The 72089-nt window shown below is 44.3% G+C and overlaps 1 protein-coding gene across 1 annotated transcript; it reads right to left on the reverse strand.

Moving 5' to 3' along the window:
* Window positions 1-15231: 15231 nt before the first annotated feature.
* On the reverse strand, window positions 15232-55255 carry TMEM160 (transmembrane protein 160). Its single transcript, XM_069207655.1, has 3 exons — window positions 55015-55255; window positions 24253-24345; window positions 15232-17068 (listed from the first exon to the last, which is right to left on the reverse strand). Exons 1-3 carry the CDS (start codon window positions 55208-55210, stop codon window positions 16815-16817), a joined length of 543 nt encoding a protein of 180 aa, XP_069063756.1. The 5' UTR covers window positions 55211-55255; the 3' UTR covers window positions 15232-16814.
* Window positions 55256-72089: the final 16834 nt, after the last annotated feature.

Raw genomic sequence — 72089 nt, forward strand, 5'->3', positions numbered from 1 at the left:
ATTTGCAATGTATTGCTGCAGGCTTTCAGAGTGTGTTAGGGTGTGGCCCCTTTCCAGGGCCTGCTAGAGACTTTCCCTGCAACATGCCTGGGTGTGGTTGTGGGCTGGGCCAAGACTCTATAAAAAAAGAGCCAGCCCAGCTCCAAGTGCTCACTATTCAGAGGTCCCGGTGAGAGCAGCAGCTACTTCCTGAGCTCCTGTCCTGGTGGCCTATTTGATCTTTCAGACATCTGACTTTCATTCTTCATTTGGAGATCCTTGTTCTGGGCGGTAAGACGGCGGTTGGGCTGTCCTCCCGATGCCGTAAACGAGAACTCTCATGTTCTTGGGCCTAATTCTCTTATGATTTGACTGAGTACTTTGCGCGTGTGAAATATGCACTTGAGTGTTTGTGGCATTTGCAGGGTGACTTGCGAATCGGCAAGACGCGCGAATCGTTTCATGATAATTTAATCTTGTTATTCATTGCACGCTACCATTTCTTGACATTTACATGGTGGCTTAAGAATCGGCAAAAGACACGTAATTCGTTTCATTGTACTTTGATCTTGGTATTCATTGTGAGCTGTTATTTCTTGGCATTTACATCGTGGTTTACGAATCGGAAAGACGCGCAATTCGTTTAATGATGATTTGACTTTGATATTCATTGCGTACTACCATTTCTTGGCATTTTACACGGTGACACTCGAATCGGCAAGACGCACAATTCTCTCCTCAAGCTTAATTCATGTTGTTTATTGAATGCCACTATTCTAAGATATTTATCATGTAATATTTGAGTTGACAAGTTATGTGATTTGTTTTCCTGAATCCATATTGTGTTATGCATGGTGCACAATCCTTTTATGGTGTTTACTATATATCTACAATATGCGCAATTTGTGTTGGAACATTTTAAGAGTACACAGAAGATCAGAGTTTCTAGATGCAATATTGTATGGTCCTAGTATGCATTCTCAAAAGAGGATTTATATGACTGGTTTAAAATGTAGTCAGAATGTTTTTCTGATTCTCATGTAAAAGGAAAGTACTTGAATAAGAAAGTTTTCATTTAATCCATCTTGATTCCCTTACAGGTATCCGGCCATCATTTTAAACTTAATTCTTAGATTGTTCATGTTTTCAGAATGACTATGCTTAGAATCATAGTCTAGTATTGATTTCAGGAGATCTAATTTTCATATTGTGTGTTCTAAACTTTTTCTTACTACAGGTCTCCTTCCCAGCTGTTTCCCTTCCTAATACCCTCTTCCCCACTTGAACTCTCTTAGCCTCTGTGATTTATCTATCAGAGTCTTGGAGCTGTTCAGTGGTGGACATGTTGGGAACGTGCGCAGACCCAGAGGATCTGGTGACTCTGACAAGGATCCCCTGTATTGAGTGCTATACAAAGCACCCATGGCTTTTGCAGTGTCCGAGTCTTTTTTTTTTAATTGCCATGTCCACCTCTGGGCCAAAAAGATATTTTTGGTTGAACAGCATATTGAGGACTGCCTGTTGTATTTCAGGCTTGAATCCTAAAGATCTAAGCCATGCATGTCTTCTTATGGTTACAGCAGTGTTGATGGTTCTGGCTGCTGTATCTGCAGAGTCTAGGGCTGACCTGATCTGATTATTGGCGATGGCTTGCCCTCCCTCTACTATTTGTTGTGCACTCTTTTGCTGTTCCTTGGGGAGATGTTGAATTATGTCTTTCATCTCATCCCAGTGGGCCCTGTCGTATCTAGCCAACAATGCCTAAGAGTTGGATATCCTCCACTGGTTGGCTGCCTGAGATGCCACCCTTTCCCCCGCAGCATCAAACTTCTTACTCTCCTTGTCTGGTGGGGTGCATTACCCGATGACTGCGAGCTTGCTCTTTTTCTGGCTGCGCTTACGACTACAGAGTCTGGAGGTAACTGTTAGGTGATAAAGACGGGGTCAGAAGGAGGTGGCTTATATTTTTTCTCCACCCTAGGAGTAATTATTTTTGCTTTTACTGGCTCCTTGAATAATGGGTCAGCATGTTTTAACATGCCCGGGAGCATGGGAAGCGACTGGTAAGTTGCATGTGTAGAGAAGAGTGTATTAAAAAGGAAGTCATCCTCTAATGGTTCAGTATGCATGGCGACATTGTGATAGGATGCCGCCCTAGCTATGACCTGAGTGTAGCCTGTACTATCCTCTGGTGGTGAAGGCTTAGAGGGATAGCAATCTGAGTTGTTGTCTGGAATGGGGTCTGGATCATAAAGATCCCATGGATCCACATTGTCGTGCCGCAAATCAAATGAGTGTGCTGGTGATTGCATAGGTGTAGGACTAGTAGGGGGAGGGATAAGTAAATGTGGAGAGTGAGAAGGGGACTGAGGAGTAGAAAATTGAGGAGGTGGAGGTTTCTCCTTTGTTCTCGTCACTTTAGCTGGAGGCTGTGCAGTGTCCAATTCCTCTTGAAATGCTAATTTCCTCTTTGGTTTTAGAGGAGGTGCTGTTAAAATTCTGCCAGTCTCTTTATGGATGTGAATCCTGGATTGCCTTTCATCCATTGCTTCCACTTGTAAATGTTCCTCAGTAGCTTTATGGCTTTAAGTGCCTGTGAAAGTCCATGCTCCTCTGTGTAAATAGGCTTTTCGGTTCCGAAGCTGTTTTTTTCGGTATCGAAAAAGTGGGGGTCGAGGATGGTCTCAGCTCTGAAAACGATTTGAGATTTCGACTCGAAAGATCGATGTTTGCTGGGCTCGGAGACAGAGCTTCGGCTAGACTCCGATGGCTTGGGAGGAGTGGCATTTTTCGGTGCTGAAGTTGTGGGTTGGTCCCCGAAGGTCTTTTTCTGGGTCGAGCCATGGCCTTCGGGCAGTGGCGTCCCCAAGGCCTTATGTTTGGTCTTGGCTGGGACAGGGGCAGGCGTACTCACGCGCTGTCCTGCCGTGACCGGTCTGTCCTCCTCAGACTCCTGCTCGGAGTCGGATCCTCGAACTGAGACAACAATCAGCATGATCTCCTCCTCTTCGACGTTGAGACATTTGGTGCTTTTGGATGCCATCTCTAGTCTCCGTGCTCTTCTGTCTCTGAGCGTTTTCTTGGAACGGAAGGATCTGCAGGCCTCGCAATTTTCTTTCCGATGGTCTGGGGAAAGGCAGAGATTACAGACGAGATGTTGGTCTGTGTAGGGGAATTTAGCGTGGCACCGAGGACAAATGCGGAATGGAGTCCGATCCATGAGGCTTCCACGTGGTTGGCCCGACTAGGCCTGAGTTGGGCACGGGCGCCCCAAAGGGCGAGTAAAGACATTTGATCCGACGGTACCGAAGTGTCGATAGACAATGGAACGCAATCAAAACAATACCGACAAGAAATAGAGTTTTGAAACTTTTCCAACTCAAACTATTAGAGCGAAAGGAAACACGTCCGAACCCGATGGCGGAAAGAAAACAATCTAACATGGAGTCGATGCCCAATCGCAATGGAGCAGAACAGGAGGAGTCACTCGATCCTGTGACTCTAAAACACTTCTTTGAAGAAAAACAACTTGTAACACTCTGAGCCCAATACTAGATGGTGTGTATATATATATATATATATATATACACACACACACACACACACACACACACACACACACACACACACACACAAACACACACACAAACACACACACAAAAAACTGGAAGAAAAAAAAAAAACATACAAGAAAACAAAAACCCGTAGTGGTGGTTGCGACTAGATAGTTATAGTTATAGTTATGAGTTAGTTTCTATGAAAAAGTGTTTTTGTTTTGCTAATAACTTTGGCACGGTTTGATGAATCTTTACAAAATTTTCCCAAAAAATACGATGTTCACTTTAGCGTCAGTTTCGGGGTGATCCCTCAAGTGGGGGCTGAGAACAAGGGTGGGTCCCAAAACACTTTTTTTCCCATGCATTTTTCCATAGTGATTTTGAACAGGAATAGCACCTAAACCACCAAATTTGGGAGAAAGGTAGCTCCTGGTCCAGAAAGCGACCTGTTAATTGGTGTAAATAGGTTCAGTAGTTTTTGCGAAATTAAAGAAAACAGAAATTTGTGCATATAGAGATATATATGGAAAATGTCACTTACCCAGTGTACAAGTGTTCGTGGCGTTAGTCGCTGCAGATTCACATGCTGTGCACATCCCGCCATCTGGTGTTGGGCTCGGAGTGTTACACGTTGTTTTTCTTCGAAGAAGTCTTTTCGAGTCACGAGATCGAGGGACTCCTCCCATTTCGACTCCATTGCGCATGGGCGTCGACTCCATCTTAGATTGTTTTCCCCGCAGAGGGTGAGGTAGGAGTTGTGTATGCTAGTAATAGTGCCCATGCAATGGAGTGAATGCGTATGTACATAATAAAGTTTTAAGTAATATATTTACAAATGTACAAATGTTTAAGATCTACTTCTAAACGGCTACAGGCTCCCGGGGAGGCGGGTGGGCGCATGTGAATCTGCAGCGACTAAATGCCACGAACAGATGTACACTGGGTAAGTGACATTTTCCGTTCGATGGCATGTGTAGCTGCAGATACACATGCTGTGCATAGACTAATAAGCAGTTATCTCCCCAAAAAGCGGTGGTTCAGCCTGTAGGAGTTGAAGTAGTTTGAAATAATATTCTTAGTACAGCTTGACCTACTGTTGCCTGTTGTGCAGTTAACACATCTACACAGTAGTGCTTGGTAAATGTATGAGGCGTAGACCATGTTGCTGCCTTACATATTTCGTTCATTGGAATATTTCCTAGAAAGGCCATGGTAGCACCTTTCTTTCTGGTTGAGTGTGCCTTTGGTGTAATAGGCAGTTTTCTTTTAGCTTTAAGATAGCAGGTTTGAATGCACTTAACTATTCATCTAGCAATGCCTTGTTTTGAAATAGGATTTCCTGTATGAGGTTTTTGAAAGGCGACAAATAGTTGTTTTGTCTTTCGAATTAGTTTTGTTCTGTCAATGTAGTACATTAGTGCTCTTTTGATGTCTAATGTATGTAGTGCTCTTTCAGCTACCGAATCTGGCTGTGGGAAGAACACTGGTAATTCTACCGTTTGATTCAAGTGGAACAGTGAGATTACTTTTGGTAAAAATTTAGGATTGGTCCGTAGAACAACTTTATTTTTGTGTATTTGAATAAATGGTTCTTGAATGGTAAATGCTTGAATCTCACTCACTCTTCTTAGAGATGTGATGGCAATTAAAAATGCAACTTTCCACGTTAAGTATTGCATTTCACAAGAGTGCATGGGCTCAAAAGGTGGACCCATGAGTCGTGTTAAGACAATGTTGAGGTTTCATGAAGGAACTGGTGGTGTTCTTGGTGGTATAATTCTCTTTAGGCCTTCCATAAATGCTTTTATGACTGGTATCCTAAATAATGAAGTTGAGTGCGTAATTTGCAGGTAAGCTGAAATTGCCGTAAGATGTATTTTAATGGAAGAGAAAGCTAGTTTAGATTTTCGCAAATGTAGTAAGTATCCTACTATCTCTTTTGCAGATGCGTGTAAAGGTTGAATTTGATTATTATGGCAGTAATAAACAAATCTTTTCCACTTATTTGCATAACAGTGTCTAGTGGTAGGTTTTCTAGCCTGTTTTATGACCTCCATACATTCCTGTGTGAGGTCTAAGTGCCCGAATTCTAGGATTTCAGGAGCCAAATCGCTAGATTCAGCGATGCTGGATTTGGATGTCTGATCTGTTGTTTGTGTTGTGTTAACAGATCTGGTCTGTTTGGCAGTTTGATATGAGGTACTACTGAAAGGTCTAGTAGTGTTGTGTACCACGGTTGCCTTGCCCATGTTGGTGCTATTAGTATGAGTTTGAGTTTGTTTTGACTCAACTTGTTTACTAGATATGGAAGAAGTGGGAGAGGGGGAAAAGCGTATGCAAATATCCCTGACCAGTTCATCCATAGTGCATTGCCCTGTGACTGATGTTGTGGGTACCTGGATGCAAAGTTTTGGCATTTTGAGTTTTCTTTTGTTGCAAATAGAACTATTTGTGGCGTTCCCCACATTTTGAAGTAAGTGTTCAGTATTTGGGGGTGAATTTCCCATTCGTGGATCTGTTGGTGATCCCGAGAGAGATTGTCTGCTAACTGATTCTGAATCCCTGGAATAAATTGTGCTATTAGGCGAATGTGGTTGTGAATCGCCCAATGCCATATTTTTTGTGTTAGGCAACACAACTGTGTCGAGTGTGTTCCTCCTTGTTTGTTTAGGTAATACATTGTTGTCATGTTGTCTGTTTTGACAAGAGTGTATTTGTGGGTTAATATGGGTTGAAATGCTTTCAGAGCTAGAAACACCGCTAACAGTTCTAAGTGGTTTATATGAAACTGTTTTTGCTGAATGTTCCATTGTCCTTGGATGCTGTGCTGATTGAGGTGTGCTCCCCACCCTGTCATGGATGCATCTGTCGTTATTACGCATTGTGGCACTGGGTCTTGAAAAGGCCGCCCTTGGTTTAAATTTATACTGTTCCACCATTGAAGCGAGATGTATGTTTAGCGGTCTATCAACACCAGATCTAGAAGTTGACCCTGTGCTTGTGACCACTGTGATGCTAGGCACTGTTGTAAGGGCCGCATGTGCAACCTTGCGTTTGGGACAATGGCTATGCACGAGGACATCATGCCTAGGAGTTTCATTACTAATTTGACCTGTATCATCTGGTTTGGATACATGGCTTGTATTACATTTTGGAATGTTTGGACTCTTTGTGGACTTGGAGTGGCAATCCCTTTTACTGTGTTGATTGTTGCTCCTAGGTATTGCTGTGTTTGACACGGCAGAAGGTGTGACTTTGAGTAATTGATTGAGAAACCTAGTTTGTGTAGGGTTTCTATGACGTAATTTGTGTGTTGTGAACACTGTTTTTGCGTGTTGGTTTTGATTAACCAATCGTCTAGGTACGGGAACACATGTATTTGCTGCCTTCTGATATGTGCAGCTACTACTGCTAGACATTTTGTAAAAACTCTTGGTGCAGTCGTTATTCCGAATGGCAACACTTTGAATTGGTAATGTATCCCTTGTAATACAAACCTTAGGTACTTTCTGTGTGAAGGATGTATTGGTATATGGAAATATGCATCCTTTAGATCCAGTGTTGTCATGTAGTCTTGTTGTTTGAGCAGTGGGATTACTTCTTGTAATGTAACCATGTGAAAGTGGTCCGATTTGATGTATGTATTTAATATTCTGAGATCTAGTATAGGTCTTAGGGTTTTGTCTTTTTTGGGTATTAGAAAGTACAGTGAGTAAACTCCTGTGTTTAGTTCTTGTTTTGGTACTAATTCTATTGCGTCTTTTTGGAGCAATGCTTGAACTTCTAATCCTAGAAACTTTATATGTTGTTTCGACATACTGTGTGTTTTCGGTGGGACTGTTGGAGGGAATTCTCAAATTTCTATGCAATAACCATACTGGATAATTGCTAGTACCCAAGTATCTGTTGTTATCTCCTCCCAATGTTTGTAAAATTGGCTTAATCTTCCCCCCACAGGTGTTATGTGATGGGGATGGGTGACTTGTGAGTCACTGCTTATTTTGAGGACTTTTGGGGCTTTGGAATTTTCCTCTACCTCTTTGGAATTGTCCCCCTCTATATTGCCCCCGAAAACTTCCCGCTGATATTGGCTTTGGTAAGTGGGCCTTGTTTGTGGTGATGTGGTTTCTGTAGGTTGTCCTCGAAACCCTCCCCTAAAAGGTGTTTTGCGAAAGGTGCCTCTGCTCTGCGGGGTGTAGAGTGCGCCCATGGCTTTAGCCGCATCAGTGTCCTTCTTGAGTTTCTCAATAGCAGTGTCGACTTCCGGCCCAAACAACTGCTGTTCATTAAATGGCATATTTAGCACGGCTTGTTGAATTTCTGGCTTGAAACCTGACGTGCGGAGCCATGCGTGCCTTCTTATTGTTATTGCAGTATTTACTGTCCTTGCAGCCGTATCTGCTGCATCCATTGAAGACCGTATCTGATTATTAGAGATACTTTGTCCTTCTTCCACCACTTGTGCTCTTTTTTGGAACTCCTTGGGTAAGTGTTCTATCAGATGTTGCATCTCATCCCAGGGCGCTCTGTCATATCTTGCCAAAAGCGCTTGTGAATTGACAATGCGCCATTGGTTTGCTGCTTGTGCTGCAACCCTTTTGCCTGCAGCATCAAATTTGCGACTCTCTTTGTCTGGAGGTGGTGTGTCTCCCAAGGTATGAGAGTTTGCTCTCTTACGAGCTGCCCCGACAACTACTGAGTCTGGAGTTAACTGCGTTGTAATATAAACAGGATCTGTTGGCGGTGGCTTGTATTTTTTCTCCACTCTTGGAGTTATGGCTCGGCCTTTAACAGGATCTTGAAAGATTTGTTTTGAATGTTTTAGCATTCCTGGGAGCATAGGTAGTCTTTGGTACTGGCTATGAGTGGAGGTTAGAGTGTTAAACAAGAAGTCATCCTCAATTGGTTCTGAATGCAAGGTGACGTTATGGAAAGCAGCTGCCCTTGCGATCACCTGTTTGTAAGATGTACTGTCCTCAGGAGGGGACAGCCTGGTAGGGTACGAGTCTGGGCTGTTGTCCGATACTGGAGCATCGTAAAGGTCCCATGCATCGGGATCATCTTGACTCATGGCAGTATGAGTCAGGGAGTGCATCAGTGGAGGAGTTGCTACTGGTGATGTGTGCACTGACGGTGGTGGAGAAGGTGGTGGAGTTGTTTTCTTTGCCACCTTTGCCTGTGGCTCCTTGTCCTTTTCGTGAAAGGCAAGTTTTCTTTTTATCTTAATTGGAGGAAGAGTGGTTATCTTCCCTGTGTCTTGATGAATGTGGAGCCTCCTTTGAGTATAGTCTGGCTCTACAGCTTGAAGTTCCTCTCCAAATCTATGTTTTTTCATTTGGGAGGCCAATCCTTGTTCCTCTGTATAGGAACCTGTGACGGTGCCGAAATTTCTCAGAGCCGATGTCTCGGGTCCGAGATTGCTGTGTGGCGGTATCTCGACCGGAGTCGGATGACTTAGACACCAGCGTGCCCTTTTTCGGTGCCTTGGCTCGGTCACCGCTTGTTTGGGTTAAGCCATGGGCTGTTGGCGGTGGCGTCCCCTGGGCTTTTGTTGACTTCTCGTGAGTCTTATGTTTCGACGTCTTGCTTACAGTTTTCGGCGTTTCTTCGGCCTTGAGCTCTTCCGAGTCCGACTCTTGGATAGAGAAAGCTTCCTCTTCTTCCTCGAAACGCTCTTGTTCTGTCGGCGTCGACGCCATCTGCAGTCTTCTGGCTCTTCGGTCTCTTAACGTCTTTCTGGACCAAAACGCTCGACAGGCCTCACAAGTATCTTCCTTGTACTCTGGGGACAAGCACAAGTTACAGACCAGATGCTGATCCGTATACGGATACTTGTTATGGCATTTTGGACAGAAGCGGAATGGGGTCCGTTCCATCAGCCTTGAATTCACACGTGGCCGGGCCGACCAGGCCCCGATGGGGGATCGAAAAAAAACCCAAAGGGCCACCGGAACTCTTCTAAATTCGGTGTCGATCTGTTGTAATTAACCCGATACCGAACGCAAACAATACCGACGTCTTTTCCGAGATTCTAACTAACTTTCCGACCCGAAACACGGAGCGAAAAGGAACACGTCCGAACCCGATGGCGGAAAAAAAACAATCTAAGATGGAGTCGACGCCCATGCGCAATGGAGTCGAAATGGGAGGAGTCCCTCGATCTCGTGACTCGAAAAGACTTCTTCGAAGAAAAACAACTTGTAACACTCCGAGCCCAACACCAGATGGCGGGATGTGCACAGCATGTGTATCTGCAGCTACACATGCCATCGAATATATATATCTGACTGCTACCGCCTATGAGGTTGGTGCACAGTTCCGGGTGCAAGATCCGTAATTATCCTCAAGACTTCCCTCTCAATGCCATAATGAAGGAAACGCCGGCACTCCAAACTCTTATAAATCCATTGCTTTATTTATTTCCCAACTGTACTCAGCTGAATTATTCTAAGGCTTTAGGGCTGACGCGTTTCAACCGTGTCGGTCTTATTCATAGCCCACATTTGTCTTAGTTTGAAAAACAGGCCCTACTACCTCTCAACCTTACATCCTGTCTGTTGTCACACTAATATGATATACTTGCAACTTAGATCTCACTTCTTAAATTAATATATTCCTTCATCCCTTTCTCATCATTTTTAGCTTTATTTTTGCTTATTACCCAATAATACATATTCATTATCCAACTTTAAATAACATATTAATCCTTTTCTAAGTGTACCATCTTCACACAAATTCCTCTCCAGAAAACAAAAACTCTTATTTCATTAATTAATTCCAAGTGAACACATTTCCTTTGACTATTCACAATTTTTCTGTGTTTGACAACTAAGCGGTATGGGCCAAATTACTGAGCACCCGGTCAATCTCATTCTCATTGATTCACATAACAACATCTCTAATTTGAAGACAATTCATAAACATTATCCCACATGTACATAAAGTTCTTCATCCTGGTTCAAACCCCACGGGGTTCTACTGTTGAGTCTAATCATATATTCCAAATCCATCCTCCTAAGAGTCTGTTCCCTGTCTCCTCCTCTTGGCGACAGAAACAACCTGTCAATTCCAAAAAATTACATATCATCAACTTTCCCCATCATGTCACTGTCTGCAATCGGATAATTCACATCATTATTTTTAATAGCCCGCCAGTGTTCCAAAATAAGTTGAACTGGAAAAACTGTACTGCCAACATACCATAAATTGCACGGACATATAATAACATCGTAAAATCTGAATTACAATGAATAAACTTATCGATGATCTTCTCTTCCCCTGTGGGTAATTCACATGTCTTACGATTCGTGCTGTATTTACAGGCCTTACAATTCGCACATCTATAAAAACCTCTCTGTTTGACAAATCCCAAATTATCTTTCTTATTTATATGGCTATGTACTAATATATCCAGTAAGGAACTACTTTTCCTATATTTGATCCTTGGATAAGGACTCAGAGGACCTATCACTTTGTCTGCTTTAATAAGATGCCAATATTGTTTTATAACCTTCATAACTTCATTGGAATTTGAATTAAAAGTAGTTATACATCTCACTATATTGTCTTTCTTTTCTCATTTTTTCGGGACCAAGAGGCTATAGCGTTTTGTACTGGCTACTTTGTTACAAGCTTCCCTGATGACCTTCATAGGATAACCTCTAGATCTAAATCTAGTAACCATGTTCTTCTCTTCTTTCTCAAAAATATTACTTGTACTGCAATTCCTTTTCGCTCTCAGTAATTCTCCATAAGGTATGCTCCATTTCAATCTTGATGGATGATGACTCTTAGCATGTAGTATGCCGTTACCCGCCATGCTCTTCCTAAACAGACTTGTAGAGACCATCTCTCCTTCTATTGTCACCAAGACATCTAAGAATTCCATAACCTGTTTATCAAATTTATATGTGAATCTCAAATGAAGTTCATTTCTTGGTACCCAATTAAAAAAATCTAACAAAATGTTCTCAGGACCATCCCAAATAATAAATAAATCATCAATAAATCTTGTCCAAAGAATAACATGTCTCATCCACGTCTCATTCTCTTCCGCCATCACATTCGGGGTTTCCCACCAGCCCATAAACAGACATGCAGAAGTTGGAGCAAAGTAACTTCCCATCGCTGTCCCCGTAGTCTGTCTGAACCATTTGTCTTCATATAAAAAATAGTTGTCTTCTAGACAAAATCTTAGCATCTTCAAAAGCATTTTAGTGTGTTCATATACCCGCAATGGCTTGTCCCTGAAAAAAAAGAAAAATATTCACATGCCGTGATCCCTGATTCATGTTCAATACTAGTATACAAGGACGCTACATCAACAGATACCATAATGTAACTTTGTTTCCAAGGGATGTCCTGGATTTTTGTAATGAAATCCATACTGTCTCTACAATATGAAGCCAAACTTAAAACATAAGGACACAGAAAATGATCCAAATAGATAGAGGTATTCTCAAAGAGACCGCCCCTTGCCGATACTATCGGTCTGCCAGGTGGGTTCTTACTATCCTTTTGGATCTTAGGCAACATATAAAAACATGGCACTACTGGTTTCTTCATTATCAAAAACTGCAATTCATCACTACTAAGTAGACCCTGACCATACCACTCAGAGCAAGGAATGATAAGATTTTATGGAGGCATTATATGCCATCATTGTCGATTCCTCCTAACACCTCAAAAACTCCAATTGTTATCTTGCCTCTTGTCTTGATTTTTCCAGATCCCACAAAACCACATTTCCCCCTTTATCTGCTGGTTTAATAATAAAAGATGTTGCATTCTTTAATGTGCCAAGTGCTCTGCGACAGCCCCATGTCAGATTACTAGCCCAGCGCCTCTTACTCTTTTTCCAGAATTCCATTAAGTCAAATCCTACTGCCTCATAAAAGGCATCAATATGATCATGCGGGGTAGTAGGATTACACCTTGATTTTGGCTTAAAACCACTTCCACTCGGACTATCTATGTCCAATCCCAAATCTCTCACCAACTCACTCTGGGTCCCACAATCTCTCCCCTACCTCCAATTCTCTCAAAGCAGCTAGACCCTTGAGGTCCCCAATACACAATTCCGTGGAGGAATCCACCACATCTGTATTACCATCCTTATTCATTCCTCGCACCCCAGGTTTCTCCTTTTGTTGTGTAAATATCTTCAATAATTTTAATTTGCTGACAAACTGAAAAATATCAATTTGTGTTTTCACATAATCAAAATCTGCAACTGGACAGAAAGACAAACCGAGTTCTCTTAAGGAATGTTCATCAGGGGTTAAGTCATGAGAAGAAATGTTCACCACTGTGAGTTGGGAAGTGAAGGCTCCGTGAATCCTCCCGATCTCGCACTGAGATGTGTTTGGTTGCCCACACTTCAAGTGCAGTGCAGCCTTCTCGGGACACTGCTTCAGCAGAGCCCCAGAAAAATGATTAAAAATAAATAACTAAACGCAGACTCGTGTGCTTATCTAAATGAAGCCTCAGGGTGGGCCAGGTCCCGGTGGCATGTTAAAAACAAGGAGAGGCGCTTTGGGCACCCCTCCTGGGCTAACAAAAGCCCAGACACGCCAGCACACCTCCTTTGTGCCCCAGGGACCACCACTTTACGGGCCAAAATGCTTTTATTTAAAGGATGCCCCTGCAGCCCTAGGGACTGCCACCTCCCTGGGGCCAAAGATAGGTTGAAATGCAGGTGGGCTGGGCCACCTCCCCAGGGCTGAATTTAAAAAAGCTAGGGTGTCCGATGCGGACCCACGACCCTGCTGCCCCCCCCCGCAGCCCCTCCACTTGTGGAGCCAATAATGCCCTTGGCCCCGCCACCCCCAGGGCTGGCTCCTGCTATGTCTTTTGCAGCCCATCCCCAGGACATAGCTGTTTGCTCTAACTTGGCAGGAGCTTGGACAGCTCCCAACAAGTCAAGGCAAACACTCCGGTACCAGTGAGAGCTGACGAAAAAACTGTGCATGCGGGGGCACGAGTTATAGTTAACTAAGGGTACAAGTTACAATTACTTGAGATAACTAACTATAAAAGGTGAATTTCTGTGGTTCTGTACATTTAAAATGTGAGCTTAACTATAACACCCCTGTAACTTTTAGTCTCCTCAGTGACTGAATATATGTACTTTTGTATTTGTTTATTTTCCACAGTCAACGCTGGCTACATCCCAGCTATAGGTTTCTTAAACTCCCAGCCATGCTTCTCAGTAACCCATGTGGCTATACATCATAGCTGAAAAAAACACATTGACAAAGCCAACAGAACTTGCATATGCGAGATCTATTGACTTTGCCAATGCACGTTTTTACTGGTGGGAGCAGACAAGGCAAGCAATAAAGAAGGGTGCAGGGCAAGCAATAACACGGAAGGGAGATGAGGAGGGGGTAAGCAAGAATGTGTTGAGGGTGCAGGGAAACAATGATGCAGCAAGAAGGGGGCAAGAAAATGGAGGGCCAACAACAACAATTGGGCAGCAATGACAGGGCAAACAACACAGAGCAATAGAGGAGGGTGGAGATGATCTGTAAACACATTCACTCTTCTACAGTGCTACAACTAAAATAAAAACAACAGTCACTGGCAAAGCCAATAGGTCTCACTTTTGCAACCAACTGGATTTGTGGGGAAGCATTCAACATGGCCACTTGCAGTTTTATAGGAGTTTGTCTACAAAATGACTGATGCCTTTTTTCCTTTTTAGTAACCAATCCTAGCTGGATCGGAAACTTAAAAGGAAATAAAACACGCAAAAGCCTTTTTGTTTTTAGTGGCATTCGGGTGAAGCAGTAGCAATACATTGGGGAACAAAGAAGCAACTTAGGAGAAGTGGTGGGGGAAACACCAAAGCAACACAGGAGGGGCTGTAAAAGCAAAAAGGGGTTGGGGGCTGAGGAAACACGTAAGCTACAGGGGTTAAGGGCAGGAGTAAAAGCAACACTGATTGGTGGAAGCAATGAGGAGAAGCATATGGGGAGAAGCACATGGGGAGTGCAAGGGGGGGGGGCGTGAGGAGAATCAGTCCAATAATCAAGAGCAACACAGTGTGGAGAGGGGAAGACATGCACAAGGGAGACTGCTAGAGAACACACAGTTTTAACAGAGTGCTTCACACAAAACAAAAAAGTAGTTTTGAAAAGCAGGCAGAGGAAGGAAGGATGGCAATCAATCAAAGATATTTTAACGAAGCAATGCTCTATGAGGGGGACAAACACAATAATGATAAGCGTCACATGAATAAGAAGCAAGCAAGTGAGAGTGACAAGGAAAGCCAACCATATGTGCTGGCTTGATGCCCCTCTGTGTTGTAAGGCATACTGTGGCAAACATTGAAATGAGAACAAACAGTGAATGCGTTGACTAGTAGGCTTGACCTAAAAAGTACCTCTGAGAGCACACACACAAGTAGTGGAAGAATACTATGTGCCAAAAGGTCCATGGGCCAAGCTACTCAGGAGGGACAAACACAAAGAAAGTGAATCCGGCACACACTGACCAAAGTAAAGCAAGCAAATGAAAAGGACGATGAAGCCAATCAGTGTTGAGCAATGGGTGGGCTCTAAGTCTCCTGTAAGCTAAAAAATAAAAAATTCACAAGAGACAGAGCATGCACTGTCTCAGGCACGACATAAAAAACAAAATATAAAACATGGTCTTGCTGGAGAAACTGCACAAAATAATCAAGAAAGATGAGCCAGGAACAAACTGTGTAATAAAAAAAAATGAATCTTTGAAGAACAAGTTTCTTTTCATTTGTTAAGCCAACTGCGTGTAATTCAAACATAGGTTAAATTCCCAGTACAAATGCATTTATGGTACATCAAACTACTTACATGCAGAATGTGAAGGTCTAACAAAACCCTCTCTTACATTTAAATAAAAAGCAACATAGCTGCTAATCAATATTCAAGAAGCATACAGAATGCGTCCACTGCCCAAACACAAAGAATACAGCAGGGCGGACTGAGCTTTTTTCCTCTCCAGAAACAGGATCCACTGTATGGCAATACTCAAACAATTGAAGAGTTACGATAAACATTAGCTTTGGGAAGGAAATCTCATGTTTGTCACAAGTCTGCAAAGCAAAGTGTTACCGTAAACTACACATAGGACCCTTTTTTCTCAGCAGACCAGATCCAGAGCCCTGAAGTGTCTTCCAGTGAATTTTAAATCTTCTACAAAGCTCACAAACCCTTCTGAGAAAAGGACAAGATGCCTACAAACTCCAGCCCCTCATTAAGCACAAGATAAGAAGCTACACTCCCCCCAACTGCATGTTGAATAAACCAACCAACATTCCAAAGACTAGGAAATGTAGGTAGAACCCTACGGGTATACAACATAATAATGTGGAACACCCAGGCCCTATATCTGACAGCTGAACCAAGATATAGGCAATTAAGGAAAAACCTGAAAACTAGAGTTTTCAAATTCACTTTCAGCAGAACTTCAGTGCCCAAGGACCAGAAATGAGGGGCACTGAGCTAATGCCATATCCAGTTGGACTTTTACCTACCGTACAGCCCCTCTGAAGTAAATTGGATTGTCAAACAATTCGCTCTTAAGTAACTAAAAGGTGAACTGAAGGGTTTTATAAAACTAAAAAATAAAGAACTGAAACTATATATGGGAGCCATGTGACTCCTAAAGAAACACCATGCACTACCAAGAACCTCTAAAAAGTTACAAGTAAAACAGATTATTATTTTTTTTAAGATTAATAGTTTTCAATGAATTGTAAGGGAAGCAGTACTTATCAGGTGGGGTGTTTAAAGCTCCTGTTCCAAATGTTTCTTATATGAAGACACCTGGCAATGGATGAAAGCTTAGAAACGGCTCCTTAGAAAGTTATGGGTTGGGGAGAGAGAGGTGGACTGGAGAGAGAAAAGCTGTTCTTCAAGAGACATTTGTATCACCACAGAAATCCCTCAGGTGCTACCAACGTCCCTATGTTACGTTCTGATTTTGTTTCTCAAGAGTTTAGAAGATGATGGAAACCACAAGTAATGTAATGACAAAGATTTTGGTTTCTGTTGAAGATGATTGTTTAATCATTCAACCTGCTGTTTGGGACAACATTCAAATAAATAAACAGCAACATTCAAAATGCACGTCGGCTACTATTTACAGTCAAGTAACCTGCCCTGTAAAGCCCAAGTCCACAATGATCTTCTGTAAAGCAGAGAGGAGTATTTACAGTGGAATAAATCCACAACCTTTGCCAAAAACACAGCGATAAAGGAAACTTTCATATGCTGCAATGTCTTATTAAAAGCTCTATTTGTCGGGTCTTCCATTATCTTTCTTGTCTCTGCAATCTTCACAGGTGTCCTCCCGCACTATCTCCACCTCTAAGCGTCCGATATATAGGGAGATGGCACAGACCCAAAATAGCCCCAAAGATAACACAGCAGCTCCGCTCAGCATTGCTGCAGAGACAGAAAGCATCATGGTCCGGCGTAGCATGATGAGATTGGCAAGGTAGGAAGCACTTCCATATGAGACACAAACTCCACCAAGAATGAAGAATCCTGAAGAAGAAGAAAAAAAAGTCACCATAAAGATACATTAACCAGTGCCTTGAAACTCCTTTTCAAACATGCTATAAGGTTTCAGGCCTTCCCCAATGTCTGCAGTACGGAAACCAAACTAATGCCAATTGGGTAATTTACACTTTACTGAGACCCCAAGAAGGGGTCGGGAGTGAGTATTTTTAAAGAGTTTAAGGAAAAGAGCTCAACGACTTCACTGTATAGCTTGCTAAGCAACACTATGCAGAATTACTACACAGAATGTGTATATCAAAAGGATTACTTCACATTCCACCCAAACTTCCGGTTACTCCTCCAGCCAATTCAGCTTTATAGGGCTTAGCAGACATTGAGGAAAAAAAAGAATAAAGTAGGGATATAAATATTGTTCACTGGATATAGCTATTAAAGTTATAGTTAATTAAGTTGAGTATGGTTTTATGAAAGTGAGGTACGCATTTTGTGTCTCACTAGATCAGACAGAAGTTGAGTCAATTAAATAGAATATAAGTTATTAACTCAAATTCAGTGTTAAAGATATGTGAAATCAATCAACAAACAGCAGATAACCAAATGGTTGAACTGAAGGCAGGTATTGATTCTAACAATGAAATATAATAAATGCATGTTCTCGTTTGTGGATGCGAGGGGTGTTGGTACTGGAAATATTTACTGAGGAAGATTGCACAACGGAGTGTGCAGCTTATGAGTTTGCTTAATCTTTCTTTTGCATGTCAATTATACAGAATTAAAAAAATGAAAATGTCTACGATCTACCACCACAAAATGACAATAAGTAAAGGTGTTATTTTTTTTTTTGTAGTGCTTTTGATTCACATACTTTATAAACTCATGCTGCCTACAGTTGGGTGTCCATTTCGGAAGCTGCTTTCGGATTCAAGGTGACTTGATATACCTCCCGAAACGCACAATTCATCAGCACAAAGACTCCACTTTAGATTATGTTTCCCCCATTAGGGTGAGAGAAAACATATGCAGTGGTGCCAAGCAGGACAGTGTGTGTGCACCGGTGTACTATTTCAAACATCGCACTAAAGGCTCTCATCCAGGGAGGGAGGAGGACGCATGTGAATATACAGCATTAAGATGCAAACTGATTGTTACTCGTAACAATTTCCTTTTGCTGCATGTGCTGGTGCAGATCATATGCTTTGCATGAACTGAAAAGAAGTGCCCATCTCCGTAAAGTGGTGGTCTGCAAGCACTAGTGAAAGATGTTTGGAACATATCAAGACAGTATGCCCAAGCCGATGCCTACTGATAGGTATTAATGTCCACGCAGGTTGTGTGAAAGTGTTAGCTGTCGACTGTGGGAGTGGCTCCCTTCTTGCTAGTGGAATGTGCCATTGGCGCAGCCTGCAGCGTGCATTTAGGTGTAGCATATCGCACTTGAATGCACATGACTATCTTGTGAGCCCCTTAGAAACAGGTGTTTATGAAACTTAGCAAATTTAACAAATAGTTGTTCCGTTTTCTTATTGGATGTTGTAACACCAGGGTAGTACACAAGGGCTTTTTTTTTTTTTTTTTTTTTTTTTTTTAATAGAAACATTTTTATTGGCATTTATTTCCAGTGCAGAAAAGGGAAACAACAACAAATACAGTTGCTCTTCTTTTGGCAAATAATATAAATACAGTGCTATTAATGTCCCTGTGGCGGTCCGGGCAATCACATAATTTACTCTCCAGGCCAAATTATATCCATTTCCTTCACATTACCTCAACTTTGTGTGTGCTGCCTCAGGCCATATACGTTTTCTACACAAGGGCTCTTTTGGTGTCTAAATTATGCAAGGCCCTTTCTGCAACTTATTGTGATTGAAGAGCGAATATTCAGAAGTCAACGGTTTTGTTAACTTAAGGACCACTAGAATTAAGGTGCAGGGGAAGACGAAAATAAGTGGCTGGGTTGCTTAAATTATGCTGCAAGGAAAAGGCAAATTATGTGTTGCAATTACTTTACTATGTTGACATTTTTACAGATGTTAAACACTTTATTTGCAAATGTTTCACTTCGTTTAAAGCCTAAATTCAGCTATCAGCACCTAGACTCACTGCTTCACTGAAAAAGACCCTGGAGCTATGCGGCAACATGTGGATCAAATGGATCAAACGGTTTTAAAACATTTTGATCCATTTGAGATCAAAAAGATTTTTTTGTAAAATTTTGAAAATTATGCAGAAGATGAGAGATTATGTGGCAAATGCAGCATACCTAAAATTAAGCAAAAAGTGCTGCGGCAGCCACAGAATCACTTAAGTCAATGGCCATGGTTAACATGCATTTAAGACACTATCTTAGGCAGAAAACACAGGTTGTTCCTAAAAATAACCCAATCTTTTTGCACCTGGATGAAAAAGTCTTCCTCGGTTAGGGCTGGTAGCTCACTAAGTCTACGTTAGTAAGTGATTGATGAGAAAAGCCACTTTGTAACAGGAATTGTAATGCACAAGAGTGGGGCATCTCCCAAGGTGGCCCCATGAGCACAGCAAAGAGTACACTGAACTTTTATCGAAGGTATGGGTGTTGCTGTTAGAAGATAACTATTATAGCCTCCATGAATGCTTTAACTACTTGAATTTTTAAAGTTAGCCAGGGGTTGCCTTTTTGCGGTTACAGCTTCTAAATTAACTATAACAGAGGTGCACACTAGATCTGCTTTTGCTGACAGAAGCAATAGATGATGTCTTGTACACAAGCTTGCATGGGCTGCTTGTTAAGCCCAATACAATATTGAGCAAATATTTTTCATTTTGCCGTATCGCAAGCCGTTGTAGGTTTACAAGCTACTTTAGGAATGCCCATGCATTCTTGTGGCACTTAAAAGGTACCAGCACTCCAAGACTTGAGGCACCATATCATAAAATTCAATTAACTGAGCTGTGGATGGCACAGCCGACCCCTACGATCATGGGCATGGGCAGTGGACAACCATCTTAGACAAATTTCTCAGACCAGTTCATCCATAAACCCTTTGTCCATCAACAGTTGGTGCTGGTAACCAGAGGTGAGATTTTGATTGTAGGTGCCCCCCAGCAGCATAAGTACTGATGAAGTACTTGGGCACCCATCTCATATTCATTTGTGTTGCTGCGTCTTGCTGAGCAGCTCCGCAAAGTCACTGTATAGTTCAGAGAGATGCTCCTCTAGGAGAAAGACTTGAATGTTGAATCCTCCATGCTAGAGTTTTTGTACTAAGTGCAACTGCTGGACTGAAAGTGTGCCCCGTCACTTATGATTGAAATACACAGTGGCCATGTTGTCTGCACAGATGAGCACCATCTTGTTGTGAATAATCATTTTGAAGCCTCAAAAGCACCAAATGTACGGTTATCAGTTCCAGAATGCTGAATTTTATCCTTTGTTGCAGAGACCATTGGCTCTGAATTCTGGGGTGACCCGAGTGTGCAGTAAAGGAGGCTTCTACAGCAATAGCCTCTTGCAGATGGGATCAAAGAACGACCTACCCAGTAACAAGTCCTACTTGTTCCGCACTTTGTTTGTGCTGAACACTGGGCTCCAACAGCACTAAATCCTCCAACTGACCAGTCAGTCACCTTTGAGTAATGCCTGGACAGACACTTTTGAAGTGGATTCAAGTGCAAGATGGCAATCGGAACTATTGCCATGCAAGTCACCACACTACCCAGCAATTCATGATCTTTCTTAATGCCAGATGATGCAACATCTGCTATAGAGGAGGCAGGCTTTGCAATACAATCATACCCATTGTTGGGGTAGGCCATTATTGTCTCAGTATGGCTCTCCAAAGAGAGTTTGCATGTGTTGGGGTTGAGCGGAGTGGTCCAGTTTTTTCAGATTTATTGTAAAGCCCAATTTGTTAAACAGAGAGATGGCTGGCAAAGCGAGTGAAGCACTACATTCTATCCAGTCATTCAGGTGTGTAAAGACATTAATTGCATTGGTATGAAGGTGCACTGCAGCTACTGCCACACATTTTGTGAACACCTGTTGAGCTTGATGAGTTGTCACTATAAAAGCTCTGACACAGAGTAATGGTTAGTGGTCAGAGGTCAAGATGCATAGTTCTTGTATAAGTCTTGAGCCCTTTAATGTGGTGAAACTGGTTCTATTAGTCCCATCTTGAATAATGCTGCCAATCCTTCTTGCACCCTTGAATGTTCCCAATTGATGCTATGACAGCGAAGAGGTATATTTGATGGCGTGGTATGGAATTCCAAGCAGTAAGCATATGCGACAAGGGTCAGGACCCACTTGTTATGGCATCCCAAACCATAAGCTAACCTTATTCTTCCTAACAGGCGTTGAATAACTGGGGCAATCTGAGGATGGTCACAGTTTTGACGCCCTACGTTGAGGTCCTGCATTAACTGTAGCTGTGGACTCAGAGGCCTCCTGTACAGTAGGTCTTTGAAGTTCATCCTTCCTGAATGAACTGCTGCTGTTGATAGCCAGAGCAATGCAGTGTGGCCGAGGATTTTTCTCCTGCCTCTTGCAATGAAACCCAAAACCACTTGTGTCTAAAATGCCTCAATTTCCTTGGGTGTGTATATATTTTTCCACCACAGAATCCACCCGAGGCCTAAGAAGACATTTTTTATCAAAAGAGACACTGAGAAGGTGTGTTGTAATTTACAGCCCAAGATTACAACTATACATGTCTCTGCTCCATCACACTAGAGTTGGTCTGTCTTGAGACATTGTCAGTTGCCACTACTCCGTATCTGTCTAACAAATTTCACTTCTCCTCCTCTTTTGCTGAATCCCTCTAGTAGGTATTTGATCAGCAGCTCCATTTTGTTTCCCCGATAAGATACCCATTAGTTGGCAGTGCACCGTCAGTGGCCACACCCACGACCACTCCTTTTAGGGCAATGCAAGTACTCCAGCTTTCTTTATCTGGAGAAGGGACATCCTCCGTGCCCCTGGGTAAAAGCCCTCTTCTCTCCTGCCTGTATGTCCTTCAATAGGTACCACTTTGTATTTTTAATCCCCTCTTGGAGTGACAATACTTGTTTTAACTAGTTCTTCAAAGTTATCTACCAAGCAACTGGTCATGCTTTTGGGCATCGGCGAAGAACTGAACCACGTATGCAGTTTAACATCACCTTGATCAAGAAGTGCTCTTCTTCTATCACGTGTAGTTTGACTTTATGTTGGTTAACTGCTCTTTGGACGACTGCATGGCGTCATCTGGTGGAGAAGGCCAGTACCTGGTAGGGCCCCAAAGATGGGTCCTCCTGGAGATGTACGCTGTAGTCATTCCAAGGGTCGTCTCCCATAGTCTGTGGGAGGTAGCCTCATAAAGGTCCTGCAGATTCATGGAAAGCTAGGAGCCCAATCCTGTGTGGCTTGATTGTGGCTGTGAGTGCTACTGCACAGGTAACAGTGTAATAAGTAGTGGGTGATTGCCTTTTGGTCTGTACTTTTTTAGGATTAGGGAGAGATCTAACTTTCTCTGCTATTGCCTCCTGCAATGTCAGCTTCCACTTCTTTAGGTGTGTAACCCCAGATGGTGCCTTTAGTGGGGGACTTGACAGAATGTGCCCTGTCACAGCACCAATGAATACTTTCCTTTGACTGATATCAGGTTGCTCTCTGTGTTAATCTGAAGGTGTGGGCATGGTGGGTGTCCAAGCCATTTTCAAATTCTACTTTAATTCAGAGGATGCAGTGGCAGTATCTCAGTGCCAAGCTGTTGTCTCAGTTTTGAGACTCAAGAGGCTGGCTTCAAGGCTGCGTCGGAGCACAGAGTTTTTTTGGAACCTAGATGGCTCAGGAAGAGTAGGTGATCGAGACTGTCAATGGTTTTTGTGCAGCAGCTCGGGGATCGAACCAGGGTTTTCTTGAAGCAAATGTTTGCTGTGGAGGGAAGGGTCTACCCAAGGATGAACCCCAAGGAAAGAGCCTTAGCTGGTGTGGATGGTGGAATCCTAGATGCAGTCTATGTCCTATGTGCTGGCTTCATTGTGTGAAGGTGGATCACCTACAAAATCTGAGTCCTTTGAGAATGGATAGTGTGTACTCCCTCTCCCCTTGGCTCTTCTAGAAAAGAGGATGGGCCTTCATTTTTCTAACTGAACATGTTCCCTTGATGCTAAACACAATCAGTGATTCATGAGAGACCCTGTGCTGCATTCTATAAAGCAGTCACCAAAGTTCCCCTCCAGCAATGGATTGGCTTTTGTTTTTAAAGGTCAGGTAGGCTGATCAGTTCAATCCATGAGGGTCCATTGATGGGCAAAGGTTGCAAACCACATGCTGGTCTCCCTATGGGAACCTGCTGTTCCATTTGGTGCAGAACTGGGAGGGTGTTCGCTCCATAAACCCCAAACACCATTAACCCAAATGTGAATCATTCAAATACGACCTGGCCTATGAATATTCTGGTACAGTCAATTCTGAAGTGGCTGACTATTGTAAGGGTATCCTCATTTCGTGTGGGAAATAAATTCAGTGCCTGGAGTCAAATTGTTGTCTTATGTACCATGATGGTCCAGGGAAAAAAATAACAATATAAGGTGGCGCCTTTGTGCTTGTGTATTTCAGGTTTTGTTGAGGGATCACAAGTCACCTCAAAACCTCTACTTCCAACAAAAACAACTCACAATATTCATGTAGATGACAGGAATCAGAAAGCATGTGATCTACAGCAGCTCATGCTGTAAACCAAATGTTTGATTTACAAAAGATGTTTCTATTACTTCGATAATCAAATTAGTCCACACGGAACAGAAGAGACTACACCTGTATGTACGTACTCCTAATGGCCACAAGGATGTAACATGGGAAAACCACTGCATCAGCAGCTGCTGAACACGCCTTTAGAAAGTTAATACAACAATACAGCGCAAAAGCAAAAAGCAATACCTCGTTCATATGCCAATCTCTAATACTATATAAAAAATATATATAATTTTGAATACGTCATAGCAAAGAGCCACAAAATATTAAAGCTCAAGAAATAAGAATAGCAAAGACTACATAGGAGTATGTGGTGTTACAATAAACATGAAAAATAACATACTGAATTTGCACGGTGATTGGAGGTGCTGGTCAAAGTTGTGTACTTAAACCGTTATTTTATTTCACTGGTATTACGTCTCGCCTTACTACTGCAAATAGAAAATATTAATTTCTTCAAACCATCTTCATTAAAGAGATTTTGAAAAATACTTGCCATAAGCGGCTTCTTGGCCCACATCACTCTGAACAAAAGAAATCACCCCAATTCCAGTGGCGAGCAAACCATTTCGAAACCAGGAAAGAAATCCTAAGTGAGAAAACCAGAATAGGGTTAGAACATATTGCTTCACTGTCACTGATAATGGTGCTTCAAGATACTCGCATGCCAACAGTTTAAATGCGGTCATTCAGCACTGTGAATGGTGTTTTACTACCAAAACAATTCAAACTAGAACATAGAATTTCCACAAGGACAAACAAATGCACATGTCAAGTTTCAGTTTCCTTACCGGAATCCTCTGAAAAATAAAGCGTAATGTGTGACCCTATATAAGAAAGTTAACAGGTGCATTCTACAAATTTTTCAACAGTTTACATATTCACTTCAGCTCCATGTCTACAACACACGTCTATCTAAGAGGAGCAATACTAGGCCTGAAACTGCAGCAAAGTGAAATCTTGGTCAAAATGGTGTAGAAATATAAGTTAAAAAATCTTTGTCCAATCTACGGAAATGAAATCCCACTTCAGTTCCGGGGAAAAACAAATTACATTCAGCTTGAAAATCAAAAATCAATACAAGAAAATTCACAAAGAGGAATGTCTATGACAACCAGATTTGGTGGTGGTAGGAAAAGCTATTACCCAAAAACAGTGGTACCTTGATCTAATGGGCATGCACAGGTGTGCAGACTACATACTAATATAATGCTACACTCCAGACAGTCCTTTAATAGTGTGGCAAGCTTAAGAATTGAAACATAACTGATTAATTACTGAAGGGAAGTGGGCATCTGTATGCAAAAGAGGAATAGAGAGGAACATGAGTAATGTATCCAGTGTCAAGGTACATACATGTGAAGTTAAGTATAGTAAACGAATTGTATTTATACAGCGCTTAGTATCTCTGTTGAGGCGTCACATTGCTTTTCAGTGACTAGCACGCTACTCCGGACCCTAAAAAGGATTAGTATAGTAGGGAAATAAGAGTTAAACTGAGCAGTAGACATGCGAGTTGGTTAGCTAGAGTGAATAGGATAATGGAGGGATACATGAGGGAAGAGTCCAGAAAGTGTTATTTGGGAGATCATAGTAGCAGGATAAGGTTTGAGAGGAGTATAAAGAGAGATGGAGGTGGGAGGAGTCTCTGTGATTAGGGAGATCATAGTGGTAAAATGAGGTTGTGGATGAGTCAAAGCAGGGATGCTTTTCAGACATGCAAACTTTCAACTGCATACTTGGGGCAATGAAAAAGGGCTCCATAGATGGGACACGTTTCAACAAAATATATTTTGCAAGGCCTCCTCATAAGAATACACAAAGACCCATAATTTCTCCATATATACATAGCTACAAGTAGTCTGTGGCATCTTACTCTCCTCTCAATGAAGAGCACGGATAGCCTTATCCATTCTTAGAACAGAATCGTAGTCTAAGTGTGTTTTGTTTGGGAGCATTTGGCTGGTGACTTCTCTCCTGTTGGTTTGATCTGAATAAAGTGCTTCTACTGCATTTTGGAAGTCCTCTTCTTCTATTCATTGGGACGAGCAGTGAACTCCCAATGGTAGGGGAGTGTCCAAATGATAACAATAACAGTCTGTACTTCCTGCATCTAGAGTTTTAAGGGTAGCCAGAAATCAAAACTGAAAATAATTTTAAACTAACAGCAGACCATATCTACCACCGCACATCTGTGTTACAAATATCAGCACTGGTCTGTTGAGTTTTATTTTTCTCTAACGAAACTTAACAGATATAAATATTCAGTATCGTGCATGTGCCTAATGACTCATTAGTGAGCAGTGCATGAACGTCCTTAGTGTAGAGCTGTCATCACCTGTGGGCCTTCACAGCTTCTGCTTCTTAGTACCTCAAAAACAAAAGGATATTTAGGGCTGCGTACAAAGTGAACTTAGTGGCACCAAAGTCTTCTAGAGAAGCGATGGACGAGTCAGCCTATGGGGCAGCCAGAAACACATCTGAACGAAGTACCAATGACAATTAAAAACACTACACAAAGAAGAATGCTTGGCTTATAAAAAGAAAATACATTTTAAATTATATAAATATTAACCGGGTACTGTATAGCCTCTGCATTTTCTGCTAAACTTCATTAATGAGTTACAAGTCATTATCATCAATTTACTACGGAAGGAATAGTTGCACCATATGCATTCTTAAGCACTCCAGGTAAACCATTATTCATTTGGGAAGACAGAAAGGAGGATTCTGAGGCATATGCTGAGGCATTGGAGGGAACAGATTTACTGCATCTAGGAAATTAACAATGCTAAAACATTGTTTAGGCATTGGAGGACTAAGCATAGTAAAACATCCTCAGCCACTTCCTGAAGAGGAAGAAGTAGTTTTAGATGGATATGATACTGCAGTAAGGAAACTGGATGCAAACTTTGGTAGATGAAAAAATGATGTGGTGGTGAGATGTAAATGTTTAAAGAGGACAACGTCTGTGTCTATCTGTAGAAAATTATTTAGCTGCCCTGAGACTATTGGCAGCTCCAATTCTAAATCTTTCTTGAATGAAATGTTGCAAGATCAGTTGGTGAAGATGGCCTACAGCAAGAAGGTACAAGAAAAACTACTAAACAAGAAGAACTTAACATCGCAAAGAGCAACTGACATGGTACAAGGAGCAGAAAGTACCACCAAAGGCCTGAACAAGAGGTCAACTACCAAAGCAGAAAGAAATGCTGCAATACAAAGAACTAAGTTCAAGAGGAGCCCGAAGACGCATAAACAGCTGATATATGTGAACAGTACTGCCCAAGATGACAAAGAAAGTTCACATTACTACAACTGTAGTTTGAGAGGTATCCTTGCCAGTAACGAAAACTGTCCTACAGTGACAAATGCAGGAGGTGTAAACTAAAATGACATTTCTCCAGAGATTTTAGAGGCAGATCAAAATATTTTCAGGGAAGGTCTAGACGTTCAGTAAATAATGTAGTGGAAGAGCAAGGAGATAAAGTAACAGAAGAATTCATTTTTCTAATAAGCAAAGTGGCAAATGTTGATCGAGACAATCTATTTTGTTCCATTAAGAATGAGGATGAGTAAGTGCAAGTGATGGTAGATTCAGGTGCTCGGTTTATGCTGATCGGCAAAGAACACACTGCCAAATTTACAAAGTTTTAAATCCTCTTGATGTAAATTTAGCACAATCTGGGAACTAGTCCATTGATTTGCTGGTATACAAGGAAACATCACTTGAATTCAAGGAGTACAATTCAGTCTAAGGTATACATTGCCAAGGATGTTTCTTGTTTGTTGAGATGGCCCTCAAACAAAGGAATGTATTTATTAATCGTTATCCAGTCCATACAGACCAAGTGTTGGGCGGAAAGGTGAAGGTAAATACTTTGCAGGGTAAAGGCTGTGAGGAGATGTTACCTGCAGGATTCAGTTCCTGCAGCATTCAGAAAGGATTTGTGTTTGCTTAAGGGGCACGTGCACAAAGTCATCCTTAAGAGTGGTGTGATACCCAAGACACACAAAGTTGGAGGTGGTTCATTGGTTATGAAACAACCTTGGCGTAAAGAATTACAAAAGGTTAGGTACAGAGGACACGACTGAAGAAACCGAAGCACTGGAATGGTTGGACTCTTTGATACTAGGAAACAAAATCTAGCAGTGAGATTTGTTTCGGAGTCGATTTGGATGGTTTGAACTCAGCAATCTGGGTGGATAGACATCCTCTCTCGAACACTGGGGAGCTGCTGATGACAAAAAAAAAGGATGTGAGGATTTACCACACCTTAGACTTGTCGTCAGCATACCATCAAATATCTATTCACTCAGATTTTCAGGCTGTTGACTTCTTTCATCATTCTTAAAGTGGCATGTAGGTACAAACATGCCATTTTAGAAACCCTTGGCTTGGATTGTAATTCAAGGAGCCATGGACCAACATTTTAAGAATAAGTTCAACGTTACATACTTCCAGAATTACATAATGGTATTTGAAGAGACCTTTGAGACACAGAGCCTGATTATGATGTGGACGGTGTATTACGAGCAGTGTGTAAAGCACTCTTTATACACAGTTGGGAATTACGTGTAAGGGTATTTAACGCATCCAATAATGATCAGATGCATTAAGCTCAAGGCAAGTAAAGATTTCGGCAGGTCACACCTCCCCACATTTAACAGAAGAAAAGCACATAGTTTTTACCTTATCATGGAGATTTTGGTATATTAAACACCAAAATGTGCATGTTAGTACCTATAATCTTGTAATAGGTGCTATTTATTGCACTGGATAAATAATGTAACCCATGGTAGTGTTATTTAACAGGTGTGCCAAATAGCACCTACACACGTAATCAGGGCCAAAGTAGGGCCTTTAATTCGGTCTAAGAGGTACTTCAGAACAGTGGATTAACAATTAAGAAGAAAAAAATGTAGAATTGGTGTGCACTGGGTCGAGTACCGTGGTCACTAGTTGGATAAAAATGAGTCATGCCTACTGAAGAATCTCCTTCATCACAAAGAGCAAGGAACAATTGCGATGATTATTTGGGATTATGGAATATTATTCTCAGTTTATTTCAATGTTTGCAGACAAGACTAAATGCATGCATAAAAATATGCTGAAGGAGACATTTAATTGGTGCTATTAGAGTGAGAAAATGTAGTGAACTGAAAGAGAGTATTGCCACAGCTCCAGCACTAGTCGTTTGACACCCAGAATAAAACTATCATTAGTACTGAGGTTAGTACCACTGTGTTGTGTAATGTTCGATTACACTCTGGCATAATAAGTAGGTTACCACTTGTGATGCTATTAGTTTTGTTTGACCAATGACTGTGTTTCACCACTGCGCATATTAGTTGCTTAATGTTCACCAGTAGCACATTATATGTTTTGTTCAGCCTAGCCGCCTATTGGCTTTGACATGGCATTAGCCATTACTTTCTGTATCCAGTTTAGCCGCCTATTGGCTTTGACATTGCATTAGCCATTACATTCTGTATTCTGCCTATTGGCTTTGACATGATATTAGACATTGCATTTTGTATTCAGCTCAGCTGCCTATTGGCTTTGACATGATATTATATATTACATTTTGTATTCAGCTTAGCTGCCTATTGGCTTTAACATGACATTAGACATTATATTTGATATTTAGGTTAGCTGCCTATTGCCTTTAACGTGGAGTTAGACATTGCAGTTGAGAATCCAAGCTGTATTTTTCCAAGCTGTGTTTTTTCCACAAGATGAACCAAACTGTTTTTCTCACACCAGACTAGACCTGATAAGAGAGGGTACATTTGGTGTTTTCCTTCCTGCTCAGGCTTGGGAAGAGGAGGAGTCTAGGAGATCTGGCCAGTCTCCAAAGGCTTGCGTAGTTTTCCCAGGTCTGAGAGGAGGGGGCACGCTTTTGTAACGGATGGCTCGGGGCTTCAGAGAATTAGATTGAAATCTGCTGGACTTCAGGCTGGAACTTGGCGCCAGTTGCCAGTCTCCTGTGTGGGTAGATAATCTCTTTCTCGCAGTTGACCAGAGTCATCAACTTGCAGACCCCAGAAAGATGAAGCTGTAAACAGTTTCTCACACGGTGAAGTATTTGTTTTGCTTTGCATTCAATATCTTATCAATATCATATATATATATGACCTGCTGTGTACATTGCAAATGAGATATATTTTGTTTTAATGCTGTGACTACTTTTGTGCTTGAAATCTAATAATTCGTCCCTCAAGAACTTGTGGGTGGGGAAGAATTAACAACAATAAAGGTCTTCTTTGAACTCAGAAGTGCATTCTTGACATGTTCTGTAAGCTCTAATACGAGATAAAAAGGAAAGCAGAACATTTTGGTACCAGAAGTGGGGCAGGGTCGAATTATAGATTTCTACGTGCACAATTTAAAAGTGTAATTGTTTTTTGTTGTTTGGAGAATTACAGAAGCACGGCAGACCATGTTTGAAAATGCATGTGTAGTTAAACTGCATGATGGTGCTGTGAGAAACATGTTTGTTTGTTGTGATAAAGCATATTTAGAAAATGTGCCTTTTGAGAGCAGTGATGTTCCTTTTGTTTTTGACAGAAGGGTTTGGATACTTTTATCTGCTTACAGAGAAATGCAGGAGAAATGTAGGCAGTTGGAACATGAAAATAAGAATTTACGTGAGCAAATTAGCCAGAATACATTAATTCAAGAGAATGCTGAAAGTTATAAAAATGCTGTTTTAGAAGAATCTTTCTTTTCCCATTCCAGTAATGAGGGGGTTAAGACAGCTTCCAGCTACTCTGAGCCTCCGTGTGAGCCCGTTTTTTTGGCAGTCAAAGTGCATTCCTTAACTGATAACACAGAGAGCGATGCTCAGAATGTGATTTACGAGTTACCGTTGCAAAATGAAGTAAAACGAAAGATTTTAGAGTTTTTTACTGTTTGCATTAAGCAAGAGACAACGAGTTTCATTAGCTTGTTTGATTTTTGGAAACTGAATAGCCCTCATCTGAGTGAAATCCTAACACTTTGGTATATGGTCACTGGGAAAAATATTATGCAGCTGCGCGCTTGTGATTTGGCAAATGAAATAATTCAGACTTTGGGTTTCTGCGCAGTGCAAGAGGGAAACACTGATTTACATGTAAATCAAGAACAGGGGAAGAAGGGAGTGCCCCTAGCTAGGATCATACACTGGATCTGGTACATGCAAGACAGGGCTAAAGTACCACAGGTAAAAGAGTCACCAGTGAAATTGAGTGCACCATTTGAATTCGTGTCCACTGAGGATAAAAAGCATGTTTGTTTGACTAATGATTTATTGACTGAAATGTTATTTTCTGGCACAGGAGAAGGAACAGTGTTGTACAATGTGTGTCAAATTTTAAAGCAAGAGCTAAGTGAGATGTGTCATTTTTACACGGATTCTTGGTTCACTGCCAATGGTTTAGCCGTTTGGTTTTCCACATGGCTTGCACCTAACTGGTTCAATTCCCTTGCAGATATTAAAGAGAAACATTCAGAGAGAGAAGTGTTCACCCAGAATTCTGACTTAGTGGGGATGGCTAAGTGAGTGCACCAGAAATGTGAACAGCTGAGAGAAAAAGACACTTACAGGTGGGCAGAGATGAGAGAGATGCACATTCCCCTAGATTTGATGAAAACTGTGCAGCACGCACAAAAGCAATCTGTCATGCAAGCAGTCATAGAGCAGTTGGGGAGAGGAAAGTTACCAGAACAGAAATGGCAAATTGATCAGGTTTTAGGGAGAGTGATTGCTGCAGATTACCAAGGAGAAATCAAAATTATGCTGATAACTAGAAAAGAATCTGATTCATTCATACAAATTGGAGACAGAATGGCCCAACTTGTCAAAAGTGCAGTGAATGGAGGTTTGGTAAAGAAGGAGTCTGCCCCAGCCCTTCTGACAGTGCAAGAAAAGGGAAGCTGTGGTGCAGCAGATAAAAACCTCTGTGCTAAGGTGTGGGTTGAAGACCCAAGTGACCCTCCAGAACCTGCAGAAATTATAATAAAGGGCCCCAAAAACATCCTGCTGATTATAAAACAGGGAAAGAAAGAGGAAGGGTACATTTCAAATGACAAATGTAATTTGGAAGAAAAGTCATACTTTTTTCTTTTGCAGATCCTACCACGGTTCGCCACTGTCCCTGAGTGTGCTGTGTGGCCCCCCTTCGGGTGTGTGCGTGTGTGGTCGGGGAAGGGACCTAACCCCCAACCTGAACCTGACTGAGTACAGTACAAGCACCATGGATCCATTTTGCGCAAATGGCGCCTTCAGTTCAAGTTCAACTTGTTTGATTGCATTCTTCCACTGGAACTAAGCAACCTTAACAGTTAACTGTCTGTGTTTTCTCGTATGGAACTCTGACTTTCACTTGCCTTCCTGCAAACCTTTCAGGTGGACCGTGCACCTTTACATGAGTAGTACTCATGCTACATCAAATTGCTATTTTAGAGACATTATAATCTCATTCAGAGTATAAAAGTTTCAGTCTTTTCTGTGTAGATGTATCTGATGTGAAAGGTTATGAGATCTATATGTTAATCCACTTCCATTGCTTTGATCATTCAAATCTGATTTGCTGATAATTTTGTTTTTGTGCGGATGTTTTTTTTTTTGTTTTTGTTTGAAACAAGAGATATGTGAAACAAAAATTCATTGGTCAAAGGGTGGAATGTGATGCTATTAGTTTTGTTTGACCAATGACTTTGTGTTTCACCACTGCGCATATTAGTTGCTTAATGTTCACCAGTAGCACATTATATGTTTTGTTCAGCCTAGCCGCCTATTGGCTTTGACATGGCATTAGCCATTACTTTCTGTATCCAGTTTAGCCGCCTATTGGCTTTGACATTGCATTAGCCATTACATTCTGTATTCTGCCTATTGGCTTTGACATGATATTAGACATTGCATTTTGTATTCAGTTTAGCTGCCTATTGGCTTTGACATATTAGACATTGCATTTTGTGTTCAGCTCAGCTGCCTATTGGCTTTGACATATTAGACATTGCATTTTGTATTCAGCTCAGCTGCCTATTGGCTTTGACATGATATTATATATTACATGTTGTATTCAGCTCAGCTGCCTATTGGCTTTGACATGACAGACATTATATTTGATATTTAGGTTAGCTGCCTATTGCCTTTAACGTGGAGTTAGACATTGCAGTTGAGAATCCAAGCTGTATTTTTCCAAGCTGTGTTTTTTCCACAAGATGAACCAAACTGTTTTTCTCACACCAGACTAGACCTGATAAGAGAGGGTACATTTGGTGTTTTCCTTCCTGCTCAGGCTTGGGAAGAGGAGGAGTCTAGGAGATCTGGCCAGTCTCCAAAGGCGTGCGTAGTTTTCCCAGGTCTGAGAGGAGGGGGCACGCTTTTGTAACGGATGGCTCGGGGCTTCAGAGAATTAGATTGAAATCTGCTGGACTTCAGGCTGGAACTTGGCACCAGTTGCCAGTCTCCTGTGTGGGTAGATAATCTCTTTCTCGCAGTTGACTGGAGTTATCAACTTGCAGACCCCAGAAAGATGAAGCTGTAAACAGTTTCTCATACAGTGAAGTATTTGTTTTGCTTTGCATTCAATATCTTATCAATATCAGATATATATATATATATATAACCTGCTGTGTACATTGCAACTGAGATATATTTTGTTATAATGCTGTGACTACTTTTGTGCTTGAAATCTAATAATTCGTCCCTCAAGAACTTGTGGGTGGGGAAGAATTAACAACAATAAAGGTCTTCTTTGAACTCAGAAGTGCATTCTTGACATGTTCTGTAAGCTCTAATACGAGATAAGAAGGAAAGCAGAACACCACTGCATGTGCATAAGGACCATAAAAGGAAGCAGTGAAGAATTACTCTACGACTGCGAGAAAGCTTTAGCATCTTGGTGGTGGCCAGGCCTCTGCAAGGATTTAAGTGGTTTCTGCGATTAATGGATGATTACAGAGTAGAATACTTTCTGGGCAAAATTGTTTTAAAAGATTGCCTCACACCTGTCTGTGGAAGATGTTTAGGTTAGTGAATTGATTGATGAAGGAGTCACGATTGCTAGCGGGTGTGTAATAATGGAAGGTCCCATTTCACAGTATGAGTGGGTGGCTGCCATGAAGGATGATGTGTTGGGTGAGGTCAAGTATTTGTAGGTGGGATGGCCTAAAAAGAGTGGTGCAATTTCTTTGCAGCATTTTATTAAATACATGTTTAAGTAGACTGACTCTGCTGGTTCCACCCGCTTTCGTCTGTCACCCCTTTACATGCAATTTATGGGTTCCCAGAGTAAAAATTTTAATTCCAGCACTGCCTGCAGCCCTGCCAAGTACCACGCATCAGGAGCCAAACTAATTTATCTTAGGTGTGGTGTCCGGATCACAACATTAAAACGTATTAGACATGCATTTGCAGCACTGTGACGCCCTGTGCGAGTTGCGCTGAACAATAACCTACTTTCAGGCACCAAGTTCTACACTGCTTATAAATGCACTCTGAGCTGCCTGCTAACTGAAATACACTGTAACATCCCTCTTTAATTAAAAATAAATCAATTACAAATGTGCCACATAAAAGTCAACACAAAAGTGTTAACTTTTGGTGCAGCAGGCCAATACCACGTGGTTTCATTGAGGTCCGCCTTGGGTGTAAACAAATAAAATGAGGATCCAGCAGTGACTACCTTTATGTGGATCCAGGGGCAGTAACTTGCCTGGTGTTTTCTGGCAAGGCGCCACCTATTATGTGGCAGTGATGGTGGTACTAGAGATGGCAGGTATGAGTTTCCGTACAGTGCCTGACAGAGTGGCACATCGTGTGATTCGTACATGACCTCCATGCTGCTTAATGCTGCAGATTAGTTCACGCTCTGGCCCCCAGTCAAGATCATGTTTTCCTGGTTCTCTTGATGAAAGCGAGTCAAATTAATTCACATGCGGCATTCAATGTTTGTTAGGGCACAGACAGACTTGTGTGATCCAGACAAACACTGCGCCACCCGTGGTTTTAAAGACAAGGCTCAGTTGACCGCCTGTGAATGTCGGCAGTAAGGCTCATTCATTCCTTCCATCTTCAGGACACTTCCTTTTAGTTCTGGGCCAATTTTCTGCCATCTTCCATTACCTGGCTCACAGCTACAAGCAGGACGCAGTCCTTGCCTGAATTGAGGCAGTTAACATACAAAGTCCGTAGGGTGTCTAAGTTCAAAGACTAAGTTTAAAAAAAAATAATGATAACTGAGCACTGCCCCTCCCACCCTCTTGCCACTGGCGTGTGTGTGGCAGAGGGGTGAAGGGGGGTGGGGGGAGAAGGGGGTTACTAGGTGGGATCAATGCATCAGGCCATCAGAACTGCTTTTGTTCAAGTATCATCCTGGCTGGGGGTAGCTGCACCCAATACCTTAATCAGACCTTCCAGGATTTTGTGATTTGCAAACGAGGACATCGTGTGGCCAGGGATGGAAAGTGATTTCAAATTTTAAGTAATATCTGAGGTTCATCCATCTCTCCTTTTAGGTGCAGTAAGGAGCTAAGGACCAGACGTATCAAAGGTTTTTACCCATCTGTGTCTATGGGAAAAAGTATTTGTACATATGGCCCCAGATGAGGTGCACGTGGCCTGAGAGACATAGGGTAAAACCCACATGAGCAGGGCCTGGGCCCGGCTATAATCTACTGAAACACTGGGTAAATTTCAACAGGTGGGGGTCTGGAGTGGTCCCCTTGGTCCTCTCTACCCACTGTCAATTTGAGGAGACTGTGAGCCCTTGTCTCTCCTTGCAGGACAGTACCTCTGTGCACCGCAACTCTTGCAGCAACCAAGACTCTCCTGCTCCAAGGGATCTACAGGCTCAGAATAGTCCCAGCCCCCAGCACTTCATCCATGCAATGACCATTTCTCCTCTGCTGCTCCAGCGACTTGGGACTCCTCACCAGGTATGCTGATTGGGCCTCACTGCAACTTACTGTGCCTGCTGCCAGTGGGTTGCTCGTGGGGGCTGCAAACTCGCCTTGCAACATTGTTTCCCTGGCTCCTTCCAGACAACTGCATTATTTCCATGACTGTGCATCCTCTGGGGCCGGAAGGGTGCTACATGAGAATCACCTCAAGCCTTACTATGACAGGGCTGACATGACCCCCTACTCACGGCCACTGATAAAGGCCCGGAAGAAAAGAGTGACCTTCTCCCTGACCTCTTCTCCCGCAACAGAGTAGATGGTTAAGTAGAGGGAGATATTCTTGCTGACTGCCTCTCTGAACAACAGAACGGTGATTGCAAAAATCTCCTAAGTCAGTTCTCTGCACTGTTCTCTGTGACCCCTGGTCAAACCACATGGTGTGAACACACCACTGACACAGGTGACAGCCTGCCTGTCAAAAGCAAAATATACAGGCAGCCTGATCACATCAGGGAGTGCATCAAAGAAGAAGTGCAAAGGATGCTTGACCTAGGAGTTACTGAGCCTTCAGACAGCCCTTGGGGTAGTCCTGTAATCCTAATACCAAAACCCCACTCTCAGAATGGCAAAAAAGAGATGAGAATCTGTGTGGACTAGAGGGCCTCAATACAGTCACGAAAACTGATTCTCATCCAATAGCTAGGGAGAATGAGCTGATAGATATTCTACCTGCTGCCACGTATCTTAGCACCTTTGATTTGACTGCTGGATACTGGCAGATCAAGTTACCAGAGGATGCCAAACCCAAAACAGCATTCTCAACACCTAGTGGGCATTATGACTTCACAGTGATGCCCTTTGGGTTGATGGATGCCCCTGCAACATTTTAAAGGTTGGTGAACAAAGTCCTCAAAGGCCTGGAAAGCTTCAGTGCAGCTTATCTTGAATGGCATAGCTTTCTTTAGCTCCACCTGGGAGGATCACCTGGTCCACCTTGGAAATGTACTGGAGCCTCTACAAACGGAAGGCCTCCCTATCAAGGTATCAAACTGCCATATAGGGCAGGGTAAAGTGGTTTATCTGGGCCACCTGTTAAGTGAAGGCCAGATCCAGCCACTACAGGGCATAATACAGACAATCCTGGATTGAATTGCCTATACTACTCAGACTCGTTAATGCATTTCTAGGCCTGCCTGGGTACTATAGGAGGTTCATTAAGAACTATGGCTCCATTGCAGACACTTTAAAATGACCTCACATCCAAAAGGATGCTGAAGAAAGTTTTGTGGAGAGCTAGCTGTCAAAAAGCTGTTGATCACCTGAAACAGGAATTGTGCTCTGCTCTCATTTTAAGAAGACCTGATTTTTTCAGGCAGTTCATTGTACAAGCAGATGCTTCTGAGGTAGAGATAGGGACAGTACGCTCTCAACTAAATGATGAGAGCCATGATCAACCTGTAGCTTTTATAAGCAGAAGGTTGACCCCCAGGAAAAAATGCTGGTCAGCCATTGAGAGGGAGGCCTTTGCTGTGGTCTGGGCCTTGAAGAAGCGGAGGCCATACTTGTTTGACACTCACTTGATTGTTCAGACAGACCACAAGCCCATCCTATGGCTTAAACAAATGAAAGGTGAAAATCCCAAATTGTTGAAGTAGTCCATTTCCCTACAGGGAACAGACTATAAGTGGAACACAGACCTAGGAGTAACCACTCCAACGCATATGGACTCTCCAGATATTTACACTTAGGCAATGAAGGCTCAACTGGGCAAGATTAGTCTTATTGTCCTTTGTTTGGTGTTTGGGAAGGGAGGGGGGCACGTTGTGTAGGAAATTACCCTCTTTTTGGCATGGCTATCCCCACATGGGCTTAGACTGTTTTCACTGGGAGCCTGCTAACCAGGACCCCAGTGACTGTGCTCTCCTCCCTTCAAATGTGGTTACCTTGGACCTTTGTGCATTTCACAACTGGTATACTGGTGTCCCTAGTATATGGTACTTAGGTACCCAGGTCACTAAGACGCCAAGGGTCCCCCAAGGGCAGCAGCATGTAATATGCCACACATGGGAGCCTATGCAAAATGTGTCTGCGGGCCTGCCATTGCAGCCTGCCTGAAAAGGTGCATGTATCCTTTCAACACAGGTCACTGTAAGTCACCCCTATGGTAGTCCCTTCCAACCCAAAGGGCAGGGAGCAGGGCCCATGTGAGGGTACCCTGCATGAGCAAACTCCAGGTCCAATGCACTGGACTTCGTAAGTGCGGGAAAGCCATTTCACCTGTGTACTGGCCACAGATCACCTGTGGTCCAGCTACAGAATGGTAACTCTGAAGCTAGGCATGTTTGGTGTCAGACACGTCTGAAATCATACCCCAATACTGTTGCCAGTATTGGCTGCATGACTCCATGCACTCTGGGGGCTCGTTAGAGGACCCCCAGTATTGCTCCTACCAGTCTTCCAGGGTTTGCGGCTGCAGCCTCTCAGGCAGGTTTCTGCCCTCCTGCTGCTTGACCAGCTCATGCAGATGAAGGCAGAACAAAGGATTTCCTGTGGAAGAGGGGAGGCAACACCCTCTCCCTTGGAAATAGGTGTTATAAGGCTTGGGAGGGGTAGCCTCCAGAAGCCACCCATTTGCTTTAAAGGGCACAGTTGGTGCCCTCCTTGCATAAACAGATGTGCACAAGCCCAGGGAACCCCGATCCATGCTCCAGTGCGAAACTGGACAAAGGAAAGGGCAGTGACCACTCCCCTTTCAATGACCACCACAGGAGGGTGCCCAGAGCTCCTCTAGGGGCCACCCGATTCTGCCATCTTGAAAACAAGATGTACAGAGGCCCTTGAGAGCATATGAGTGGCCAAGTCAGGCAGGTGACGTCGGTGACCCCCTGTGATAGGTAGTCACTGTGCAAAGCGACCAAACCCCCTTTTAGGGACTCCCTTGTGGGTGGGCCCCTGGATTCGGCATGCAAGACTCCACCAGGACTGCTCTGCATCATCTACTTTTGTTTCTGGACACCAGAAACGCACCTGGACACTTCAGGAACGAACATAACTGCAACTCCCGAGATGACCTCGCCTTGCAACATTGTTTCCCTGGCTCCATCCAGGCAACTGCAATATTTCCATGGCTGTGCATTGTCTGGGGTCGGCAAGACTTCAGCTGCACCAAGAAGCAAGAACAAATCTCCCTTGGAGTGAAGGAGTCACTCCCCTGCATCTGCAGGCACCTACAGCAATGACGTCCGGCTGCGTGGATCTGATCTCCTCTGGAACTGCGTGGATCCTGCATCACAGGTGGTGGTTTGGAGTAGTCTCCCTGGTCCTCTCTACACGCTGTCCATCTTGGGAGATGGTGAGTGTTAGAAATGGGGTTTCTGGTTGGCTAGGGTATGCACCTCAGCCAGGCAGAACCTGCCCACTCTAGTCAGGGCTTGGGAGTTACACATCCAAGATAACCCCTGCTCACCCCCTTGGTAGCTTGGCACAAGCAGTCAGGCTTAACCTGGAGGCAATGTGTAAAGCGTTCGCACAACACCCAACACACGTGACGCAAAAGGTACACCACAAAGTAAACACAACACTGAGCTATGTAAAAAAATAATCTGTATTGCACAAAACATAATTAGAACAACATTGCACGTAAGTAATACCCTGCTACCTTAGCAGTCGTCAGAAGGTTACACAAGTCACTAATACTCTGCACGAATATGCAGTTGTCACATTAGAACACGCAAGTACTCAGGATTCTGCAACATAAGCAGTATTCAGGAAGCCTAGGAAAAAGGTATATGCACTTGTCATGAACAATTCCTAAATACCCATAAGGAACATTAGAGAATATACCACAAGTCATATACATACTTATCAGCTAGACATGCCTAGAAAAGGAACATTAGCACATATATGTAAAAAGAACACCAAACACAGGTAGGTACTATATGAGCCAAAGAACTTTGGATTATCATTACTCTTGGTCCCTTAGCAAAAAGAGTACCTGCTGGGATGAAGAGGTACTTCCAGTACCTAAGGAGGATTCTGGGGCCCCCGGCGCTCCTATGCGCCGAAAACAGGGGCCTCGCTAGTCTCCTGGAAAGGAGGGGCGATCTGCACCCTCGCCACGGAAGAAAAAGAACGGGCCCCTTTGGGGACCTGCGATCCTGGTGGGGCCCCCCGGCCTCTGACGGCCTTCTCCGAAAGGGGGGGTCCTAGAGGCCAAGCAACTGCCTTTATGGTGGGACGGGGCAATCATACCCCTTAGGCAGCGTACGGGGGGGAAAGGAACTTCCTTTCCGCACCCGGGCTCTGCGATGCGGATAGTTACGAGGTCTCACGGTGCGGGAACCTCCGATGAGGTCTCCTCCCGCCCGCGACCTCAAAAAGGCAGCCGCGGAGGTCGGGCCGCTCCGGAGGAGCTCCGGCCCGTCTCCTCCGGCTGAGGGTGGCTCCAACGTGGAGCGGAGTTCACCAGTGCCCAGGGGGCACGGGTCTAGGTCCGCGCGCACCGGGAGCACGACAGGTGCGGCTGGCTCCTTTCTGCGAAATCCTGTCAGTGCCCTGGGGTCACTGGGGGCAGCACGGTTCCGGCGCCCCCCACACAAAGGGAGCCGGGCTGCGGCGGTGATTCTATGTAGCAGGAGAGCGCTCACTGTAGTGCGAGGGCTCTATTTTACACCCGGGCTGCGGCGATGATGCTTTGCAACAGGAGAGAGCTCACTGAAGCACGATGGCTCTATTTTTCACGCGGGCTACGGCGGTGATTACAGCGGCAGGGAAGTGCTCCTCCAAGCGCGAGGGCACTCCTAAGAACTCGGTGCCGCGGCAGTGATTTCCCTTCAGGCGAGTGGTGCTTTAGCAAAGCACCAGGGCATCCCACAGAGCGCTTTTTACAGCGCTTTCTGTCCCAGCTGTAAGGATCGTGTCAGGGGTACAGCACCCTGCCCCTGGGAACAGGCCAAACACAAGGAGCACAGGGCTGGTGGGCCCAGCTACAGGCCAGCACAAGGGGTGCAGGTGGTGTCAGTCCCTTTGGTGACCAGGCAGGTCACAGGTCAGTCCAGCAGCAGCAGTCCAAGGTGGTTTCCTGGTGAGTCCATTCATCAGCGCTCAGTGTCTAGTTTCAGTTCCAAGAGTGTTCCCATTGTGGGAAAAATTCCCCTGTACTTATAGTCAGTTTTTACAGTGTTTCACAATGGTAGGGAGAGGAGGTTCCAGACAGTTACAACTGGTTCTGGGAGTGCCCCCTCTCTCTTTTCAGCACAGGCTCCAAACATCAGTGGGGGGTTAACGACCCTATTGTGTGAGGTCAGGGCACAGTCTTTACAAATGCAGGCGTGCCCCGCCTCTCCCTTCTCTCAGCCCAGGTAGGCTTTACAATATGTAGATGCACCTCTGTGTCACCTCCACCCTCCCTGTGTTCAGGCTGTCTGAGAAGTATGCACAAAGCCCCAACTGTCAGTCTGCCCAGACGTTGATTGGAGACAAGCTGCAAAACACCAAAGTTATAAGTACAGATAAACGCGCACTTTCTAGAAGTGGCATTTGTGTGACAGTAGTAAGAAATACACCTACACCAGTAAGTAGCATTTCTTACCACTGTCACAACCATACCAAACAGGCCTACGCTACCCCTCATAAATCAGACAATACCCCTTCCACACAAGGCAGGGCATTTCCAATGCAATCCTATGAGAAGGCAGCACTCACAGCAGTGAGACACCAAGTTAGGCTGTTTGTCACTACCAGGACAGACAACGCAACATGGCACATGTCCTGCCTTCTACATACCTGGCATCCTGCCCAGAGGGCTAACTAGGGCGTACCTTAGGGGTGACTTACATGCAGTAAAAGGGGAGTTCTGGGCCTGGCAAGTAACTTTAGATGCCAGGTCCCTGTGGCAGGAAACTGCGCACACAGGCACTGCGCTAGCAGGCCTTAAATAGGTTTGACAGGCTACTTCAGTGTGTAGCGCAAGCAGCGCTGCAGGCCCACTAGTAGCATTTAATTTACAGGCCCTGGGTATAGAGATACCACTTTATAAGGGACTTATAGGTAAATTAAATATGCCAATCAGGTATAGTCCAATCATACCAAATTTGTAAGAGAGAGCACATGCACTTTAGCACTGGTTAGCAGTGAAAAAGTGCTCAGAGTCAAAACGTCAGCCAACAAAGGTCAGAAAAATAAGGAGGCAAAAGCAAAAAGTCTGGGGAATGACCCTGTAAAAGGGCCATGTCCAACAGTGAGCCCTTGCCTCTCCTTGCAAGACAGTACCCCCTTGCATTGAGACTCTTGCAGCAACCAAGGCTTATTGTTTTCTGCTCCGAGTAGCCTCGGCCCTCAGCACCTCATCCTTGCAAGGGCAGTCTCTCCTCTGCTTCTCCAGCGACGTGGGACTCCTCTCCAGGTGTGCTGATTGGGCCTCACTGGAACTTACCAGTTCAAGTTTTATTTTAAGGCATAGTTAATAAAAACCAATACATCACTTCATTCTAATTAAAACAAAATATATACAGTCCGGGATGACTACAATAAATTCTTAATGTGCCTAAGGATAATATAATTTAAGAAATTCTTCTAATAAGTACCTACTATTCCGAGGTAAATACAAATTAACCGTACCCTTGTTGGTTAAACTCTAAAATACTATATGGAATAAAAGATAAAAGTAATGCCGTAAATTCTGCACTGAAAATTATTATATTTATACTAATTATGAACTTGTATTAAAACTTTTTTATATTAAAAGTACTAATTTGGTAAAACTAGCATTCAGAACAACGTCAGAAGGTTTAAAACAGGCAATCACTGCTTGCCTGCGGGACCGTATGACCCTTTGATTGAATGCTGCCTTCAATAGAAATTTGAGTTCATTTCGTAGGTCATTACAAATACAGATCAAATTAATTATATCTTCTTGACCACGGCCACACAACCTGCACTGAGGAATTATTGCGGTTTGTTCCCACAGGACTAGATGGGCACCACCGGGAATGATGCCAAACGATATTTGATGAAAAGGTCCTTGTCTGATTTTGTCCACCCAGCCTCCGGATATGGCTGATATTTCAAGAGTGTATACTCTTATTACCATCCGCAAATGCGATCTGGTGGCTACTAAGCTCTTGTCCATATTTACTGATCTTTTCCTCACTGTTCGGTTTATGAATTTTTTGAAGGCAAGGTAGGAAAGGTTTAAATCCCATAATTCCACTGCTTCAAGTCTTTTAGTGCCTGGTCTAAGTACTGTCGGGATTTGACTTAAGAGTTTGAACTAATCTCTTTCCAGAGTGCTTGGCAGAGCTGATTTTCTTTTGTTAGCTGTAAACGTTTCTAGGCTTTGATGTAACTGGCTTTCCTGTCTATACATTGATTTAAATAGCCAAACTCCAGCATGATTTAAGCTTGGGAGGTATGCCCCTGTAGCTGGAATAAGGACCTAAACATTTTTCCAGTTATTTTATTTAGGATAATAGCATCTTGACCACACAGGGCTCTACTTCCGTACCCTAAAGTTGGAAATAGTTTAGCTGCAATGACTTGAAGTAAGGGAAGTATCTAGGGCCAGAAAGCAGATTTTTTTAGAGTGCGGAAGGCGAACAGTAAAGCATTTCCTTTCCTGTATAGCTCCCGTTTCTGAGGGAGAAAAGAGCCCCGTTCATCAAAGAGTACACCCAGGTATCTATACTGATTTACTTGTTCCTAACCACCCTCTTGCATGGACCATTTCTTTACTCTAGACGTTGTGTTACTGATTACCATTATTTTGGGGGTTTTTCTGATTAATTTCCATTCCATTCTGCTCAGCATATTCAAATATCTTTACAATGAGCCGCTGTAGCCCTACTTTGGTTTGACTCAGGAGTACAACATCATCAGCATGTAGCAAGTTTGAAATGGTCATATCGCCGAGTTTTGGAGAGTGCGCATTTACATTATTTAGATCTGCAGTCAAGTCTGATAGAAAGAGATACGGTGCCAGTACGCAAGCCTGTTTCAGTCTTTGTTTTGTCTTAATTTCCCTCGAAAGGAAGGATCCAGCCCCTATCTTAACTCTTATCCATGTATCTGTGTATAGCTGCTGAATTGCTTTTTACAGATTCTCTGGTATCTCCCAGGAGGATAACTTCACCCATAGATCGGATCTCTGTACCAAATCGAAAACCGACTTAAAAATCAACAAAACACAGATACGAGGGTTGATTTTTTTGTTTACATTTATCCATAACCATGGACAGAGTTATAATATTTGCAGCCGTACCCAGGCCCTTTACAAAACCTGTCTGATTAGAGGGAATGAAACTATTTTCAATTGCCCACCTGCGAAGATGCTCCAGTAAAATCCCTGCATAGTATTTTGCTTCTACATCCGTTAAGGTAATTAATCAATAAATCTCAGGTTGTGATTTACTACCTCCTTCGAATATTGGATGGATTATCGCCCCCATCGAAGATTGTGGAATAATTCCTAGCGCTATACAGTGGTTGGAAGTCAAGGACAGTTTTTCTCCCCAAAAGGCAGGATTCAATTTAAACAAGGCATTAGAGATCCCATTTGGTCCAGGTGCACCCCCGCTTCTGCCGTTTTGTATTAAGTTCATAATTTTGGCTATTGTACATATTATTTTCTCTGTACCCTTTTGGGGGGTAAGGGACTTTAATTTTACTCTTTCTAGGCGTGAGTTTTTTAATTTCTCTTTTACATTTTTGCTGGCTCTCTTTTGTTTGTCAAAGTGGTGACCTAGATAGTCAAATCAGACGGCTTCCGAAATATTAGAGCTGGTCAGAGTCATCGGGGCTCTATTCAGGTCATTTATAATTTTCCAAAAACCTTGTGTGTTTCATTTTTTACTTAAGAAAAGGGCCTTTGACCAAAAATCATTGTTTTCTTGATGTTTATATTCCTAAATTTGTTTCCGATATATTATTTAGAGTTTTTAGGTCAGCCTTAACATAACAATTTGTTGGATTCTTGTTATATAGTCTTAAGACTCTATTGCGTTCTTTTCTTAATTTAATCATGTGTGTTGAAAAATGTATATTCTTGTTTGTTTTCGCACCTCGCCCCTGGTTTTGATACTTCTTTTGTGATCTGTCTACTAGAAGACCTGCCGTAAATCTATCTAGGAAAGTCGACCAGATAGTTGTTATGTCCCTGGTTATGTCCATATTGCATTGGTCAAATATCACCATTGCTCCTTCACCTATGGATCCCTTTGACTTTTCAGTCCATCAGAGTTTTTTTTTAATAATTTGTTGTAGTAATATCCCTTGGTGTGGTTAGGGCAGGGTTAAAATTGGGAAGGCCACCTCCTATCTCCAGGCATTGCTGGCCATGGTCACTTATCTGCTTTTACAATATAAAACTTTGTAATTAACGAGAGGAGAAATAAGGAAGTTACAGTGTAGTCAATTGTCACTTGAGTTTCAGTGAAGGAGTAGGTAGTTGCTGGTAGAGTATCTTGTGGATATCTTCCATTTAAAAGCCTAGGCCCAAGAGCCTCAAGATCCTTTACTAAGGAGAGGGCTGGTGTGCCAGTTTTTCTTCTCTATTGCTCCCAGGGACTGCTGTGGTACTGCCCATAATTGGTCTTGCAGGATGATTTGTGCGTCCCTTTCAAAGGTATTTAGTAATTTCTGGTTAAAGTCCCCGGCTATTAGGAGCACCAGGGGACCTAAATCCTGATGGGCAGTTAGAATTAGGTCTATCAAATTAGAAGATATATGTTTTTTTTAGATCGGGCATCGGGATGGATATAGACCTTAATTAGCAGGAGAGGGCTGGAATGTTCCTTATTCCACCAGTCTAGCTTCACTAGCAAGAAATCTTTGTTTTCCTCATACAATCGAGTACATAATATGTTCAATCCTGCTGAGATAAAAATTGCTAATCCCCCCTTTGGATGCCCGTACCTTTTCTCCTTTGTTGCTGGGGAAAAAAATCCCATAAATCCATCCATTGCGAAGGGGTTGGTAGCCCAGGTCTCTTGGAGAAGAATAATTTGAAATTTCTTTAATATGCTTGATAGATCTTTTTGATTGGTATTTGATCTAACCCCATTTATGTTCCAGGAACAAACTTGAAGAGGGTCATCATGCAAAGTTCCCAACCTATTATGCGCCCTACTACTCATAAGTCACTGACGTTCTTCTAGATAATTTCCGATATCCAGCCTAAATCTAACTGTGGTAAGGAGTGTGCATTAGATACAATGCGCCCTCAGGGGTAGTCTTACGTTCTTCCAGTCGCAGATCTCAGAACCGAGAAAGGCTTATCCAACTTTTGGTTTAAATTGATTAGCCATATTAATTTGATCTTTTAACGGGTCAGGATAACCTAATCAATGGATATGATGAATTTGATTCCCCATTTTAAAAAGTAGAGTTTTTCCTTAACTCTTTTTACCAAATATGATGATCTCCAGGTTACCAGGGTTGATTTATTTTGGCCTCCTTCACTTGTTTTTTCCCTTGGTAAAAACTCTAAGGAGGTGATATCAGTGGATTTTATATCTTTTAATGCAGGAATGGCTTGTAATAACTTGAATATATTTCCTCTATTTAGGATATCATATTGACCCCTAGAATGGTAGTGTGGTTCCAGAATTAGCTGAGAACAGTCACTAGGCAGACTGGAGTTACAGCTACCTATAGTGACCACCTGTTCATCTAGCTGAACTGCCCTTTGATGTTCTGTTACCAGTGTCCCTACCTGGGGCTCTCCATCAGACCATTCTAATTTTGTAGCCTTTCGCGTTGCTATTGATCCGCTTAGGTACTCTTCTTTCCAGGATGGACTAGGCGTTCTTCCTTTTTTTGCTTGGTGTTGCACCAGTAGGGCTTAGGTTTGTACCCCTTGGTACACTGCATATTCAGAATTTACGACCGTGATTGTTATACCCTCTTTTTCAAAAGACCTCCTGTTTATTGTGGGACTAGGAGTCGTAACAGCTTGCGTATCCCATTGATGTAATTTAATATTCTGAGGTTCCTGATCTGAATGGCTTATATCATTTGACATGGGCATAATTTGCTGGTCATTACTTTTTATATCCCCCTCATAGGAGTATTGGTCGTTTTCAGTTTGCCCCTTTTGATTTTGGATGGAATGGCCCCTCACTCCAGTGTTGAATAGTGGGAACAGTTTATATGCCATTTGTAGGAGGCTTGCCTGGCTTATAGTGGACACCTTGTGGTACTTACACCTTGTGCCAGGTCCAGTTATCCCTTATTAGTAGAATAGAGGTGTTCTAGCATCTTAGGCTGATAGAGGTAGCTATAGCAGAGCAGCTTAGGCTGAACTAGGAGACATGCAAAGCTCCTTCTATACCACTTATATCATATAGCACTATATCATAAGAAAACACAATACTCAGAGTTACTAAAAAATAAAAGTACTTTATTTTAATGACAATATGCCAAAAGTATCTCAGAGGATACACTCCCTTAGGAGGCAAGTAATATACACAAAGTATATGCACACAAACCAAAAACAGCTAAGTAACAGTTAGAAAAGTAGTGCAAACAATGTAGAATCACAATAGAATGCAATAGGGAGAAATAGGTCTAGGGGCAACACAAACCATATACTCCAAGATACCCCACCCCAAGACCCTGAAAAGTAGGAGTAAAGTCACCCTATTACCCCAGAAAGACAGTAAAGTTGGGATAGGGGATTCTGCAAGGACAACAACTGACTGCAAAGCACTGCAGACGGATTCCTGGACCTGAGGACCTATAAAGGAAGGGGACCAAGTCCAAGAGTCACGCAAGTGTCGGGGGGGGGGGGGTTGCAGGAGCACACTAAACCCCGGATGAAGGTGCAAAAGGGCTGCCTCGAGGGGGAAGAAGCCGAAGATTCTGCAATGACAGAAGCTGCCAGGAACTTCTCCTTTGGTCAGAAGATGTCCCACTGCGTGCTGGAGGAGGCAGAGTTGTTTCCACGCAGAAAGACAGCAAACAAGCCTTGCTAGCTGCAAAAGTTGTGGTTGAGGATTTTGGGTGCTGCTAAGGCCCATGAAGGACCAGGAGGTCGCCCCTTGGTGGAGGAGGCAGAGGGGGCGCTTAGCAACTCAGAGAACCCACGCAGAAGCAAGCAGCACCTGCAGAAGTACCTGAACAGGCACTTAGAAGATCTGAGGAAAGCGGTCGACTCAGTCACAAAGGAGGGTCCCATGGCATCGGAGTCCAACTCAGCGCGTTGGGCAATGCAGGACAGAGTGCTGTGGACCTAGGCTAGGCTGGGCCCCAAGGAAGTCTTGCAAAAGTGCACAGAAGGCCGAGCAGCTGCAGTTCACGCAGTACACAGGAGTACTGTCTGGCGTTAGGAGGCAAGGACTTACCTCTACCAAATTTGGACAGAAGGGCCACTGGACTGTGGAAGACACTTGGACCCAGCTCCTGTGTTCCAGGGACCATGCTCGTCAAGATGAGAGGGGACCCAGAGGACTGGTGATGCAGAATTTTGGTGCCTGCGTGTAGGAAAGTACCATCTTGCCTGGCATGTTACCCCCATTTTTCACTGTATATATGTTGTTTTAGTTGTATGTGTCACTGGGACCCTGCCAGCCAGGGCCCCAGTGCTCATAAGTGTGCCTGAATGTGTTACCTGTGTGATGACTAACTGTCTCACTGAGGCTCTGCTAATCAGAACCTCAGTGGTTATGCTCTCTCATTTCTTTCAAATTGTCACTAACAGGCTAGTGACCAATTTTACCAATTTATATTGGCTTACTGGAACACCCTTATAATTCCCTAGTATATGGTACTGAGGTACCCAGGGTATTGGGGTTTCAGGAGATCCCTATGGGCTGCAGCATTTCTTTTGCCACCCATAGGGAGCTCTGACAATTCTTACACAGGCCTGCCACTGCAGCCTGAGTGAAATAACGTCTTACTCTGAATACTCCTATTCTTACTCCCACCTGTAGCAGCAGTTCCTGCTCTAAGCTGCATTTCAGCAAAGAGAGAGATGGGTGCCTCAACTGCTACAGCTTTGCATGTGTGAGAAATGCAGGGATGAGCGCAAGGTTTGGATATCCATCTTAAAGGGTGCTCAGAGGTTTGTGCTGCCCTTCTTTTCCTTAAAGGAAAACAGTGACCTGCCTGCAGCTGGAGGAAGGTTGGCTTCCTCAGTATCAGGTTCATGTCTGAGGGGATATCATCTTCTTAGTGTCCTGGCACTGAGACAGTTTGAATAGGAACTTACTCCCATTGCATTCAGCTATACATGGCATTCAGATGCCATCTGCAACAGACTTTTCTATCAAAGATCCTTCTACGAATGTAGCCAACACTGCCCTTTTCAGATTGCTGATGTTAAGTCCAGAATTCCCAAGAAAATACATGTTTAAATTGGCTGCTCAGTGGTTGTGTCATATTTGTTGCTAAGGATTCTCAGATATGCGCATTCTATTTAGTTCTGTGACATACAGAATATGATGCAAGCTGCTGCCACTGAAGAAGCTGCTTTCATGGCAGGAACGTGTGCTTTAAGGCTTCAAGGCCCAGAATGAAAAGGAGAGGTGGTAAAGTGAGTATTTGTTGCTGATAAAGTGCTTGATTACAGCATCAGTTCAGTGACAAAGTAGATCACAACTACGATTATACCTTCATCGCAATTATTTTCAGGGAGGAAAATTAATATATTCCCAATGCCGGGCTTACTTCCTCCCACCTGCCAATAAAAGTAACGTAATGGCGAGCCACGGCCAACTGCTAATAGGTCAAGGGAGCCACAGGTCGAAAACGTTTGGGAACCACTGAAATAGGGTCTTCACTATGAGCACTGGGCCCTGGCTGGCAGGATCCCAGTGAGACAGTAAAAACACTCTGACATATACTCAAAAATGGGGGTAACAAGGCTAGAAAGAGGCTACCTTCCTATACCATTGAAATACCCTTTGTGTTTGACACGGGGTCATTGGACATTGACATATCCTCCCATATGTCCAGGTTTGAAGAGGGGCTCAAATTTATAACCCGGGGCCCATTGAAGCTGCCCCTTTTTTATTTCTTGTGTTTTGTTGCTTTTTCTTTTGTCTTTTCGTAGGTGGCTTTACTGGATGTAATGGAAGACCCGCTAGTTTTTTTTTTTGGGGGGGGGGGGGGGGGGGGGGGAACAGAAGAGCCTCAATTTTCCTTACAAGCTCTTTTCTGGTCACTTCTCAGTTCTTCAAGGGGTTCTATCTCATTGTCTGTCTATTTCATCGGACACCAATTTTCTCTATTTCCCGGGTTTTTATTTTCCCCCTCCTTCCCCTGATACGGGGGGTTCTTTAGCTATAATTTCATCCTCCCTTTTCATATTTAAATTTTCTTTAAGGTTTACTATCAATGAGTTTAGAGCTTCTGGGAGCGTGGCCAGCTTATTGATTATGGCCTTTCAAGAGCAATCGGTTATTGTCATTTCAGCAAGATTCTGAGCTCGCTTTATCAAGCTGGTTAAATTTGCCAGCTTCTGGTCAATCCCTGCTACGGATTTAGCCATTGCATTCAATATATCCACCAGGACATCCATTTTAGAGGACTGATAGGACAGAGCATCGAGCGTTAGCTGTGAGGTCTTAAAAAAGATGTCCCACACCGCATTTTGATCCAGTTTATTCTTGTTATTTTCCTCCTTGACTTTGGGATCACTTATTTTTTCTTTTAATAAAATGGATGCATTTAGGGATCAATATTCAAGAACAGAAATATCCATTTGAGTTTCTAAGGTTGCAATTTTTTCTTCTTGCCGGGGGCACCCCCCATATCATTCTTAAAGGGCTTGTTGGAGAGGGGCTCAAATCCCTATTTTGGCAAGAAGGGTTTAATTTTAACGAGTCCGGATTATTACGATTTTCCTAAATATGAGTAGTTTCAAGAGAAGGATTCCTTTTTCTTGTTTTACCATGCTTTTGCAGCCTCACGGCAAGTTCCTTTAAGGAAGATTTTAAGGAAGAGTCAAATGCTCCTTTGATAATTACATTAACCTCAAGTGGAGGTTGAAAGCCTAAATGGGGAAAGTCAGTTTGGCCGCCCAAAAGGTAGAAAGTTTGAGGTAACGGGGATGGCGAAGATGACCGGAGAGTCAGTAATTCTAGGTCATTGATTGAGTCCCAAACATTTTCTTTAGGGTTGCCTTCCATTTGGGTCTTATTTGTTTGAGGGATAAATTCTGCAATCCACACTTCCTCCTTAATCCCACTTTTATCGTCTTGCTCATTTAGCATACTGCATTCACTTTTTATGGGGGAGATTGGGAGGGATAAAGTTGCAGAGCCGTTAGATAAAGAGAAAAAAAAAACAAATCACATCCAAAGGATCCTTTAGAAAATCAGTTTTGTGGGGGGTGTTTACTGTTTTTTCAACCCTGCTGAAGAAAGGGGCTTTAGGGTAGATTAGGGATTGATGCTTGGTCTTCCTTTTCCCTTCCCCTTTTCGTGTTGAAGGTGAAGAAGAGGGCTTAATCTGCTTCTTGTTTCTCCTGGATTGTGGCTGATGTGCCCTTTCTTTCCCTGACCTCATCTTCGCCATCTGTAAGATTTTCCTTTAGTTATTCCTCCTTGCTTAGTCTGAAACAATGCGCTGCCACACCTCAGATGAGGGGCATGAGCACGCGTGATCCTCTTTGAAAATTGCCCAAGTTTACTGCTGGCTCCTGATGGAATCCAAGCAATCTTTCACGCAGCCACACCTCTGGTTTTGAGGGGCACAGGCAGGTGTGGTCCTCCTTCAGTACTATTCCAGCCAAGCTACTGGTACCTTTTAGGTTGCTAAAGGACCAGACTTACTGAGGCAGCCAAGGGAATCCTACTTGGCCGATTGATTACTTCTCCGGCACCTCCAAAAGAACCCTGGGTTTTATGGGTGCACTTCCACACTTTGGGTGTTTAGCAAACTGATTAGCCTCCACAAGCCGCACCCAGATCTGGCTGAGCCGCTTCTGTGGGGGAATGGACTCACACAAACCTCATTTATGCTGTGCTGTTGTGCACGCAAGGTGGCAATAAACAATGAGCAGTAGGCAGTCTGGTTAACACCAAAAATAGTGTAAAGATTTAGGTAGTGACAAGTTTTGGCAGGTTTTAGTTTGGCAGGGGACACAGCTAATGGCAAAGCAGAGCCATTTTTCTGCAGAAGAGGGCTACCGTCGGATTAATTGCTTGAAAGTCAGTAAACAAATCCTATGTGCAGCCCAGATATTACCTAAGTAGTTTGACAAAAATATAGCCCAGATATAGTGGATAGTTTAAAAGGCTTAGTACGGTCACCACAGTACTTGACCCTTTGGCAGTTGAGAAGGAGTCTTAAAAGATTTTCTGAAAGCACCCAGCCCTTGCAAACTCTTTGTAGGTACTCACGGAGCACAGCCTGTCAAGCCTTCTCTGGCACTTTCCTCCACTTCAAAAACCTCCACACACCTCAGTTTGGCCGTTTAGCTCCTCCACCGCTCCTCTGCTGCCTTTGTTAACTCCCCTGGCAGCCAGGGAGGTGGCCTCTTCCGGCACCTTCCTGGAGCTGATCCTGGATCCCCCGAGGGCTTGGGAGCCTCACCTTCGTCCCCCACCTCCTATCTCTGCTGATGTAGGACGAGATGCAGAGGGCAGGGAGATGCAGACCGGGAGCTTCCGCCACCACCACTGTGCCGAAAATGCCAGAGTCAGCAAGGTCAACAGGGCGAGCGAGGCACTGGCCTCCACATCTGACTGCGAGCGCTGAGTCACTGCCGCCAACACTGAGAAAGGACGTGAGTCCAAAGCCCTGCAACTTACTGTGTTTGCTGCCAATGGGTTGCCTTTGGGAGCTGTGACTGCTGGCTCTCAACTGCTAACGGTCAGCCCGGAATACCCTTCAAGGGTCGAGTCCCCTGGACCTTGCTGATCCTCTTCAGCCTTGCAACCCTTCTTTTGCCTCGTCTTGCATTTGCCACAGTTTGCTGGTGGTTCTCCTAACTACTGACCATCTGCGACCTGGTGACCGACGTGGGACATCATCTGCATTGCTCCCAGGACACTTCTGCAGCTCCTGGGTGCCTCAGCTGATCTTCTTCCCCCGTCGACCACGATCTTTATCCACAGAAGGGTGGGTAGTGGCTCCTTCCCCAAGTGGATACTCTATTGTGGAGTGGAATCTGTTCCCTTCTTGCAGAATCCACCTTTCGTTCTTCTAGTCTGGTCCTGTTCTTGCACAGTCCATTTTCTAATTCCTCTTCTTAGTCCTTGGGAAAACCAGGTACATACCTCTGCTCTCCTGGTCGCTGGAGGGTGTTGCTAAGGTACTCACTTCTTGGGTACAGAGTTCTCCCAGCTCCCCTCTAACTACTCCATATCCTTGGGTGGGGGACTTTCCTTAGCATTCTGCTATTTTAGCATATGGTTTAGCCCTCCCCTAGGGGACTAGCTATTTTCTACAATTCTTGCCAATGCTTGTTATTTCCTATGCTAATTTCTAATTATTATTGTGTGTGTATAGAATATATATATATATATATATATATATATATATATATACACACACACACATATACATACACACACTTATCTCCATTTGGGTGGGGGGGGGCTGTCTAAGTAATATAGTTCAGTGTTACTATAATATAGTACCTTTATTTTTGCAACACTGTGGGGATCCCTTTAAGTGTGATAAGCTACTCTGTGACTGCTGTGGTATTGCATTTGCTTTGCACTCCTCCTAGATAAGTTGTGGCAGCTCATCCACAGCTACCTCTAGAGAGCCCTGGCTTCCTAGACACTGTCTTCATTCACTAATATGGGTTGCCTGGACAAGGTATAAGGTGCCACCACCATAGGTGTCCACCACAAACCAGGCCAGCTTCTTATACCAGTTTCAAGGCCCTTTTAGAGCTTCTCATTATTCAAAGTAGTAATTGCTGATATTTACCTCTTTCCATGGAATGTATTACTTTCTTTTGCTTCCAAGAAGTGTCATTCGAAGTGCCACACATTTGGCAGTAGAATGCCACTAACAGTCAAGTGAAAACCATGAGAATGGCACACATAAGCAGTCTAAACACTTGGCAGCTATGTGCCTAGCATGCGTTCTTAGAAAGGACCGACTCTACGATAAGGTAACCCGAGAACGAAGATTGCCAATTTTCTATCCCAAAAATAAACATTTACCTAGAGCCTCAAGGTGGAGTAATTAAGGTGTACTCATGTCTCCATATTATTGGAGCTTCCTTATAGCTATGTGAAACTATTAGGAATGGAGAACATCTGACACACTGCACACCAGTTGTCAAAGTGGGCGGGACCAGAGGGGCACAACGTGCCCATACTTTTATCATTTATGTAACACTGTTACCCTACTTTCTGTAAAAAGACAGTTGTCCCGGAATGGTTAATTCCAACAGTTTAAATGCCTCAATTGAAGTGTCATTCAACGAGTATCCTGTGCGGTAAAACCGAAGCCGGGCAGACAGCTAAGGAAGCCTTCCTGCCAGGGGCTCTGCTTGCCTGAAAGAAATGCAAATGTGCCCTACAAGGTAATCTGCAAATGAAAGGGATGCTTTAGAGCTGGTACTGGCTTTAATTGACCTAAACACTCAAAGCGGTGAGATTACAAATATTTATTCTTTTTTAATGCTAGTGCAAAGAGTTAACTGGGCTTTGAAGAGCATGCTAGTATTGTTGAAGAGACAGTAAAGGTGAAAAGAAATTGCATTATATACACTCTGGGTATTACTAAAATGTATATTTTGGTAGCATCATTTTATCTTAAACATAATGCGTGCTTTGGTGCAGTCTATCTCATACTGTGTAAAATGAAATTTTAAAATAATGAATTATGTATTCACAGTTCTTTCTGTCACAGGTTGTGACCTCATAGCACTGACTACACATCACTTTTCTCCACTGCACCAAACAAGACTTAATTCTGTGGCTCACAGGTTACCCACAGACCTCTGCAGTGCATTGACTAATAGAGGTTTTATAATGTACTGTAATGCATTTCCCAATAAGTAACAACTTTTAAATGTATTTTTCTTTTAAACTGCATATTATACATGTAGCTACCTGACTTTGTAAGACCAAAAAAAAAAAAAACGAACAAAATATTTTCTTTTTTAGACACCCCTTTGGCCACGCACCCACAGCAATACAGTTCCCATACTTATTTTAATTCAATTTGACTGCTGCTGCAAACAGAAAAGTCGAAAACGGGACTGCTATGCCAAGAACCAAATCTCATTAACGCGCTCCTTTCTACATAAGGCTCATATACTTGCACACCTCCTAGCCTAGTACGTCAGTCACTCTTCCGTCCCCAGCTCATCCAACTTTAGTTACTTCCGCTCAAGCTCGGAGCAAAAACACCAGCTGTTTTTAAGGACACTTCCGTGTTACCTAGCAGAAACCTCACCAGTTTCGTGGGCCTTCCTCAGCAGCCAAGCATCAGCCTTGTCCAACTCAGATACAGGTGGCACACCGCCGCCTCCAGCTCCGCGAGGGCCCGCAGAAGAGCTGTGCAGCCTTTTCCGGACGCTCTGTTTAGAACTCAATCGCAAGAACCGCCCGGCCCGCAGCAAAGCCGGTCTCCACCAGCTAGCGCCCGCCATCTTTGTGCGGAAGCGGAAACGTCATTACAAGTGCCATGGCAACACGCCTCCAAACCAGAAGCGCACAGAAGAGCACGCGGCTGCCAGTCACAACTCTCCACTTGCCCACCTGGATTTCAGTAGCTATGAAAAGAGAAGACAGATAACATACGGTGCAATACTGTACTAGTTCGCCATTAGTGAACGTGCAAGTAGTACGGAATTTGTTTTACTTGCTGTTTTTTGTATATTAGAGGTTATATAAGCAAGCAGATTTAGGAAGTGGTGTAACAGCCACAACTGGGAGCAAGCCCGGGCTATATAAAAATTGAACACAAAAATGTTTAACTGTGGTATAGCTTACATTTCCCTGGCCCATGGGAACGGTTGCTACTTTTCACAGAGAAAAATACCGGCTAAAATGTTCACATTTGAACATTCTGTAAAGACCCGAATATGGTTATTAATGAGGGATTGATATAAAATAATCTGTATTAATTTTAACATGACTTTTCCTTTGTTGTTTAATTATTTGTAAGCTGTCATTAGGCTAGCTGTAGAGCACACGCTAAAGACTTTTCTTCTTACATTTTCTGTTTAAAGTCTGCACTAAAAAGGGGAAAATATACTGGCTTTAGGTGATTTTTAGGTCTCGGCTAGAGAGCTCATGCACTATCTTTTTGAGACTATTGCTTAAAGCCTGCCCGTTGCTTACCAGGACACAAGTCCTAAACAAGCATTTGCAATGCAATGGGTCTTGAGTTTGCTCGAGTTAGAGCTATTAGCATTGTAAACTCTTAACCGGAATTTTCTTGCCACATAAACTGAAAATGAAAAGTAATACAATCTCACATAAGGGAATCGATTTTAAGCGCCACGCCATGAGCGTGAAGGTGACTAATCAGAACAAAAGACTAGTTCGGTTTTGCCTTTGCATAATAATAATAAAAAAAATAAAAAAAACGAGATTGCGCTGTGTAAAACCTTGAATTCGCAAATGAGCGCTAAGGTAAACAATAGAATGAAACTGGTAGTCATGAAAAGCGCTCGATTACAGCCCAGCGAGATCACGCTGCCTACGAAATAAAGAGAAAACGTAGTCCAGAAACCATACGGAAAACATAGAGCCTTGTATGTTTTCAATAGTTGTCCGATACTCTCAAGGAGGGCTAAACACCGGAAAAAGCATGACGTATGCGTGCCTTTCACTAATGAAATCAAGTAACATTTTAAAGGCAAGCCCACAAACCACCGAAAGTGATGGGTGTGACATGGGCATGGTTAAAAGCCCACAGAGAGGTTACAACTGGGACAGAGCGCTTGCACCCTCAACTCTAAAAAAGAAGTTGGGGGACCAACCAAGTTAGGCAGTATGTAAGAGACATCACGGCCTTTGACCTCACAGGAAGTCACATCACAAGAACTGGGTCTATCATGAGTACATTTGAGTGGATTAAGAAATTTAACAAATGGAAGCTGATCAGTACTTAAGTCTGTGATTTGTGTTTCCGGCTTCAAGAAATTAACAGCTCAAATGTGAATGATGTTTGGTGACTAACCATAGCAGAGAAACCACTAAGTGCAGCAAGATCGGCACACTATACCTGGCACCAAGAACAAAGCATGGTTCATGTATTGCATTAAGAAAGCTATAAACTATAATTGTGAATAGTAAAAACGTTAAATGTACTAACCTACCCAGCATATCACCATTGTATACGCTGCCAATTTTAGTCCACTTTGACCATTTAAAAAAAAAAGCAAGTTAAACCCTGCATTTGGTAGTCCAAGCACGGCAAACAATGTTCCCTATGAAATATACAGTTATAAATGAATATTTTGCACCATATATTAGTTCAGACATTATCCCAAGTCAAAAAGGAAGATCTTCCTGGAGTCATTCTTAAGTCATCTGATGACTCTGACTGGGCTATTCCGGTAATTATCTGCTGGAGTCATCTGAAACCATCATGAAGTATGTGTATAGGGTGAAATATTTAAATGAGATGACTCTAGAGTCATCACAGAAACTACTCCAGGTTTAGTTCCTGATTACTTCAGTGGAAAACATGTGATGATCTTTTACTGCTGCAGGATGATTTCAGGATTAGACTGGATTACTGCAGTATGGGTTTCTGATTACTTCAGTGGAAAACGTGTGAATCTTTTACTACTGGAGGATGATTTCATGATGATTTCAGGATTAGGCTATATTACTCCAGGATGATCCTAGGAGTATTTCAGGATGAGGCTGTTTTATTACAGAATAATCTTGTGTTGACATCAGAATGAGGGTATATTACTGAAGAATGACCACAACATACATTTGGAATAGATTTAGAAGATTATTAGTCGATGATCACACAATGATTGAGATGTATTACCCCAAGATGGAATCTGGATGTATCACTGCATGATGATATCAAGATTGGGATTTATTACTCTAAGACAGAGTTTACCAAACTGTGGTTCGTGAGTTGATTTTTGGTGGGTCCGAATCCAAAACCCCCCAATCACACCCTCTTCCAGGAACCATATACTCAAACAATCCATACATGTCGTCTTCTGTCATAATTCCCACTGTCTGTTCTGTCGCAATGTCACACTCCCTGCTGTCACTCCGGCTTCTTTTTTAACATCAGGAAAATAACCAGGTGTGGAAAATACTCATATTTGATTCCTCGTAATCTGAAGGCAATGAATTCAAATCCCTCCAACACAAACTCGATCTTCCATCCTTCTGAGATTAGTAAATGAAGTATGGTGAGAGTTTAACAGTAACAACTGCCAGTTATAGCTTCTAAAACAAAAAAGAACTGTATGAAAATAAAGTTACTGCCTGCTTCTCCATCACCACCTTAAGTCTTCAGTCACTTTCGGCCAACTAACTCTCCCCCTCCTCATCACTGACAGTAAACAAATATTACTCAATTATGACACTTAAATCACAGTGTTTTCTGTGGCCTGATTTACAAAATGGTTGAACAGTTCAATCTGAAAGCTTTTCCAAATTTTTGAATGAGTTAAGTAACCATTAAGGAACTGCTATTTGGAAGGGATGTTTTAAGGGCACCCCTTCCAAATCCAGAACCTTCAAAAGTAAAATTAATATGTTTTCACCAAATTCAAATTAGCGTTAAGTCATTTGCAAACTGAAAGTGGTCTCCAGGGGACTCCTTCCCTTTTGAGAATGTTGACAAAAAACAATTTTTTAGGAGTAGGCAGTGGTTCACTGGTACCATTGCCTACTTTTTAAAAGTTTTAACTTTTTTCTTTTTTACATGTGTCTTGTTTTTCTTTTAGAAAAACAGGAGGCATTAACAAAAATTGCTTCATTTAAAAGCAATCACAGACATGGCGGTCTCCTGCACCCATCATGCCATCATGCCTTTGACTCTAGCCAATTGTAGTGGGTCAAACAGCAACCTGCCTCATGCATATTAATTAGGTGGGTTAAATTCCGACCCATATTTAAAATACAGTGCACCATGGCGCAGGATAGGGGGCAAAAGCATCATAATTTTTGACGCTATTGATGTACTGTTCAGGATTAGCGCCAAAATTTTGTCGCTAACCCTGAACAACACACAGGTGCCCATTGTAACCAATGGTGTGCCCCCTTTTAACGCCTGCTAGATTTCTTTGTGCCATTTTTTTACCCCCAACATTAGCATAAAAATAAATGACGCTAATGTGGTGCAAGGAGGCACTAGGCCCTCTTAAATCAAAGCCTTAATTTCCATTTGCAAAATGTTGTTGCGCTTTTCGTGACCACTTGTTGCAAATAGAAAATTCGTAAGTCAACTCCTAGATCAGAAGCCACACTATCATTTTTTATTTCAATCTCATTTTATGTTAGTTTCCTGTGCTTTACTGTATGGACAAAGCCATCATTTCAAATTATATCAACAGAAAACATTTTAGTTGTTTTGGAACCTGACAATTTGTCAGTAAACCCAGTCTGGAACACACAATTTACTCAGAAAACGTACATATATGTAGACCAAAACAAGGGTGGTAGTAGAAACACCATCAGCAGGTCACAGAATTAAGGCTGCGCTGGGCAGCAATGGCAGGTCTCCCCAAGGATTTCTGTAAATTTTGAAAAAATTGTATCACTGCAAGACCACATGAGAATCTACCTAACCTGGCACTTTCTGGCCTTGCTGCGACCATTGCAAAGTAGTAGCATCATTGTGAGTGAGAGATTTTGAGCTTTGTGGCCTGTGCTGGCCGAACCCAGAGCTTTCACAGGAAAGGATGAGGTTTTGTGGCTAGTCGTGGGGAACATGGGGAACCAGCAGTGGCATAGCCTGGGTGTCATGGGCCCAGGTGCAAGGAAGGAAGTGCCCCCCCAGCACTGTTTGAATTGCAAATTTCTTTAATAATCTGGATGCAATGGGTCACTCAAGCCTATGTGCCACAGTACCAATGGAAGCTACCTATACCCCTGGCAAATTGGTTTGAATCCTGGATTAGGCTCAACAACATGTGAATCTGGCCTCGTGTCCCTTTGCTGAAAAAGAGTAGTGTGTGTGTTCTGATGTGCTCTTATGTCCTCGGAAAAGGTTTACTTTGCTCTATATAAAACTGCCTAAATAGTGTTTTTTCTGACCATCATCCACGCTCGATGACGTGCAGCAACAAGCAAAAACAAAGCATTACTTTTGATAGGAGAAAAACACCTTGGAGAGTGTCAAGATAAATTCACCACAGAGGATAGAAATCAAAACAGAAGGCTGCTTTGATATACTTACAGCATGACAACACAAGATGCAGGAATCCAACATACCTGCTGGCACAGTTGTGAAGCTCTCTCTTCACAATGCATATAGACTAAGTGCTGATGATAAGCCCTATGTATGTATGTGACTTATACAGCACTAAAACTGGAGCACTGGGGTGAGTTTACAATAAACTCTGGAGGGGAAACATATCCATTCTTAGTATCTAGTGCTCTCGCTCCAACACCTTCACAGGCTCCAAATTCAAGCATCAAAGTGCCCATAGCGCCCAGATGCACACTAGTTTGAAGTGTGTGTCATAAACAATAAAATATACCCCCAAACACACATATGCACTCTGATGGACATGGACACCGACATACAGCACTCACAAGACGCCTGAAACGTGCATTTCGTTGCAAGTATATACCAAGACACACAAACTGTAACACAAGTATGTACACAAATGTGTGCTAACGTTTTTGTAAACATGCATACTCAGATAATCAGGCACACAAACATGGTCTGCTTACTATAGGAGCTGCTCAGCATCACCCTAGCATGCACACACACTTTACTCTTATTGTAGACAACTCCACAATCTTTACTGGTGCTTATTATTAATTTAATTGTGTACTAGCATGCACATAAACCGGTTGGGCACAAAGTCCAGATTAAACATATGTTTTGAGGTCTGGTAAGATATGCAATTGTACTGACAGACAGTTTTATATTTAGCACATTCTGCCCCAGGAGTAGACTCTTAGCACTGCAGATAATTGGGAGGCAAACACAGTGAGTGGACTAGCCAGATCACAACCATGTTACTTATAGGTTTTGTCCAGGTACCAGCAGCAAGCCTTGGCCACTTTTTAAAAAACGAAATCCAGTATTAAATCGGGCCTAAGTGGGTTTTCCCCACCTACTACTACCTTTTAAAAATGCACTGTTGTTTGCAGTGCTGTGAGGGGTACTCACACACGTCTGTGCTCAATAAAAAAAAAATCAATAGTGTTCAGTAAAAGGGCGTGGAAGGCAGTCTGCTCGGAACTGGTTTGCTCTTATCATTTTCCCTGCAGCTAAACTGTCTAAAACATCGCCGGAAGTCCCCCTGACCCACTGACGAAAGCCTAACTTTCTTTTGCTTTTTAAAAGGCTCGATTTCCTTGTCAGAAAGGAAGGCCCTCATTCTAAGTCTGGCGGGTGGCGGAGGCCGCCCGCCAGACTTCCTCCCTCCAGAATACCGCACCGCGGTCGGAAGACCGCTGCGGCTATTCTTAGCTTTACACTGGGCTGGCGGGCGACCGCCAAAAGGCCGCCCGCCAGCCCAGTGTAAAACCCCCTTCCCACGAGGACGCCGGCTCAGAATTGAGCCGGCGGAGTGGGAAGGTGCGACGGGTGCAGTGGCACCCGTCGCGAATTTCACTGTCTGCAATGCAGACAGTGAAATTCTTTGTGGGGCCCTCTTACGGGGGCCCCTGCAGTGCCCATGCACTACAAAATTGTAGTCGCACCATACACCATTGACTACTAATTTGTCCCGCGAGAAATTAGATAATTCCAAAATACGACTATTTTACATTTTCATAAAAAATACAGATTATGCCATTAAGCGTCACTTTTAATTTTCTGCTTTGCTTGTTTGTGTTCAATGGATTACTTGAAAATCATATCCTTTAATCGGACAGCAGAAAACAATACATCTCCCTCCAAAACATAAAGCACTTATTACCCGAATTGTCCTGGTGGCAGAGATGAGACTGCGATCTCATCTGATCTCCGTGTACCTGGCTTACAAAATGTTTTAACGATCTCACACTCAAGGTCTGTCTACTTGCAGAAAACAAAAATAGCACGAGAAACGCCATACCCACAAATTTTAAAAGCCCACAACAACTCTCCATCACCTCACTCTCGCAGCCTACAACTAACAAAGACCTTGCAGATGACGTAACTTCCGGCGCTACCGGAAGTGCGTCAGAGTCATGCTTGCCCACCAGCTTTCACGTTTTTTAGTCGAAGAGATGCAGGAAAATTGAAAACAAAGGGGTCCATGGCAAAGAAAATGCATGGGAAAATGTCCAGCATCTGAATGTCTGATTGGTGCAGCAAATTAGATGTTTGCCTTAATGCAGCTTACAAAGGCATTATTTCCCATCCACGCAGTGCATTCTGGGACATGTAGTTGTATTGTTATGAACTCTCAACATAAAAATCCATGGGGAAAAAAGCACAAGAAAGGTGCAGAGTGAAATAATTGCTGCCTTGTCTACTAGTTTTTGAAGCTGCAAAGCACAGAGGCCTCAATAGCATTTTCTGCATATGCACTTTTTTAAATAGAAGTACAAAGCTGTCAACAACATCTGAAAAGCATAAAAAAAATATGTGCACTGCTCTGCTTTTAGGTGCATCTTTGGTCCGGAACTGGGTCAAAACTCAATTTTCAATTCTATTGAAACAGCATTACTGCAATCATATACCACAAATGTACTTAATAAGTGGCAGATTAGAATAGAAAAAATGTTTGGTCTGCAATAAACCAAGTAGTACTTCAGAAGCCTAAAATATTTTAATCATCTTTAAAGTTGTACATCAACATATCCTCATACATCTTGCATTAGAAATCTGTGCAATATTTTATAGAGTATAAATGTACACACCCTTAAACGACTTGGAGACACAGTTTCAAATGTCACATTCATTGAAACCAATGAAAATTAGAGATGTAATAACATTTATCGACTGATTAAATAAGGTTGAAATTGAAAAAAGTCAATTTAAATTAGGATGAACATTTTTGAAATTTTCCTTCACCCTCATAAATTCACCAGCTTCCCTCCAAACAAATATCGCAAGTCCACATTCTAGAAAAACCTATTAATGGTTGCAATTTTCTATTGCATTCCAAAAGCCTTATTACATACCCACTGTGCAATTATGCATTAATTTACATTTCAGGTTTTACTTTGTCTTGCATTCCTTAAGAGTATATGCTTTTGCAGATGTATTTCTTAATTTATTTCCATGCAACATGTGACACTTGTATGTTGCATTTTATTAAATGAGTTGCTTGTAGGTGTCTATGTAAGTTCTGGTTGTGGGTGGGTGTGCATGACGGGGAACCATTGAGAGCTCTGGAGTTGAAGCTAGTAAGAGTTTCTCTTAGTGCTTGTTGGCAGTTCATAAAGGTGTTCAAGACACATGGTCATCTAATCAGTTGCCTCTGTACAGAGTGCATAGAACAACATGCTAAAACATGACAGTTCCCCTAATATATTAAGCAGAACCTGGACTCTTTGCAAACTGTGAAACATTTCTCAGCACTCCCTATAGTTGGTTTCCTAAATGAGATTCAGGCAGGATACTCACTTACCTAGCAATGGAGGGCTTGGAGGTGGTAAACATAGAGCTGGACCTGCGCTCAGAATTAGTCTACAGATGCACTGGTAGGCTCGAGTATCATTCAGGACTTACCTCCTCTACAATAGAGCTAGACCCAAGCTCAATTTGAACCTACAGATGCACTGCTAGGCTTATATATCATTCAGGATTCAACTCCTCTAAAGGCGAAAAAATCATGGTCTTCGTGAACCCTTTTGTGTTGTTTTTGGAATGCCTGGTGAAGCACCTCAAAGTAGAGGGCCTCTGTTGAAGAAACCATCAGAATTCAGCTTTTGGTTGAGTCTGTAAATTAATTTATTACTGGAGACTGTGAATTACAGGGAAATGCACCATGTGCATTCTTTTTATTCGTTAATAAAAAATTAAAAAAACATTGGCCATTAATTTAACTTACACACATTCATCTAAAATACATTGTATGCTTATTTGCATATAATACCAAACTTGTGTAATATCTAAATGGTGTTCCTTAAGCAGTAAGAAGTTGCTACTTGTGAAATCACCAAAAAGGTTAAACATTTTAAACGAAAATAATAACCAAGTAGTCGACATGCACTAGAAGTAATCTACTATTCATCTTCTTATCATTAAGAATAGTTTAAGTTGGTTGAAAATGGTGGTGCTACTAAAGAAATCAGATAATCATCCTCAAACCATCCTCAGATCATCAGGGACTATCTCATTTTGTTAAGTATTCAGGAAGTAATTTTAAAATCATCCTTCTGTCATCAGAAACCATCCCACTCGGTAAGGTAATCAGAGAGTCATTTTCAAGTCATCCTCAAGTCATCAGGCTCAAGTTTCTAATCACTGCTGGTGACTTTAAGAGCTTGATGACGTCTGATGATGAGAAAATTACGTCTAAAGTAGTTGGATGATCATCCAATGACTCTGGGATGGCTTCTAAAGTAATCCTGTTTTGACCTGGGATGGGCCATGCTAAATTGCCACATGATTTTTAACCATAAGAAATTAGTAATTAGTGAGACCTTTTACATCATTTAATCCCTAACGTGGGTAGCAAAATTATTCCCAAAATACAATTAACTGGTATTGTTGCTGTGATGGGCAATAGGATCTATCTTCCTAGACTATTATCCACATGGCCATGAACAGTCAGCCATCTGTTGCCATTTAAATATTCAGATATATTCAGTCACGCTTTTTGTGCTGCCAAACCCCCTAAAAAACTATGGTGGTCATTCTGACCTCGGCGGTAAAAGGCGCTTACCGCCGGTCAGAAGACCGCCACAACACCACTGCGGTAAACCGCCATGGTCATTCTGACCCGCAACAGGCAAACCGCCAAAATCCCGACATGCACAAAAGTCCGCCACATCAAAGGGCAGCGAAAAACTGGCGATGACCAAACCTCCACCGTCACGCCAACAGAGAAACGCCCATGCCATTCCGACCCACGAATCCACGCGGCGGTCTTTCACCCGCGGTATTCCATTGGCGGTACACACCGCCGCGCTCAAAATACACACACACTTACAAAACACAACCACATTGGACAATTTGAAATACACACACCTGATACACATACACACACCACTCCCACACACCCAACACAATATAAAACACATACCCACATCACCCACAAACCCCTACGACCACAATTACAGAGAGAAGGCCAGAGAGAGACAGCACAGAATAGAGAACACCATCACACAGAGGCACAATACACCATCTCCCACACAACATCCACGCACAAAACACCACACACCACCACACTCACCACACTCATCAACACATACTCCACCCCACACCTCATCCACACCACTCCATGGCACCCCAAAGACACCCCAGGTTCTCAGACGCAGAACTCAGGGTCATGGTGGAGGAAATAGTTCGGGTAGAGCCCCAGCTCTTCGGGACACAGGTGCAGCACACCAGCATTGCCAGGAAGATGGAGCTATGGCAAAGAATAGTGGACAGGGTCAACGCTGTGGGACAGCATCCACGAAATCGGGACGACATCAGGAAGCGGTGGAACAACCTACGGGGGAAGGTGCGTTCCATGGTATCCAGACACAACATCGCGGTGCAGAAGACTGGCGGCGGACCCCCACCTCAACCCCCAGAATTTACAGCATGGGAGGAGCAAGTCTTGAACCTCCTGCATCCTGAGGGCCTCGCAGGAGTAGCTGGAGGAATGGACTCTGGTAAGTCTCATCTTCACTACTTCATCCCCCCCACCCCATCCAGCATGCCAACTCATACCCCCGCCCTCACCCCCCACCCACATCACACATCCTCCTTGCTAATGTCTCACCATCACAACCCACCCATCCCAACACCAAACCCTGCATGCCACCACAAACCATGGACACCCATCACCTAAGCATGCCCACTGCACATACCCATCTCCCCCACAAACCACCGTCACTACAGCCCCCACAAGGAAATGCCAGCACTGGGGTACACAGGCACCCACCCATTGCACGATATGGCACACACAGAAGCAATAACCATACTCTTATACCCCTGCAGGACCCGAACGCCACCACACAGCCCAGGAGGGTGCAGAAATGTCCATCCCACCCCCAGAAGAGGCCCCCAGTGATGACAGCAGCTCTGTCTCCCTGGACCCGGATGACCAGCCCGGCCCATCTGGGACCTCGGGACAGTCGGTTCCCCTCACACAGCCTCAGGCCACAGCAGACCTACCCCCCTCTGGGAACACCAGCACAGCTCCCACCCAGCGGGCCCATGCCTCTCTCCAGGACACGTCAATCAGCGGTGTGTCCACCACTACAGGGCACCCAGGCTAACCCACCACCCCAACAACAACAGGGACCTGGGGGCAGTTGTAGTGGGCACACGGTCCAGGGAACAGAGGCCCAGGGAAACAGGGGAACTGGGAGGGCTGCTGTGCAACAGGGGGGGGGACAGGCCCAGGGAACCCACTCTCCAGGAGGCCCTCACCTCCATCATGGGAGCCTACCACCACTGATGGCGACGGTCCTGGCCAGGTTCCAGGAGATCCAGGTACTGCAGGAGAAACAGTTTATGGGGTTCAGGGAAGAACTGAGAAACATTACTTCCGCAATGTGCACCATCGTCGTGGCTCTCAACCAGATTGTCACCACATTGCGGGAGACTGTGGCACCACAAAGGGCCCCTGTCACTAGCATGGACCAAGAACAGGCTACCACCTCCGCCGGCGCTAGTGGACAGGAGGCCCCCACACAAGAACAACAGGCCACCAGAACCCCACTCCTGCAGAAGGAGAACCACCCCGCAAGCGGGCCCTGAGATCTAGAAAGAAGACAGAGTAGGATGCCAAGACCCCCACCAGGAAAGGATACCCCCTGATGTCATCCCACTGTCCCACATTGTCACCCTGTCCAACCTTAAACTGCCCGTGCTCCACCTTCCACAGGCATATGGACAATGCACCTGTGAGACTGAAAAGCTGGACTCTGCCATGGACATTCCTCCACCATCACCCATCACCGATTTTTCTACCATGTCCCTAAATTCAGCACTTTAATAAAAACACTTATTGCACAAAAATAATCTGGAGTCTGCCTGTATTTTGAACAAATGTATTAGACTTAACCGTTGCAAAATGTCAAGTTACATTCTGATGACAACATACCACTGTCACACAGCTGTAGTCCATGGGCAAACAAAGCAGAGGTCACGCAGTGGGGCCCACATCTCTGAAAATGGAAGGGAAAGTCACAACTCAGTTAACATACACTGGGGGAATAGGACAGACTGTAGAGAGGCAGTAGACTGTAAGTAAATGTAAAATGCCGGTGTTGATTCTTACCTGTGTGTTATTGAAAATACTGCTCTATTACTGTGTCCCTGTTGTCTGTGTCGTCCTCGTCGTCTTCCTCCTCTTCACTCTCCACAGCTGCTACTACACCACCATCTGGAGCATCCTCCTGCAGGAAAGGCACCTGGCGTCGCAAAGCCAGGTTGTGAAGCATACAGCAGGCCACGATGATATGACACACCTTCTTCGGTGAGTACATTAGGAATCCACCTGTCATATGCAGGCACCTAAACCTGGCCTTCAGGAGGCCGAAGGTCCGCTCGATCACCCTCCTAGTCCGCCCATGGGCCTCATTGTACCGTTCCTCTGCCCTGGTCCTGGGATTCCTCACTGGGGTCAGTAGCCACGACAGGTTGGGGTAACCAGAGTCACCAATTAGCCACACACGGTGTCTCTGTAGTTGTTGCATCACTTAAGGGATGCTGCTATTACGCATGATGTACGCGTCATGCACTGACCCAGGGAACTTGGCATTTACATGGGAGATGTACTGGTCAGCCAAACAGACCACCTGGACATTCATCGAATGATAACTTTTTCTGTTCCTGTATACCTGTTCACTCCTGCTGGGGGGGACCAAAGCCACATGTGTCCCATCAATGGCACCAATGATGTTGGGAATATGTCCAAGGGCATAGAAATCACCCTTCACTGTAGCCAAATCGCCCACCTCAGGGAAAACAATGTAGCTCCGCATGTATTTCATCACGGCAGACAACACTCTGGACAACACCTTTGAAAACATAGGCTGAGACATCCCTGATGAAATGGCCACTGTTGATTGAAATGACCCACTTGCCAAAAAATGGAGTACTGACAGAACCTGCACTAGAGGGGGAATCCCTGTGGGTTGGCGGATGGGTGACATCAGGTCTGGCTCCAGCTGGGCACACAGTTCCTGTATAGTGGCTCGGTCAAGCCGGTATGTTAATATGACATGTCTTTCTTCCATTGTCGACAGGTCCACCAGCGGTCTGTACACTGGAACATTCCTCCATCTCCTCGCAAGTCCCAGCGGACGGTGCCTAGGAAGGACAACACAGAGTCAAGCAACCCACAGGTACGTTCCCACAGCATGCACAGTACACGATTCTCTATGCAGTGAATGGCTTGTATGAGTGTCGATGCAAGGCCTAGGCATGTGTGACGCAGTAGGAATTAAGCCATGTGGGCCCTTGAAATGGTGGCTGCCTGACCTGTGAAGTGCGACAATGGGATGTGAGGTCAATGCGCTGGTGTGGCACACCGTGGCGGTAGGCGATCGAAGACCGCAGTGCAAAGCCGCATTGGTTAACATTGAACCCTATGGGTTTCAGGAGCCAATGACGAAGTGCGCCGGCGGTCGCGGTACGCACCGCCGCGGGCGTGACCGCCATTTTCTATCTGCTTAATCACTCGAGACCTGATCCTCCACAGGAGAGGACATATACTGCAAGTGCTGCTGTGACCTCGGTCTGGAAGAGACAATGGCTGCTGTGACTGGGGAAAGGGCCCCTGCCTTTACTTCTGAAGAATTGGAGAAACTCGTGGATGGGGTCCTCCCCCAGTATGCGCTACTCTACGGTCCTCCAGACCAACAGGAAAGTACACTGGGACCATGCTTTATGGCCAATGCCTGGGTTGAGTGGGGTGAATGAACGATGGTGGGGAGGGGAGCGAATGAGGCATGCATCAATCGACAGATGAGAGCATGTGCCATATGACAAGGGTGGGGAGGGGGGGCCACTCACATAGAGCATGCAGAAAATGATGATATTTTATTTTCTCTCCCTGTACATGTCACATAGGTCAGCGCCCATCAGAAAATCGACATTTGGCGTGCCATCGCCAAGGACGTCCGGACCCTGGGGGTCCACAACAGACGGGGCACCCACTGCCGCAAGAGGTGGGAGGACATCCGCCGCAGGAGCAGGACGACCGCGGAGGCTCTGCTGGGGATGGCCTCCCAACGTAGGAGGGGTGCCACTCGTCAATTGACCCCCCTGATGTCCCGGATCCTGGCGGTGGCCTACCCAGATTTGGATGGGCGCGTGAGGACATCACAGCAGACACAAGGGGGTGAGTACCAGCACATTCTGCTATCTTAGCGCGCAGTGGAGGTGACTGGGTGGGGGAGGAGGGCTGTGGGTATCCCTACGCCAGGGCGATTTCTGTAGGCTAGGCCCCTCCGTAAGGCATGGCCCTGTGCCCCCGCCCCCCACCTCTGTAGGGTGCCAAGTACAGCTATCCATGGCCCTGTGTCACCTATGTGTGCAATTGTCGTCCATAGGCTTGTAGGCCAAGTCCCAATGATTGAGTAGTGTACCCCAAGTGCGCAGCGTAGTGCAGGGGGCTTCTGTGTCTGTCCTCTCCACCAATTGTGTTGCCAATGCATGCACTCAACATGTCTTTATTCCCCCCCCCCCCTTTTTTGCTGCTCTTCCTGTACATGTGTGCGTTAGCATCATCAGGCGGAGGAGAAGTGGCATCGGAGCACGAGGGAGCTGCATCTCACATGGCCCAGAGGGCCATGCAACCGACTCGGAGTTCACCAGTGAGACGGAGGGCGAGGGGAGCTCCACAACGGGGACATGTGGAGACATCAGCGACACAGACACGTCCTCGGAAGGGAGCTCCCTTGTGGTGGCGGCAACATCCGTGCCCACCGCAACAACAGGTACAGCCGCCACCCAGCACACCAGCTCCGCCCTCCAAGCAGCCCCTCAGCGTTCACCCCGTGCCCGCTCGCACACGAAGGCGGGCATCTCCTTTGCCCCAGGCACCTCAGGCCCTGCCCCAGTTACCCCTGCTGCCCTCAGTGAGGAGGTCATTGACCTCCTCAGGACGCTCATTGTTGGGCAGTCTACCCTTTTGAATGCCATCCAGGGTGTAGAAAGGGAGGTGCACCGGAGCAATGCATACCTGGAGGGCATTCATTCGGGTCAGGCTGCCCATCAGCGATCGTTCAACGCTCTGGCCTTAGCACTGACGGCAGCCATTGTCCCTGTCTCCTGCCTCCCTCCTCCAACTTCCTCAACCCAGTCCCACTCCCCTGTTCCTCTGCCTATCCCAGACACACCTACAGACCAGCCTGCACACACCTCAACCAGACATAAGCACCACACATCCCACAAGCATTCACACAAGCAAAATCCACATGCAGACATGCCAACAGCCACTGCCTCCTCTGTGTCCCCCTCCTCCTCGTCTCCCTCTTCCCTCCCTGTGACGTCTCCACTCACACTTGCATGCACAACATCATCAGCCACTACGTCCATCACCAGCACACCCAACAGAACACTCCGCACACGTGCAGTCACCACCCCCACTGCCATTTACACGTCCCCTGTGTCCTCTCCCACTGTGTCTGTCATCCCCTCTTCCAAACCACACAAACGCAGGCAGCCACCCACCCAACAGCCATCCACCTCACGACAGCCTCCAGCACAAGCACCTGCACCCAAAGACACCACACCTGACTCTCCTACAACCACATCCTCTTACTCCACTCCCATACCCACTGCATCTACCCTTCCCACTGCTCCTAAAAAGTTTTTCCTGTCCCAAAATAACCTCTTTCCATCACCTGACCCACCCCCTCCATCTCGTAAGAGTCCAATCGGCACCTCAGCCACCACAACCCCTGGACCTACAAGGACCATAGTCCAGGGATATTGGAGTCCACCACCTTCAAGGGCAGCTACATCTGCCAGCAGTAAAGGGACAGCCAGCCCACCCCCTGGGAAGAAATCCAAAAAAGGCAAGGCCCGGCGCGAGAGGCCAGAGACGGCAGCCTCCAAAGGCACTACCCTGGCACCGTCAGGAAGTGGGGTGCCACCTGGCCCATCAACAAAGGGAGGCAAGGGCCACAGAGGATCAGGGAAGGATGGCAAGGGCAGCACGGCCGACAAGTCCGGCAGCAGGCGAGCTGCCCAGGAGGGCCCCACCAGCCCCATTCCGGGTGTGAAGGAGGACACCCACGGGCCCAGGACTCCAGCACAGGAGGGCCCCGCAAGCGAGAAGTCGGATGGCGAGTGAACTCCAAACATTGGCAGGATCTGGTGCCCTGGTGACACATGTGAAGAACCGCTGAACAGGGCCCTTCAAGACAAGCACCGCTGAACAGGGCACCGCCGTCTCAAGCACCGCTGAACAGGGCACCGCCATCTCAAGCACCGCTGAACAGGGCCCTTCAAGACAAGCACCGCTGAACAGGGCACCGTCAACTCAAGCACCACTGAACAGGGCCCTTGAAGACAAGCACCGCTGAACAGGGCCCTTCAAGACAAGCACCGCTGAACAGGGCCCTTCAAGACAAGCACGGCTGAACAGGGCCCTTCAAGACAAGCACCGCTGAACAGGGCACCGCCGTCTCAAGCACCGCTGAACAGGGCCCTTCAAGACAAGCACCGCTGGAAAGGGCACCGCCGTCTCAAGCACCGCTGGAAAGGGCACCGCCGTCTCAAGCACCGCTGAACAGGGCCCTTCAAGACAAGCACCGCTGAACAGGGCCCTTCAAGACAAGCACGGCTGAACAGGGCCCTTCAAGACAAGCACCGCTGAACAGGGCACCGCCGTCTCAAGCACCGCTGAACAGGGCCCTTCAAGACAAGCACAGCTGAACAGGGCCCTTCAAGACAAGCACCGCTGAACAGGGCCCTTCAAGACAAGCACCGCTGAACAGGGCACCGCCGTCTCAAGCACCGCTGAACAGGGCACTGCCGTCTCAAGCACCGCTGAACAGGGCCCTTCCTCTCAAGCACCGCTCCGCTGGGCCCTTCATCTCAAGCACTGCTCCGCTGGGCCCTTCATCTCAAGCACTGCTCCGCTGGGCCCTTCCTCTCAAGCACCGCTCCGCTGGGCACCGCCGTCTCTGCACCGCTCCGCTGGGCCCTTCCTCTCAAGCACCGCTCCGCTGGGCCCTTCCTCTCAAGCACCGCTCCGCTGGGCCCTTCATCTCAAGCACCGCTCCGTTGGGCACCGCCGTCTCTGCACCGCTCCG

This window comes from Pleurodeles waltl, chromosome 9, assembly GCF_031143425.1.
Source record: "Pleurodeles waltl isolate 20211129_DDA chromosome 9, aPleWal1.hap1.20221129, whole genome shotgun sequence".
Lineage (NCBI taxonomy): Eukaryota > Metazoa > Chordata > Amphibia > Caudata > Salamandridae > Pleurodeles > Pleurodeles waltl.

Bases quoted from the DNA above. Each gene is read 5' to 3' on its own strand.
- TMEM160 (XM_069207655.1), bottom strand. From the start codon at position 55,210: ATGGCGGGCGCTAGCTGGTGGAGACCGGCTTTGCTGCGGGCCGGGCGG. The intron at 24,346-55,014 runs GTGAGGTTTCTG...TTTCTCACTTAG, and splicing joins GAGGAAGGCCCACGAAACTG to GATTTCTTTCCTGGTTTCGA. The intron at 17,069-24,252 runs GCAAGTATTTTT...CTTCTTCTTCAG, and splicing joins GGGCCAAGAAGCCGCTTATG to GATTCTTCATTCTTGGTGGA.